This window comes from Salvelinus fontinalis, chromosome 9, assembly GCF_029448725.1.
Source record: "Salvelinus fontinalis isolate EN_2023a chromosome 9, ASM2944872v1, whole genome shotgun sequence".
Taxonomy (NCBI): Eukaryota; Metazoa; Chordata; class Actinopteri; order Salmoniformes; family Salmonidae; genus Salvelinus; species Salvelinus fontinalis.
This window is the reverse complement of record NC_074673.1, coordinates 30,765,512-30,837,600: the sequence shown is the minus strand read 5'-3', so window position 1 is coordinate 30,837,600 and position 72,089 is coordinate 30,765,512. Positions and strand designations below refer to the sequence as shown.

At 42.9% G+C, this 72,089-nt stretch overlaps 2 protein-coding genes across 2 annotated transcripts in view; both read left to right on the top strand.

The window, feature by feature from the left end:
• Positions 1-16,428, top strand: part of LOC129862417 (voltage-dependent calcium channel subunit alpha-2/delta-1-like) — a 123,884-nt gene extending 107,456 nt beyond the window's left edge. The window contains exons 25-38 of the mRNA XM_055934078.1: positions 1-28; positions 2,611-2,673; positions 3,566-3,669; positions 4,391-4,477; positions 4,640-4,707; positions 4,814-4,852; positions 4,938-5,009; positions 6,396-6,548; positions 7,939-7,991; positions 8,079-8,134; positions 8,399-8,525; positions 10,631-10,743; positions 12,219-12,301; positions 14,278-16,428. The exon at positions 1-28 is cut by the window's left edge and continues 54 nt beyond it. Coding sequence (XP_055790053.1) covers positions 1-28; positions 2,611-2,673; positions 3,566-3,669; positions 4,391-4,477; positions 4,640-4,707; positions 4,814-4,852; positions 4,938-5,009; positions 6,396-6,548; positions 7,939-7,991; positions 8,079-8,134; positions 8,399-8,525; positions 10,631-10,743; positions 12,219-12,301; positions 14,278-14,388 — 1,157 coding nt within the window. The 3' untranslated portion in view covers positions 14,389-16,428. The remainder of the gene's footprint in view (positions 29-2,610; positions 2,674-3,565; positions 3,670-4,390; positions 4,478-4,639; positions 4,708-4,813; positions 4,853-4,937; positions 5,010-6,395; positions 6,549-7,938; positions 7,992-8,078; positions 8,135-8,398; positions 8,526-10,630; positions 10,744-12,218; positions 12,302-14,277) is intronic.
• A 19,873-nt stretch (positions 16,429-36,301) lies between these two features.
• LOC129862413 (hepatocyte growth factor-like) lies at positions 36,302-66,002 on the top strand. Its single transcript, XM_055934070.1, has 18 exons — positions 36,302-36,590; positions 37,789-37,945; positions 41,544-41,656; positions 42,114-42,228; positions 47,510-47,652; positions 48,944-49,064; positions 51,521-51,639; positions 52,645-52,810; positions 53,276-53,409; positions 54,302-54,389; positions 60,340-60,476; positions 60,574-60,606; positions 60,713-60,818; positions 61,026-61,100; positions 61,200-61,349; positions 61,451-61,557; positions 61,680-61,822; positions 61,943-66,002. Exons 1-18 carry the CDS (start codon positions 36,542-36,544, stop codon positions 62,120-62,122), a joined length of 2,136 nt encoding a protein of 711 aa, XP_055790045.1. The 5' UTR covers positions 36,302-36,541; the 3' UTR covers positions 62,123-66,002.
• Positions 66,003-72,089: the final 6,087 nt, after the last annotated feature.

The window sequence follows — 72,089 nt, the reverse complement described above, 5'->3', positions numbered from 1 at the left end:
TGGTCAAACTGTGGAAGGAGCAGACATTGTGAGTGCCACACACACACACACACACACACACACACACACACACACACACACACACACACACACACACACACACACACACACACACACACACACACACACACACACACACACACACACACTCTCACACACACACACACACACACACACACACACACACACACACACACACACACACACACACACTGACCGCCATCAGGGCATCATCTACATGTACACATTGAGTCAGTTACATGAGTCATATAGACAGTCAGTCTACTCCCCATCTTGTTGATGTCTTATTGGAGAAACACCAGGCAGCTAGTACTGCTATATGCTAATGTCTTGGTCTGTTGCTATGAGAGTGCTATGTCTGTGTTTTACCAGTAAAATATGATCAAAGAAAGACACAGGACCAGCAATGCCAAGACATGGTGTGTTCTGAAGACACCACAGTAATTACCTCAACATGCATTCATCACGCCATACACACACATGCTTACATAAACAGGAACAATTTACTGAACAAAGAACTCAAAGAATTAGGACATAGAGAGAAGTGACTCTCAGGGTTTAGAACAATTCGTTTTCAAATGTTCTGGACACAGTGATGTGTAGTTCTCTTTGTACGCCTCTCCAAGACACACACTGTTCAGACGGACTAGTGATTTCTCCTGGGAGAGCTAGATGGGCTTCAAAGATAGTGGAATATTTAGCTCATGCCTCTCTGATTAGTCTAGATGGTCCCTGAGCCTCTGTTAAAGATGTGGTAAATGGAGCGATGCTTCCATTGACCAGATTGGCACACATTCAACAAATCTGATTTTAACAGTGGATTTCCGTCATATCCGTCATAATTTACAGTATGTATTGTAACAAACCCACAATGTGGTTACTTAAGTGTTATTTGGATATTTGGCTGTTTTCGCTGCATAACATTTAGAAGTTGTCCCTTTTCAGGTTTAGAAAAAGTGACTGCTAAATGCTAACTCCCGTTAGTATAGCTAGCATACAGAAATCAATGGTGGTAGTCAGTCAATTATAACTGTAATGCAATTGATTGGTTCAGATGACATGAACGTGTTGAGGTTGGCATCCATACAATTTTACCTCAATATAGTGTGAAATACACATACAGTGCATTTGGAAAGTATTCAGACTCCTTCCCTTTTTCCACATTTTATTATGTTACAGCCTTATTCTAAAATTGATTAAATATGCAGTGTTTTTCCTCATCAATCTACACACAATACCCCATAATGACAAAGAAAAAACAGATTTTTCAAAAAAATATCTAATTTATGGAAAGTATAAAAACTGAATTATCACATTTACAAAAGTATTCAGACCATTTACTCAGTACTTTGTTGAAGCACCTTTGGCAGTGATTACAGCCTCGAGTCTTCTTGGATATGATGTTGCAAGCTTGGCACACCGGTATTTGGGGAGTTTCTCCCATTCTTCTCTACAGATCCTCACAAGCTCTGTCAGGTTGGGTGGGGAGTGTCGCTGCAAAGCTATTTTCAGGTCTCTCCAGAGATGTTCGATTGGGTTCAAGTACGGGCTCTGGCTGGGCTACTCAACGACATTCAGAGACTTGTCCCGAAGCCACTCCTGCATTGTCTTGGCTGTGGGCTTAGGGTCATTGTCCTGTTGGAAGGTGAACCTTCGCCCCAGTCTGAGGTCCTGAGTACTTTGGAGCAGGTTTTCATCAAGGATCTCTCTGTACTTTGCTCCATTCTCCCATCTCCACAGAGTAACTCTGGAGCTCGGTCAGAGTGACCACCATGTCCTTGTTCACTTCCCAGACCAAAGCCCTTCTCCCCCGATTGCTCAGTTTGGCCAGGCGGCCAGCTCTATGAAGAGTCTTGGTGGTTCCAAACTTCTTCCATTTCAGAATGATGGAGGCCACTGTGTTCTTGGGAACCTTCAATGCTGTAGACATGTTTTGGTACCCTTCCCCAGATCTGTGCCCCGACACAATCCTGTCTCGGAGCTCTACGGACAATTCCTTCGACCTCATGGCTTGGTTTTTGCTCTGACATGCACTGTCAACTGTAGAACCTTATATAGACAGGTGTGTGCCTTTCCAAATCATGTCCAATCAATTGAATTTAACACATATGGACTCCAATCAAGTTGTAGAAACATCTCAAGGATGATCAATGGAAGCAGGATGCACCTAAGCTCAATTTCGAGTCTCATAGCAAAGGGTCTAAATACTTATTTAAATGTTATATTTCCTTTTTGTTTTTAATAGATTTGCAAACATTTTCTAAAAACCTGTTTTCACTTTGTCATTATGGGGTATTGTGTGTAGATTGATGAGGGAAAAAATGTATGCAATCCATTTTAGAATAAGGCTGTAACGTAACAAAAAAAAAGTGCAGGGGTCTGAATACTTTTCGAATGCACTATATTAACAATAGCCTAAATGTAGGCTAATTTTGCTAGGGGGCAATGAGGAGATTCGGGGCCTTTCCCCCACTGCCATTTCACCCACGAGTTTCCATGGCAATTCCATTGTTTTGGTCGAGTTCGATTTACCTCTTTACCTCATCAATTGAACTGTGATTGATACCTGTGTGTTCTTTCTGTTCCCAGGGGTGGGATTCTGGCCAGGTTTGTAGCCACTGATGGAGGGATCACCAGAGTCTATCCCAGGAGGTATGCTCAGATTTCTCCTTCTGAGTTAGTTAGAATAGCTCGATCCCAAACTGTAGGTGCTGTGGCCAACTCCTATTGTAAGAAGCCATGACAAAGGATTAATACAGGTAGGAGTTGGCTAATGCACAAAGCTATTTTAAAGTGTATAATGGTTTGGCTTGGATATGATACTGTTTTACTTCCCTACCTGCTCTGCTGGATCATTTCACATTTCATGTAGAGTTGGTTTTCCCAAATCGCCCATTAGCCCAGCCCAGAACATAGTTCACATACACTGGTGACGTGCTCAGTACAGATGGACTCTTTCTATTCCTCTCTCTCTCTTTCTGTCTCTCTTTCTGTCTCTCTCTCTCTGTCTCTCTCTGTCTCTCTGTCTCTCTCATTGTCTCTCTCTTTGTCTCTCTCTCTCTCTCTCTTTCTGTCTTTGTCTCTCTTTGTCTCTCTCTTTGTCTCTGTCTCTCTTTCTGTCTGTCTCTCTCAGTCTCTGTCTCTGTCTCTCTCTCTCTTTCTTTGTCTCTTCTCTCTGTCTGAAGATCTTTATCATTCGAGTGTATATCATCTGGCTGTCAGATGGTCTTGTTGATTGTTAGAGTACAGCAGTTTGTACAAGGTTTGTAGCTATAATTTTAGGTTTTCTTCAGCATCTTTCTGTGATATTTTTATTTTTTATTTAGTATTGCATGTGAAGAAAATGTGTAAAAATACGTTCATAAAAAACATACATATGTTTTCTTTATCTCTGGGCCAATTCCATGTCATTTTTCCAGTGTGTTGGGTGTGACTGTTATTTTGATCAAAGTGTAGCCTTGTATTTGAGTAAAATCTTTTAGACATCTGTGTCTTAAAAATGTGCGTACATGTATGCGTGAGCATGTGTTCGTGTGTGTTTCAGTGCTGGAGAGGAGTGGACAGAGAATGCTGAGACCTATGACTCAAGTTTCTACAAGAGGACTCTGGATAACAACATCTATATATTCACCGCTCCATACTTCAACAGTGGGTTAACACACACACACACACACACACACACACACACACACACACACACACACACACACACACACACACACACACACACACAGGGACCCAACGGTGTCTTCTCCTCAATGTGGTCTGTCAGCAAACCTCTCTCTGGGGACAAACGGCTTTCTCTACTAGCTGAGATCTGAGATGAGAGGCCCTCTAGTCCCCCCTCTCTCTGCTTCCTCTCATCTGTCTATCCATCCCCCTCTTCTATCTGTCCCCCTCTTCTCTCCATCCCCCTCTTCTATCCCTCCCCTTTCTCTCCACTCTCTTCCCTCTCTCCACTCTCTCCTCCTCTCTCCACTCTCTCCTCCTTTCTCCACTCACAATTTTTCATGTACTTCTTTCTTTAGCTCTCTCTGTCTGCTACTTTTGACTCCACCTCTATGTATGTCCATGTAGTATTACAGTACTCTATAGACCAGATCTCTGAGTTAAAGAATCCTTGTCTCCCCTCAGTATAAGATTCCGTTTTTCACTTATACTATACTGCAGTATGTACTCATACTGCCAAGCCACACATCATTTATGACCATTTATCTAGTTACATCAGACCAAACAAACAAAGATTATATTCATCAAACATGATTCTTACCAAGCCTCACACAATTACTGTCAATGTCAAACAAGTGTCACTGTATGTGAATGTGTTGACACTCTTTTCTCTGCTCTCCCTCCTCTCTCTCTGCTGCAGAGAGCAGGGAATCAGGCTACGAGTCAGGTATTCTGGTGAGCAAGGCTGTAGACCTCAACATAGATGGAGTCAACCTCAAACCAGCTGGTGAGTGGACAATACTGTCCCCATCCCCTTAGCCGGGTGCTTAGTTGTTGCAGTGGGTACTTCTGAAGTAAAACTGACAGCTTGGAGAATGAGATGAACCATCCATAGATCATTCTCTAAAGGGCTATTCAATAAAAAAGTGTTTCTGAATATGTCTTGTAGTGGTGGGGGTGAAACTGAACGTCTCTGCCTGGATGAGCAACTTCATGAACGCCACCATCAAAGTCAACGTAAGAGAAACACTTTTCCCCATAGTTAAGAAACTATCACTTATATTGTGTTTGCTCAACAAGTTACCCTTCATACATGATGGTGTGTGTTCTGATGTGTTTGCAGTGCAAGGATGAAATCTGTGGCTGTCTGAAGAATGATAAGGTACTATGGCCTATCTTACTTGTGAAAAATATTTTGAAATGTTGATAATGTTCTTTACTGACTCATGTTCTCTCTCTCTCTGCAGCACGTTGACTGTGTCATCCTGGATGATGGCGGCTTCCTGCTGATGTCCAATCAGGATGAGTATATCACTCAGGTGAGTCTCCATCAACCAAGCAGCTTGTTCTGTCAGAGACATGTATGTTTGCTCTACCAGAGCAGGGTCAACATTCTGTCTGGCTATAGGACGGTTTCCCAGACCTAGATTAAGCCTTGTCCTGGACAAGAAACATGTTCAATGGAGAGGATTAGCTTTAATCTGTCTCCAGGAAACTGGCCCTTATGGAATCTGTTGAACTGATCTGGATGTGCTTTTAGCCAACCCCTCTGACAATCATGATAAGATACGATTTTCTTGTATTGTCCTCTGCTTCTCTAACACTCATTAATACCGAATGCCATATCATATTTGGCATGACAACAAACAGGTATCTAAAGCACAGATCTGAAAGAAAATGGCTCTATGGCATCTACAGTATCCTGAAGTTAGTAGAACATAAATCCAATGTCTTAAAGCCAAGACACTCCTGTTGGAATGAGTACTAAAAGGTTTTCATTGGTTTGGCTGGCCACCAGATCTCTTCTCCTGCTCCTCTCTCCATCCCTGCTTCATCTGACCTGGATGACTCCAATCCATCACTCACTCACATAGGTCATATGACATGATTATGACATGATTATGACATGGGTATGGCATCGTTCTGAGCCCATTGTGTCCCGTTAGAGTGTGTTTAAAAGCTCCTGTAGTACAGAAGTCTGCTTCTCCAGCAGAGTAATGGGTTAGTCTCTGGAACAGTATCAGAGAGAGAGAGAGAGAAAGGGAGAGGTTCCCACTCTGTTATGCTAACCCCTATTAAAGAGAGAGTTCACCCCTGTATCAAAGTTGGACAGATGTTTTCATACATTTCATGTGGTCTAAAGTCATGCTGAATCTGCTTTGTATATCCTACTATACTCCTTAGGAGAATCCTGCAGGCTTCAATCCAAGTGAATGGCATGTTTTGGCTCTACTGAGTTAAATTGGATTCGGTAGTTCAAACCTCCCCATTCATTTTGGATCAAGGCTTTCTAATGCATAGAGCAGGCATCCATTTTGGATCAAGGCTTTCTAATGCATAGAGCAGGCATCCATTTTGGATCAGGGCTTTCTGATGCATAGAGCAGGCATCCGTTTTGTATCAAGGCTTTCTAATGCATAGAGCAGGCATCCATTTTGGATCAAGGCTTTCTAATGCATAGAGCAGGCATCCATTTTGGATCAAGGCTTTCTAATGCATAGAGCAGGCATCCATTTTGGATCAAGGCTTTCTAATGCATAGAGCAGGCATCCATTTTGGATCAGGCTTTCTAATGCATAGAGCAGGCATCCATTTTGCGTCTTGAGTACAACTTTGTCCTCTGTGTGTATAGATAGGTCAGTTCTTTATGAATAAATGTGTAGGTGTGGTAGTTGAACACAGCTCTCTCTGTTCCCTGTATACAGATTGGTCAGTTCTTTGGGGAGGTAGACCCAGTCGTGATGATCAGTCTGGTCAACACGTCTCTGTACTCCTTCAACAAGACTTACGACTACCAGTCAGTCTGTGATCCTGAGAGAGACAGCAAGGCTGCTGCAGGGCCACGATCTGTCTATGTGGTGAGACACACACACACACACACAGCACACACACATGCATAAATGCATTATCTTGCTTTGGTTACCTCTTCTGTTACATACAGTGCATTCAGAAAGTATTCAGACCCCTTCACTTACGCTACAGTCTTATTCAACAATGGATTAAATCGTTTTTTCCCCTCATCAATCTACACACAATACCCCATCATGACAAAGCAAAAACAGGTATTAAGAAAATGTTTGCAAATCTATAAAAAAGGGAAATTAACATTTACATAAATATTCAGACCCTTTACTCAGTACTTTGTTGAAGCACCTTTGGCAGCGAGTACAGCCTTGAGTCTTCTTGGGTATGACGCTATAAGCTTGGCACACCAGTATTTGGGGAGTTTCTCCCATTCTTCTCTGCAGATCCTTTCAAGCTCTGTCAGGTTGGATGGGGAGTGTCGCTGCATAGCTATTTTAAGGTCTCTCCAGAGATGTTTGATGGGGTTCAAGTCCGGGCTCTGGCTGGGCCACTCAAGGACATTCAGAGACTTGTCCCGAAGCCACTCCTGCGTTTTCTTGGCTGTGTGCTTAGGGTCATTGTCCTGTTGGAAAGTGAACCTTCGTCTGAGGTCCTGGAGCACTCTGGAGCAGGTTTTCATCAAGGATCTCTCTGTACTTTGCTCCATTCTCCCATCTCCACAGAGGAACTCTGGAGCTCTGTCAGAGTGACCAACATGTTCTTGGTCACTTCCCTGACCAAGGCCCTTCTCCCCCGATTGCTCAGTTGAGCTGGGCGGCCAGCTCTATGAAGAGTATTGGTGGTTCCAAACATCTTCCATTTCAGAATGATGGAGGCCACTGTGTTCTTGGGAACCTTCAATGCTGTAGACATGTTTTGGTACCCTTCCCCAGATCTGTGCCTCGACACCATCCTGTCACGGAGCTCTACGGACAATTTCTTCGACCTTATGGCTTGGTTTTTGCTCTGACATGCACTGTCAACTGTGGGACCTTATATAGACAGGTGTGTGCCTTTCCAAATCATGTCCAATCATTTGAATTTACCACAGGTGGACTCCAATCAAGTTGTAGAAACATCTCAAGGATGATCAATGGAAACAGGATGCACCTGAGCTCAATTTCGTGTCTCATAGCAATGGGTCTGAATACTTATGTAAATAAGGTATTTCTGTTTCTTATTTGTAAAACCTAAAAAACAGTTTTTGCTTTGTCATTATGGGGTATTGTGTGCAGATTGATGGGGGAAAAAATATTTAATCAATTTTAGGAAAAGGCTGTAACGTAACACACTGTGGAAAAAGTGAAGGGGTCTGAATACTTTCTGAATGCACTGTATATGCATATATTTTGTCCTTATGTTGTGAATTGTGCACTCAGTGCTGCTCTCCTCTCCACTCTCCAGCCCACTATAGCAGACATGCTGAGTATAGGTTGGTGGGCCTCCACTGCTGCCTGGTGAGTAAATGGGCTGGTTACTGTAACTACTGTTTAGATATGGTCTGCTGTTTAGACTAACAGTAATGTGTTTGTTTGTCTCTCTAGGTCGATAATACAGCAGCTCTTCTATGGTCTCATATTCCCCAGCTTCCTAGAGGCAGGTGAGTGTTAGGGTACAGTATATTGGATGTAATTATGTGATTATAGAACAGTCAATTTATAAAGGTACAATATGTTTGTTGTCGCTAAAATGGGCTGTTAATATAGTGTAAATATCCTTGGGCTTTGGAGTAGTTATGTGGAAGAGTTGTAAGCACAGACCTGTTTTGTTTGCTTGTTTGTTGATTTGTGTTTTTGGTTGCGTATGGTGACAGTAGTGGATTATCTCTCTCTCTATCTCTTTCTCTGTATCTCTCTCTCTCTAGCGGACTCAGATGATGACATGTCAGCTAACATGTTTAAGGAGAGTTGTATCACAGAGCAGACTCAGTACTTCTTCGACAACGAAGAGAGATCCTACTCGGGAGTCCTTGACTGTGGAAACTGCTCCAGGTGTGTGTGTGTGTGTGTGTGTGTGTGTGTGTGTGTGTGTGTGTGTGTGTGTGTGTGTGTGTGTGTGTGTGTGTGTGTGTGTGTGTGTGTGTGTGTGTGTGTGTGTGTGTGTGTGTGTGTGTGTGACATATAAGGGAGATTCTCCTTCCTGGATAATTGTAGATCCAGAATGGGGTCAGTTTCCTGCCTTCCTCTGTGTTTTCTAGCTCTGTCCAGGCAGCTGCTGTTGGCTGGGCTCTGATCAGACACATTACATTGATCTGTCAGAAGCTGGACGCAGGGGGAAACAATGTTTGCTGAGAGCCCTCTCCCAACCTTTTCCCCTGTTTTTGTGCTGCAACTCACATGTGGTGTGAGGGCTGAATGTGGTAGAACTGCAGTGGGTATATGAGCCCCATGCGACTGACGTTTTTCTCCTCAATATTAATGACTAAAGACATGTAAACTTTAACGAGCGCCATAAAGAAAGAGCCATTCCACAGACGAGAGGACGCAGTTGCTCCACTGCCCTGTAGTATGTGTGTGATTTATTAATTGCTGTTTGTTCATCTGAACCACATATACACCACATGACCAAAGTATGTAGACACCTGCTCATCAAACATCTCATTCCAAAATCATAGGCATTATTATGGAGTTGGTCCCCCCTTTGCTGCTATAACCGCCTCCACTCTTCTGGGAAGGCTTTCCACTAGATGCTGGAACATTGTTGCGTGGACTTGCTTCCATTCAGCCACAAGAGCATTAGTGAGGTTGGGCACTTATGTTGGAGCGATTAGTCCTAGCTCGCAGTCGGCTTTCCAATTCATATATGTAGGCCAGTAAAGTTCTTCCACACCGATCTCTACAAACCATTTCTCTATGGACCTCGCTTTGTGCACGGGGGCATTGTCATGCTGAAACAGGAAAGGGCCTTCCCCAAACTGTTGCCACAAAGGGGCTTTGTGCAGGTCCGCAACCCACCTTGGGTCGCGACCCATACTTTAAGAAAGGCTGGCCTAGAATCTCAGTGTATGCTGTAGCATAAAGATTTCCCTTCACTGAGACTAAGGGGCCTATCCCGAACCATGAAAAACAGACCCAGACCATTATTCCTTAGGCAGGTAGCGTTCTCCTGCAACCGCCAACCCCAGATTTGTCCATCGGACTGCCAGATGGTGAAAAGGGATTCATCACTCCAGAGAACGCTTTTCCACTTTTCCAGTCCAATGGCGGTGATCTTGACACAACTCCAGCCGACGCTTGGCATTGCGCATGGTGATCTTAGGCTTGTGTGTGCCTGCTCGGCCATGGAAACCCATTTCATGAAGCTCCTGACGAACAGTTATTGTGCTGACGTTGCTTCCAGAGGCAGTTTGGAACTCTGTAGTGAGTGTTGCATCCAAAGACATCCTATGGCGGTGCCACGTTAAAAGTCACTGAGCTCTTCAGTAAGGCCATTCTACTGCCAATGTTTGTCTATGGAGATTGCATGGCTATGTGCTCAATTTTATACACCTGTCAGCAACGGGTGTGGCTGAAATAGCCACATCCACTCATTTGATGGGGTGTCCACATACTTTTGTATATATAGTGCATATCACCACGGTAGCCCATATGTGTGATGTCGCAGGAGGCGGAAGGAACGAGCAGCGTTTATGATTTACTATTATCTGAGGCAGATAAAGAGCATGTTGTGTGTATTCTTTGTTAGTCTGTTGCTAGTGTTTCCATTTGTTTTGGGGTTGAAATCTAGTGGAGCCTCTTCCTTCTGTCTTGGAATAATGGTGAATTCCATTGAAAGAATAAAATAACATTCCAATGGAAGGGAAGTGTTTTCTCTCCTCTCTCCCCTCCCTCACCTCTCATCTCCTCTCTTCCTCTCCTCTCTCCCCTCCCTCACCTCTCATCTCCTCTCCTCCTCTCCTCTCCTCTCCCCCTCTCTCACCTCTCCTCTCACCCTTTCACAATGTATAATGCTAAGTAGCTTACTGTGTGTGTGTGTGTGTGTGTGTGTGTGTGTGTGTGTGTGTGTGTGTGTGTGTGTGTGTGTGTGTGTGTGTGTGTGTGTGTGTGTGTGTGTGTGTGTGTGTGTGTGTGTGTGTGTGTGTGTGTGTGTGTTTCAGGATGTATCGAGCTGAGAAGCTGCCCCACACTAACCTGGTGTTTCTGATCACTGATGCGAAGGCCACCTGTCTGTCTTGTGACCCCAGACCACTAAGACAAGCTGAGCAACCCTGTATCCTTTGACACATACACACATACACACACACACACATACAAACCTCTACATTAGACAAACGGTAACAGAAGTTCAGCAGCACTGTATCTATCTACATGTTGCTACAATTATCAACATAATACCAAGCCTGTTTATTGAAACCACATGGCTGTAGATAAGAAGTACCCTCACATATAACTACATCATCCATCAGCAGGACACATGGTAGTACAGTTGTATTAATTTAGTTAGTATTACTGCTGGAGTGAAAAACTCTAGTCATGTTTAGGCAAGTCTAAATTCATATGGAGCTGTGTATCTGAATGGAACATCTGGAGCCCACGTTGGGATCACTTTGAATCACTGTGTGTGTGTGAGTGTGTGTGTATACGAGACATATGTGTCTGGGGATTTCGCTTCCTGCTGGTGTAACAGTAAAAGTGTCATCATCAGAGTTCAGAGAGGGGTCAAACCAGAGGCCTGTAGTTTATTACAACTCAATATGCTGATAATGAGGACTAAAGACACACACACACTCACACATACAGCGAGATAAGCTATAAAATGTACACACTCCCTGTATTGCACACTATTTATGAGCAAGAGAGTCTGTCCAATCACAGTGTCATGTTCAATCATGATGAATGGAGTTGTTAAAGTGTAATACTCTGCCACAGGCAGGGTGATATGTCTGAGTTTGTAAGGGAGAGTGTTAAAGGGTAATACTCTGCCACAGGCAGGGTGATATGTCTGAGTTTGTAAGGGAGAGTGTTAAAGGGTAATACTCTGCCACAGGCAGGGTGATATGTCTGAGTTTGTAAGGGAGAGTGTTAAAGGGTAATACTCTGCCACAGGCAGGGTGATATGTCTGAGTTTGTAAGGGAGAGTGTTAAAGTGTAATACTCTGCCACAGGCAGGGTGATATGTCTGAGTTTGTAAGGGAGAGTGTTAAAGGGTAATACTCTGCCACAGGCAGGGTGATATGTCTGAGTTTGTAAGGGAGAGTGTTAAAGTGTAATACTCTGCCACAGGCAGGGTGATATGTCTGAGTTTTTAGGTGAGAGTGTTAATGTGTAATACTCTGCCACAGGCAGGGTGATATGTCTGAGTTTGTAAGGGAGAGTGTTAAAGTGTAATACTCTGCCACAGGCAGGGTGATATGTCTGAGTTTGTAAGGGAGAGTGTTAAAGGGTAATACTCTGCCACAGGCAGGGTGATATGTCTGAGTTTGTAAGGGAGAGTGTTAAAGGGTAATACTCTGCCACAGGCAGGGTGATATGTCTGAGTTTGTAAGGGAGAGTGTTAAAGGGTAATACTCTGCCACAGGCAGGGTGATATGTCTGAGTTTGTAAGGGAGAGTGTTAAAGGTGTGAGATGTTAGAGATCTACAGTATGTTTGACCAAGTAGTGTCAGTATTTAAGATCAGAGTGGGAGTATTGTACTAATAGGAGGTGTGAGTGTGTTAGTATTTCCTTAGTGTGTGTGTGTGCAGCCCAGGGTCCAGACCCCTGTGAGCTGGCTCAGAACCCCAGATACAGGAAAGGACCTGACGTGTGTTTCGACAACAACATAGACGTAAGTTCTCTTTCTCTATCTCTTGGTTTGAATGTTCTTCATTGCCTGATTGCATGAATGTGTTTATCTGGTTTACATTTTGCTCTCAGGGATCTTTTTTGTTCCATCAAATGAACTGGTTGCTTGCATGACAGGTCTTCTCATGTTCATTCTCTCATCTTTCTGACATATTTCATTAAGTTATATCATCCTGCATTATTCCACTCTTTATACTGACTTTCGTTAACTGGCACTACAGTAACTGTCATTTAGTGTTTTTGCATGAAATCTTCATTCTCATCTTTTACATTTTTTCTTTCTCCTTGTCTCTTTTTCTATTTCCAATTTCCATCCTGCATTTTGCATCTCCATTGGCTCTTGTTTGAAATGGTAGGACGAGCCCCTGTGTCCAATCAGCGGTGTCTCTGGTCTGAGTTCCGCCCCCCTCCTCCTGTTGCTGCAGGTGTTGATGCTGGGTCCAGGGTCAGTGTCCTTCAATACAAACTGAACTGAGACATGTCACTCCACCACTGTTGATAGTCAGGCCTTACACACATCAACTATTAACTGACCTGAAACCTTCCAATAATCAGACCTTACACATAGCCACTACTAGCTATGTGGTATCAATTACTACGTGGCTTCTAATACGTCCATCAAATGCATAAACACACTTGGATAATCCCAGAGCAAAAGAAAGGCATCTACCACTTGATCATGTAATTCTACACCAGGTGAAGTCATTTTGTCATGTTGATGTGGATGGAATGTGATTGATCGTGAGAAGGCTGTTACTATGAATGTGACATCATCTCCTACTCTGAAAAATATTGACATCACTCATGTAAATATTTAACATACCCCACAGTATTTCCCTTGCCTATTCTGACACACAGTCTTCGTACTGCCCATAATAGACCTGTCACACACACACACAGGCCGGTAGCGATGTTTAGGCTGGCCTGAGAATGGAGGGTACAGGTATTATACAGTGGATGTAGATCCTCTTTGGAGAGTGAATGTAGAACAAAGCCCTCCTCCCCAGCTGAACGATGGATGTTCCTCTGCAGTCTATATTCCCTCTAGAGTAAACTGAGGAAGCAACAGATGGGTTTCCTACCTTTGACGATGTGCTGTACTGTACGACACAAACACACAAACATACACACACACCAAGGCCAAGAGCATGCACAGATATTTACTTTACTCTACTGACTTTATTGTTGCAGTGTCATGTACATGTTTAAAGTGGCGTTTAAGTAACAAAATAAATTGACAATCAACTTTCATAACAGTTGCATACCAATAAAAAGGTCTATAGGAACAGTAGCCCAAGCTATTTAGGAGGGATATCACACCTGGCACAAATGATTGTCTAGTTGTGTTCTTCCTGCTGAGGGGTGCCCTATACCGGCGCACAGAGGGGACTAGTTCAAAGTCAGGGTACATGGGGTGACTTGGGTCTAAAATGATTTTGTGAGCCTTGCGCAGGACCCTGACCTTAAAGATCTCATCCAGGCCTGTCTGTTTATGAGGTCTATGCACATATTTGTGGTCTTATTGGCATTGAGGACCAAGTGTGATTTGTCACAGCACTCTACAAAGTAATTTAGGACCGGGCCATGGTGTTCCTCGTCATCATGCAACAGGCTGATCAAGGCAGTGTCATCAGCGAACTTAACGAGGTGTCTGTCAGGATGGGAACTAGTACAACTATTAGTGTACAAGATGTACAGGAGTGGGGACAAAACACATCCCTGAGGAGAGCCAGTGTTGGTGGTGCGTATGTACGATCACGTGGGGACATATGTTTGACAGATATCCTGAACACTGGCATCAAACAGGAGGAGGACACACACACACACAGGCATTTCAATAATGTTGCACTCTCCTGAACGCAGCCTTGTAATATGTGTTTAATCTGTTATTTGCCACATAATCTGGTTTGAATTATCTCATTAGCTGCCTGTCTGATTAACGTTTGTTGTGTCCAACAGGAGGATGATTCTGACTGTGGGGGCGGGACCTCTCTAAGCCCCACCCTCTGGCCCATGTTGGGGCTCCAACTACTGCTGCTGTGGCTCCTCACTGGCTTCCGACATTCATGACCCCTACACACACACACAAATACACACACACACACACTCACACACTCACATCTCACTTAGACAGTGTTTTACATTGGACTGTTTTCTGACGCTCCATCCTCTGAACGTAATCACTGATGTGTTAACTCACTGCCAGTATGGAAGAGGAGTCACTCTCCTGTTCTCTAATCGTTCTCCAATGCCAAAGGGTGCTCTCTCTCATCGCTCACTTCTCTTCTCCACCATGTTTCAATTGCCTGAGATATTCTATTCTATTCTATGGTGCAACAGTAAGAGCTAACCAAACCCTTTAATTCTGTAGTATCTATGTATTGGTTTGAGTCTGAGGGAGGTTGAGTGGCTGTCCTTTCATGCCAACATATTATTTTTCACTGACAGCAAATGATTTGTGTATGCCTAGTTGTTTGTATTATTGTTGCTTATGATATTTATTATATGTAGAAAAAGATCATTATGAAGACAACGAACGCTGTAACTGAAATGGACAGCAAAGTTCTCAATAATCCAACTGTTCCAGGTCAACCAGCAGTGAGTAAATAGACTAGAGTAGGGTTCACTCAACAGAGAGCTGAAGAACACTAACTATGACACCAAATAAAGCTCCTTAGAGTAACGGGGATAGTTGGCCCATGAAAGAGACTCTGATAACATGTAGGGTCAAATCATACTTTAATATCGTTATGGCCATGGTACCAATCTATGACCTGAGCCAAATACTTTCTAAATACTTTTGGTGTGCTTCATTTAGCTTCACTTGCTGAGTGAGCATGGTTGTACTTTTGGGGCTATTCCATTGGTTCCATTGCACCGGGAAAGCGAAATCTAGTGCAAATCAAGTGATACATTATCTATTTGACCCAGGACTTTATAGATACATATACAGTATAGCTTCATTTGATGCATCAGATTCCTAGTGCCTATGTAGCGTCAACATCCCATTCATATATCCAGAGTTAATCTTTGATGGGGAGTCATTGGAATGATGTCCCAATGTGTCCCAGTTGCACGCCGTACAGTATGCTATGTGTAGTAGTAGAGCAGGAGCAGTAGCTCAGAGGTATGTTTCTTATGTTCCATAACTAGCTGGTATCTACCTAGCCTGGGGGTCAGTCTCATTCACCTTCAGACTGCCAGACACACTTGAACCCACCTCTGTAGAACAATGTGCTCCTGAAGTTAGTTTACTCTGGATCCCCAGACTCAGGATTTCAGCAAAGTGAAAGACAGAAAAGCTTTCCAAGAGACTACAGGAGTTTGTATCACATGCCCTGGTGAGCAGACAACTGGAGAATGATATCAGCATATACAGTATAAAGACTGTTTCTTTTCCGTCTTCTTCTACTGCTTGTTTCTTCTTCGTGTTGCTCTCTAAGTGCTGTCAACGAAACGCTGAAAGCTCGGTGTCAGAATGCTGCAATGTGACGGAATGAGTCTGTTCGATGTTGGACGCTCCTCAAACCATGGATTAGTCACTGTTTGGCCATGATGGAGAGGACCAAGGTACAGGCACTGTTACCACAGACCTGAACCACAGACAGTTTCATGTCTTACCCCACTCTTATCCCAACCTTACCAATAGTTAAGTTCACTGTAAACTACACATTACAAAAAAGCAGCACTGTAACCCTACCCCAAAATGAAGAACTAACAGCTCATGTTATGTCGTTTTTACATCAGGGCCTATCGCTGCCAGTGTTGTCCTTTCTGCCATGGCCATCGTGTGACTAACTGGTTTGGCGTTCAGGATCATGCCTGTTTATCGGAGTCGCGTGTTGACGTGTGTACAACACCAAGGACATTATGTAGCCCTGGTACAGGCATGTCCCTGGGGTAATCCTTGATTGTGCTTTAATACATGACTTACTCTTTTGTGGAACTTGACTAGCCTGATTAAATTTTGTATACATTTGTACAATAATGATATTTACTGTAAAAAAAAAAAAGAAACTGAAAAAAGGAGATATAATGTTTATATAACATGGTGGTGATTCTTGTGCAAATATGATGTATTCACAATAAACGTATAGTATTGTTATGGTCTATTGATTAGCTGTTCGTTCAACAGGAGAGTATTTTATGGACATGCAACTTAGCACAGCAGATGGACATAAAAGAACCGCTTACTGTTTGAGGTCCCCTGTTCCCACAAGTAATACTTCAATAATGATTTAATAATAGTTCATGCTGGAGAGATCAAACAGCGGGTCACAGATCAGGACAAACATGGTATTATCTTTCAGCTGTGCAGAGCAAGGTCAGGATACTGCTAAAGGTGAGGGGAGAGGATAACGCTTCCTATCTCTGCGAGAACAACAGAGAGTAGCTCACAGCCATTCCACTGTGTTAGGAGCCTTGATACAGAGTCAACTGTACTGTCGCTGACAGGTTAGTAAATAACTCATGCAGTTACACGGATGTACTGTACAGCACTGGTTTGTAATGTGCTTAATGATGAATGTCCCTGTATGCAATTCTAATCACTTATCTCTGCCACCTATCAGTGTTTGGTTTAATATCATAATGTACTGAAAGACATGCAATGGCCATGGCTGTCTAATAGACATACAACAACAAAACTATGATAAGATGTTCTTATGCTCTCTAGCACACTGATAACAATAGGTTTTTCAAAATGCAATAATGCTCCTTGGATTCGCGGATAGACTAATCGGGTATTATGCAACTATGACAAACCATTAGTTACAGTGAGTCTGTGGCAGAGATTTTCACTGTTATTCTTCAAGGCTTGGGATTCATTATGCCAACTTTCATTTCTATTTGTTTTCTCATAATGATAATGTGACTGTAACACTACTGGACTCCCTAACTGATGATACATCATGGTAAAGTCATAGTACAGGGGTTCTCACTGTTCTCAATGTACCATGGGACATTCTTCAACCACACGCTCTAAAGGCCTGCAAACTGTGATAACACCCTTTACATAATGGGATATTTGTGGATGCAAATGTTGTATCTAAGATGCTTTTGGAGAAATATAGTGCATATGCCTTCTTTCTTTAATCAGAATGATTGTTCTAATACCTCAGTGTAATGTGATGGCAGTGCTACTTTCTTTGCCCCACGAACACACACATACCCACACAGCATTATCGTGTACAGGTGTCCATGCAGATGAAAGACAGAGAGATGTGTACTGACATATAATGTCCCCTGTACCAGACTGTATCCCTGGATGGACCCACAAGTCCCCTCTCTCTGTGATGTCTTGACAGGGGGAGAAACCGACTTGCCCTATTTTTTGCTCTGGTCAAGCATCACGGCTCTGACAGGTCAGAGTGACTTTAGGTTTATGTTGTTGTTTATCCAAAGTTATATTTGGATAAATTCAACTACTGTTCATGTGTTGAGCGTTGTGTTTGTTATACTGGGAAAGGAAAGCTCAAAAGGATCACTTTGGGCTGTACTGGCAGGTCTTGGTGTGTGTGTGAAGGGATGGTTAGCCTGGGGGGTCTGTGTGTAATGTGACTCCTTGTCTGTAGTGATGGGGCTCATAGCCTTTACCATGGCTGCTGTCTTCTTACATGCCAGTGCTCAGAGTTAACAGAGACTGAGGAAGAGAGAGTGAGCGATGGAGGGGGGGGGGGGGGGTGATGAAGGTATAACCTCAACTTCAGAAATGGTCACAGGAAAAAAGCCTCTTTTTTTGACTGAAATAACATCACCTTACACATAAAGACTGAAATAACATTACCTTACACATAAAGACTGAAATAACATTACCTTACACATAAAGACTGAAATAACATTACCTTACACATAAAGACTGAAATAACATTACCTTACACATAAAGACTGAAATAACATTACCTTACACATAAAGACTGAAATAACATTACCTTACACATAAAGACTGAAATAACATTACCTTACACATAAAGACTGAAATAACATTACCTTACACATAAAGACTGAAATAACATTACCTTACACATAAAGAGTCAGCACACTGCTATGTGTTTCTGAGTTGTGCTATATTGAAGGTGGGAACTATGATGTTCAGCTGAGAGACAGACAAGCACTGTCTCTGATCAGAGCACTGTGCGTTGATATAGACATTTGATCCTCATTAGTAAACTGGCCACAACCACCCTGAGGCCATAAGAAATACCAGGAACCTAACCTTAACCATACGGCCATTAGACCTAGCCTGAATAAACATCTCTAATCAAGTGGCCCTAATTTAGTTGACCTCTGACCTTTATTTTAATTGGTTGTAGATTAGTTGCTCCAGTCAGAGCAGAGGGGAGGGTTTGTTCCCATAAGCTGGGTCATCATTTTTCAAAAGCTATTTTCTTGTTGTCTGTTTGTTTTAGTAAATTACAAATCTACATTTAAGTAAAACATGTCTAAATATGACTTTTCAGAATTGCCTGCTCATGAGCGTTCTCACTTACTGAGAAAACGTAATATTATAGTGCTTCCCTCATGCCCCTTTTCATGACAACACTAGCAGCCACGTAAGTGAAAGCTAGCTAACTACCATCCAGAACATTAAGCTAGCCAAGACCAACAACACAAACAACCTGACTATACAGCCACGTGTAGTGAGTGGAGTAAAAAACTGACTATACAGCCACGTGTAGTGAGTGGAGTAACAACCTGACTATACAGCCACGTGTAGTGAGTGGAGTAACAAACTGACTATACAGCCACGTGTAGTGAGTGGAGTAACAACCTGACTATACAGCCACGTGTAGTGAGTGGAGTAACAAACTGACTATACAGCCACGTGTAGTGAGTGGAGTAACAAACTGACTATACAGCCACGTGTAGTGAGTGGAGTAACAAACTGACTATACAGCCACGTGTAGTGAGTGGAGTAACACACTGACTATACAGCCACGTGTAGTGAGTGGAGTAACAAACTGACTATACAGCCACGTGTAGTGAGTGGATTAACAAACTGACTATACAGCAACGTGAGTGAGTGGAGTAACACACTGACTATACAGCCACGTGTAGTGAGTGGAGTAACAAACTGACTATACAGCCACGTGTAGTGAGTGGAGTAACAACCTGACTATACAGCCACGTGTAGTGAGTGGAGTAACAAACTGACTATACAGCCACGTGTAGTGAGTGGAGTAACAAACTGACTATACAGCCACGTGTAGTGAGTGGAGTAACAACCTGACTATACAGCCACGTGTAGTGAGTGGAGTAACAAACTGACTATACAGCCACGTGTAGTGAGTGGAGTAACAAACTGACTATACAGCCACGTGTAGTGAGTGGAGTAACAAACTGACTATACAGCCACGTGTAGTGAGTGGAGTAACACACTGACTATACAGCCACGTGTAGTGAGTGGAGTAACAAACTGACTATACAGCCACGTGTAGTGAGTGGATTAACAAACTGACTATACAGCAACGTGAGTGAGTGGAGTAACACACTGACTATACAGCCACGTGTAGTGAGTGGAGTAACAAACTGACTATACAGCCACGTGTAGTGAGTGGAGTAACAACCTGACTATACAGCCACGTGTAGTGAGTGGAGTAACAAACTGACTATACAGCCACGTGTAGTGAGTGGAGTAACAAACTGACTATACAGCCACGTGTAGTGAGTGGAGTAACAACCTGACTATACAGCCACGTGTAGTGAGTGGAGTAACAAACTGACTATACAGCCACGTGTAGTGAGTGGAGTAACAAACTGACTATACAGCCACGTGTAGTGAGTGGAGTAACAAACTGACTATACAGCCACGTGTAGTGAGTGGAGTAACAAACTGACTATACAGCCACGTGTAGTGAGTGGATTAACAAACTGACTATACAGCAACGTGAGTGAGTGGAGTAACACACTGACTATACAGCCACGTGTAGTGAGTGGAGTAACAACCTGACTATACAGCCACGTGTAGTGAGTGGAGTAACAAACTGACTATACAGCCACGTGTAGTGAGTGGAGTAACAAACTGACTATACAGCCACGTGTAGTGAGTGGAGTAACAACCTGACTATACAGCCACGTGTAGTGAGTGGAGTAACAAACTGACTATACAGCCACGTGTAGTGAGTGGAGTAACAAACTGACTATACAGCCACGTGTAGTGAGTGGAGTAACAACCTGACTATACAGCCACGTGTAGTGAGTGGAGTAACAACCTGACTATACAGCCACGTGTAGTGAGTGGAGTAACAAACATACTACACTAAACGAGTTGAATATCTTACCTGTGATGAAATGTTTCCACACACAGAGCTACATGTATCCTACGTGGACACCGGGTCCCCCAAACTTGGAACCAAAAAGGGTTCTCCTATGGAGACAGCTGAAGAACCCTTTTAGGTTCTAGATAGTATAACCCAGCATTTTGGAAGTCAATTTGGAATCAGTCAACAATAAATCCTAACATTCCCCAGTATTCCTTTGATTCTCCTGTGGGTGCTGGAATTAAAGTCAACATTCCCAACTTGACCTACAAGACCAGCGGGATGAAGAGTCCCCAGGTGTGTGTTTGTGTTTGGTTTTACTATCCTTGTGGGGACCAGAAGTCCTCACAAGGATAGTAAAACAAGGAAAATTCAGACAAGTGGGGACATTTCACAGGTCCCCACAAGGAAAAATTATATTTTAAACATACAGTAAGGGTTAGGTTTACAATTACGGTTAGAGTTAGAAGTAGGGTTAGCTGTTAGTGTTAGGGGTAAGGGAAAATAGGATTTTGAATAGGAATCAATTGCTTGGTCCCCACAAGGATAGTAAAACAAATGTGTGTGCGTGCACGTGTGTGTGTTGGATTCAAAGAAGTATTTCAAATGCTTGTGTTTCTGTTGTCTGTGGAAAAACAGGGAAATCTCTCCAGGTGAATATTGTCAGCGGAACATGTTCCATTTAGACACTGTAATGAGTAATCTTTTGGTGGTTTAAGGTACATGGCAGCCATCAGAGTTTAGCACTCTGCCTCTGGCTACCGCCCTGTAAAGTCCCCTTAGACACCCCCCTCCCACCAAACACACACACACACACAGGATACTGAACAGAGATTCATTTTGTAGAGGGGGGTGCCAGCATGTGTAGTAGATCATTCCCAGCTGCTGGGTCCCCGCTTCTTCAGAGGGTAATCAATCTCATACGGACACACACACACAGGGGCATTGCAGAGGGTTGCACTGCCAAAAGCAGGTGTGTGTGCATGACCCCACCTGAACCCTGTTTGGCATAGCGTGCGTCATGTTAACCATCAACATGCTAATTACAAATATCAGTTCTGACACAAATACACACGAACGTGGTAAAATAACAGCTTGCCCAGAAAAAGTTCTCTCCACCCTATCCACAGGGTGAATTAACAATGTTCACCAGACAACAGAAGTTGGTTGTCCCAGATGTATGGATGGTGACGGTACATACTCATTACAACAGGCCATGGTGAAATGAACATGAGGCAGTGTTATAGTGATAACAGTCATCCCAGTCATTAGTCACCAAAGTCCCATTTTGAGGAAACTGCAGGTATAACACCTTTATCAGCTGGCACAACAATAGTGAAACAACTCTATTTCTTTCCTCTTAACGTGAAATGGTCTTGTGTCTTGTATGTAGAACGTGGTCTATTCTCTCTGTGTGTGACATATGTATAGAATGGTAAAGGATGTGTGAGTTAAACCGTTATGGTTAGTGGGATATACAAAAGGACAAGGTATTCTACTCGGGGATTGTTTCACATCAACACCCATAAACACTGGCGACAAAGGACAAACACTGAATAACTGATAAGGTTTGTCTTTGGGTGTGTGTGTCTCTGTGCAGATGCGTCATGCCCATAGGAGGCACAAGGGTACATGCCCACTCAGATTTGTCCTGTATTTAAATTTTTCAGATATTCAATGAATTATTTAACTTCTTTTTAAGCCCACGTTTTATCATAATTATTTATGAAAGATCTGTCAGCGTTATTTTGCAGAAGTGACACACTGACTGGATCAGGCACACAGTACCTCTCCCTATTCTCCCTAGTAAGTGGTTCCTTCCAAGGTGCACCACGAGATATGCTAGTCAGGATGCTAGACACTCTTGTGCATGCAGACAGTATTGTCAGTGGAGGAGGAGCGTGAGTGTAGAGTGACACACAGTGTTGACTTGATTTTAGCTGCCGATGAAGGGAATAAATACCACAAAAAAGTTTTGTTTCTCTGCAATACTAGCGACCTAACAATTGTATTAAGTTGGCTATAGCTTGCCAGCTGGAAAGGTTCCCGTTCTTCCGACCTCATAACTAGCTACCAAGCTATTTCAGCCATTCAGTCAAGTTAGAGTAGCTTGTCTAACTACCTTAGCTGGCATGCATACTTTAGAAAAGCAAAGGGTTTCTGAACACAACACCAAATATATTCCCTAGTTAACTCTGTGTGTTCGTATTCTCTCAGTTTTAGGTCTCGCAGGCTTGTCCAACACATACTAATGACACAGAAATGAATTATAATACTGTAAAAGGCCCTTAGTTGAAACTAAAAGGTTGTATTCTATACCCATTTGAGAGAAACACGTTTTTACTTTGTTTGATAAGATTATAGTTTTTCTCAGGGGACCCCATTTCAATTCCGAGTTTGGGAACCACTGACATTTGCAGAAAAATATATTTTAGACAGAATTTGTCATAATGATAAAACTGTTCCATCCTCAAGTACATCATGCCCCCTCTAAAATAATGGGTTCATGACGCCCCTGTCTGCGTGTGTGTCTGTGCATGCACATGTGCATGCGTGCATGTGTGTGTGTGTGTATCTGGTGGATTGAAAAGGAGCTGCTGTATATCATTAGGGAGTGTGTGTGTGTCTGGCAACAGTTAAAAGTCTAAGGGCCTTGGTTCACAGACTGGAAGGAGGTTTGACAATGTATATAATGTAGTAGTTTAATTTATAGTTAGCTACATAACAACACAACATGTTTATGTAGCAAAAGAATGCGTGTGTGTGTGTGTGTGTGTGTGTGTGTGTGTGTGTGTGTGTGTGTGTGTGTGTGTGTGTGTGTGTGTGTGTGTGTGTGTGTGTGTGTGTGTGTGTGTGTGTGGACTGTGCCTGTCAGCACGTTTTAATTAGCAGTGGTGGTCTGACAGGATGTGTGTGTGTTTGTTTACAACAGGATCGTGTGACACTGTGTCTGTGTTTACAGCCTCTAAACAAACACACACACACACACACACACAGCAGGACACAGGAATATGTTTGTAAAAGGATGTTTTTATTTCCTTTAACCCCAATTAGAGGCACATATGTGAGATCCACTCCCCAAACCCCTCTTCCTTCAGAATCACCCAGTCTAGGCTAGTGGCAAGGCTTCCACATTTTTTAAATGTGTTTTCTTCACATCTCTAATGCCTCCTTTTTATGACATATTTTGCTGCAAAATTGGTTACATTTATAGATATTGTGACGCACCCAAAACCAGCAGTTGGGGTTGGCTGATATGAAAATGGGGTCACAGGAGAATTTCCAAAACCCGGAAGAAAAATAATATATACAAATGCAGAAATATTATAATGTTGTCTTTGTATCTCAAAATCATTGTAATGTGCTTAACCTTAAAAATATAAATTAAAATGATTAAAATCTCAGGGATAAAATTCAACCAGAGAGCGCCCTTAGATCATGGGAAAAGGCTGCACTTGACCTTTGCACTTGAATCATTCCCACTGTGAATGGCTAGGCCCGCTACGCTATGAAACCATACACTATTGCAGAGACGCTGATACTACCTTCCGCAATTGATATGGTGAAAACAATGTGTGGGGAGGCAGAGGCACAGAAACTTACAACAATACCTTTGTCAGATAACACTGTTAAACGCCAAAAACACTGACTCAAATTCCACAGCTTATGCTCTCCAAATGGACGTTAGCTGTGAAGGCCGACATGCCCATGCATTGACTTATGTTCGCTATACATGTCAGAGGATGCTATTCACGAGGACATATCGTTCTGGCTTCCTGAGCATAAAACGGCATATGGGATGTTCAGTGTGCTGCCTGGCTAAAGTGACGAAAAACAGATTCCACATGGGATCGAATGGTGGGCTTTTGCACCGATGGGGCTCCATCTATCACGGGACGGCGGGCAGGCCAAAGGGACTCAAAGGGAATACCCTTCCGTCTCCCTCTGAGCATTAATGCTGCGTTCAAAACAACTGGGAACTTGGAACTGGGAACTCGGGAACCTCTGACTTTAGATTTCAGTGCGTTCAAGACAACTGGGAACTTGGAACTGGGAACTCGGGAACCTCTGACTTTAGATTTCAGTGCGTTCAAGATAACTGGGAACTTGGAACTGGGAACTCATAAAGAAACGACCTCCTACTGGGATGTTGTTTTTTGAACAGTCATCCGACTCGGAATTACAGCTCGGAACTTGGGCCTCTTTCTAGAGCTCTGACTTTCCGACCTGAAGTTCACAGACGTCATGATTTGACCTCGTATTTTTACGAGTTCCCAGTTGTCTTGAAATCACCATAAAATTCATGGTAGGCTACCCTTCACCAGCTCATATCTGGTGAAGGGTAGCCCAGATATGAGCTTGGCCAAAAAGTTTGGTAACCCCTGCCCGACACTCAAACAGTGCAGAATAATTGCAGGCTGGAGGGGGATGGGCCACTTAAACTAATGTAATCCTATATCGCAAGCTCTAATAGACAACTTCCAAGTCAAATGTGCTCTCATTCAGTGCTGTATGGTCCCGCCTGAAAAAAAATACATAAAGTTACACATGTATTTTAATGTTGTGGTTATTGTAATCGGCTCTAAGGAAAACAAGTGGGCTCAGACATCGAAATTACATTTTTGGGGTCCAAGACTCCTTGAAGGATTTTGTATCTTCACCCCTTACTCTTGCAATTTAGTCAGCGGGTCTACCACAGATTATCTTTGGAGCCAGCCTGGATTTGGCCTCAAATCCAATATGACATCAAAAATCCAATATGGCTGCCATAATACCATTTGTGGAGCTTAAATCACGTGTAAATATACATTTTGTAAATGAGGCATATTTTTTTTTTTAATTGTATACAACACTCATGCCCATAAAGACTGTTGTGGTGTAATTTTTGGGGGGATTCTGCTTCAAATATGGCCAACTGAATTTACACGTTCGCCTACAAATAAACTGCCCTGGTTTCATTTGTGTTTCATTGAATTATTCTGTCTTTAAAAGGGTTTCATAAGGCTCTTGTTATAACTAGAACTATGAGTGTGTTTGAATAGCTGAAGCCAACTAGCTTTTCAATGTGTGTTCAGGTTTTTCACGACACAAGCACATAGCCACTGGGTACAGACGTCAGTTCAACATCTAGTTTTGATTTACATTTGGTTGATTGTGCTTTGTTTTCTTTATTATTTTGGTTAGGTCAGGGTGTGACAAGGGTGGTATATGTATTTTTGTCTATTCTAGGGTTTTTTGTATTTCTATGGGGTTTTGGTATTGTCTAGGTAATATAGGTCTATGGTGGCCTAAATTGGTTCCCAATCAGAGACAGCTGTTTATCGTTGTCTCTGATTGGGGATCCTATTTAGGTTGCCATTTCCATTTTGGTTTTGTGGGTTATTGTCTATGAGATGTTGCATGTCTGCACTTGTTTCTTATAGTGTTCACGTTCGTTTTTGTTATTTTGTATAGTTTGTTCAGTATTCATCTTTATTAAAGGAAGATGTATTATAATCACGCTGCGCCTTGGTCTCCTCACTATGACGTTCGTGACAGAATAACCCACCATAAAAGGACCAAGCAGCGTGATAAAGAGGAGCGGACATCATGGACCCGGGAGAAAAATGAGTGCAGGACACCCTGGACCTGGGAGGAGGTAATGGCAGGGGACAAAACCTTGCCATGGAAGCAGGTGGAAACAGCGAAGGAGGAACGGCGATACTACGAGAAAAAATACCCGAGAATAGAGGAACGGCAACGATATGTAGGTACACGGCTAGCACGGAAGCCCGAGAGGCAGCCCCAAGATCTTGGGGGGGGGGGGCGCACGAGGAGTTTGGCTGAGTCAGGTAGGAGATCTGAGCCAACTCATCGTGCTTACTGTGGGGAGCGTGTAACTGGTCAGGCACCGTGTTATGCAGAGATGCGCACGGTGTCTCCAGTTCGCATTCTTCTCCCGGTGCGCTCTATTCCAGCTCCTTGTGTTTGCCGGGCTAGAATGGGCATCCAGCCAGGACATATTGAGCCAGCTCTATGTTCTTGATCTCCAATGCGTCTCCACGGTCCAGTACACCCTGTTCCTCCTCCCCGCACTCGCTCTGAGTTGCGTGTCCCCGGCCCGGTACCACCAGTTCCGGCACCATGCACCAGGCCTCCAGTGCGCCTCCAGGGTCCAGTATGCCCTGTTCCTGCTCTTCGCACTCGCCATGAGGTGCGTGTCCCCAGCCTGGGACCTCCAGTGATGATCCATGGCAAGAAGCCTCCAGTGATGATCCATGGCACGAAGCCTCCAGTGATGATCCATGGCACGAAGCCTCCAGTGATGATCCATGGCACGAAGCCTCCAGTGATGATCCATGGCAAGAAGCCTCCAGTGATGATCCATGGCACGAAGCCTCCAGTGATGATCCATGGCACGAAGCCTCCAGTGATGATCCATGGCACGAAGCCTCCAGTGATGATCCATGGCACGAAGCCTCCAGTGATGATCCATGGCAAGAAGCCTCCAGTGATGATCCATGGCAAGAAGCCTCCAGTGATGATCCATGGCACGAAGCCTCCAGTGAGGAGTCATGGCACGAAGCCTCTAACAAAGCCTGCCAGTACGGAGCCTCCAGAGACGTTCTCCAGTCCGGAGCCTCCAACGACGTTCTCCAGTCCGGAGCCTCCAACGATGCCCTCCAGTCCGGAGCCTCCAGCGACGCCCTGCAGTCCGGAGCCTCCAGCGACGCCCTGCAGTCCGGAGCCTCCAGCGATGCCCTCCAGAACGGAGCCTCCAGCGACGCCCTCCAGTACGGAGCCTCCAGCGACGACCGTCAGTTTGGTTTTGTGGGTTATTGTCTATGTGATGTTGCATGTCTGCACTCGTTTCTTATAGTGGTCACGTTCGTTTTTGTTATTTTGTATAGTTTGTTCAGTATTCATCTTTTATTAAAGGAAGATGTATTATAATCACGCTGCGACTTGGTCTCCTCACCTTCGAAGTTCGTGACAGTTTCTTTGCCACATTTTGTGCAGTTTTACTTTATTTTCTTATTCAAAACAGGATGCATGTTTTATAATATTTTTTATTCTGTACAGGCTTCCTTTTCACTCGGTCATTTGGGATAGTATTTTGGAGTAACTACAATGTTGTTGATCTATCCTCCTTTTCTCCTATCACATCCATTAAACTCTGTAACTGTTTTAAAGACACCATCGGCCTCATGGTTAAATCCCTGAGCAGTTTTCTACCTCTCCGGCTACGGAGTTAGGCAGAATACCTGTATCTTTGTAGTGACTGGGTGTATTGATACACCATCCAAAGTGTAATTACTAACTTAACCATGCTCAAAGAGATATTAAATGTCTGCTTTATTTAAATTGTTTTCCATCTACCAATAGGTTCTCTTCTTTGCAAGCCATTGGAAAATCTCCTTAGTCTTCCTGGTTGAATCGATGTTTGAAATTCCTTGCTTGACTGAGGGACCTTACAGATAATTTTATGTGTGGGGGTACAGAGACAAGGTAGTCATAAAAAAATCACATTTAACACTTATTGAACACAAAGGGAGTTCATGCAACTTATGTGACTTGCTAAGCACTTTTTATGATCCTGAACTGAATACTTATTGAATCAAGACATTTCAGCTATTCATTTTTTATTAATTTGCAAACATTTCTAAAAACATAATTCCACTTTGACATTATGGGGTATTGTGTGTAGGCCAGTGACAACAAAATATAAATATAACCAGTTTTATATTCAGGCTGTAACACAACAAAATGTGGAAAAAGTCAAGTGGTGTGAATACTTTCTGAAGGCACTGTAAAGGAATGTGTAGGACTGCATGACTTTTTGCCACATTCAATATAAAAAAACACTTAAGTCAATTAGGTGTTGAAAATATCTAAGGGCAGATCTGTTTGTGACAGTCCTTTCACGGACTCTCCTTCACTACCAGACAACCAATCATTCTACCACTGGATTATCCCTTAACATTCCAGTTAGTCAATGAGTCTCGAGTGCCTGAAATGGAATCTGTCCTTGCCGCTGCAAAAGTCATCAACGCAAGTATTTTTTTCCCTTCTCCCCAATTGGTAGTTACAGTCTTGTCCCATCGCTGCAACTTTCGTACGGACACGGGAGAGTCAAAGGTCAAGAGCCTTGCTCCCCCGAAACATGGCCCTGCCACACCGCATTGCTCACTTAACTCAGGAGCCAGCCGCACCAATGTGTCAGAGGAAACACTGTACAACTGGCGACCGAAGTAGGCATGCATGACCACGGACTGCCACAGTAGTAGTTAGAGCGGAAATCTCGGCCGGTCAAACCCTCCCCTAAACCAGATGACGCTGGGACAATTGTGCACCGCCTCATGGATCTCCTGGTCACAGCCGGCTGCGATACAGCCTGGGATCAATCCCGGGTCTGTCGTGACACCTCTAGCACATCAGCATTTCAAGGTCCTGGAGTGGCCTAGTCAGTCTCCAGATCTCAACCCCATAGAAAATCTTTGGAGGGAGTTGAAAGTCCGTGTTGCCCAGCAACAGCCCCAAAACATCACTGCTTTATTTATTTTATTTATTTTTATTTCACCTTTATTTAACCAGGTAGGCAAATTGAGAACACGTTCTCATTTACAATTGCGACCTGGCCAAGATAAAGCAAAGCAGTTCGACACATACAACAACACATAGTTACACATGGAGTAAAACAAACATACAGTCAATAATACAGTGAAAAATAAGTCTATATACAATATGAGCAAGTGAGGTGAGATAAGGGAGGTGAAAGCAAACAAAATATTTATATAAATAAATAAAAATATAAAAAGGCCATGGTGGCGAAGTAAATACAATATAGCAAGTAAAAAAAAAACACTGGAATGGTTGGTTTGCAGTGGAAGAAGGTGCAAAGTAGAGATAGAAATAATGGGGTGCAAAGGAGCAAAATAAATAAATACAGTAGGTAAAGAGGTAGTTGTTTGGGCTAAATTATAGATGGGCTATGTACAGGTGCAGTAATCTATGAGCTGCTCTGACAGCTGGTGCTTAAAGCTAGTGAGGGAGATAAGTGTTTCCAGTTTCAGAGATTTTTGTAGTTCGTTCCAGTCATTGGCAGCAGAGAACTGGAAGGAGAGGCGGCCAAAGGAAGAATTGGTTTTGGGGGTGACCAGAGAGATATACCTGCTGGAGCGCGTGCTACGGGTGGGCGTTGCTATGGTGACCAGCGAGCTGAGATAAGGGGGGACTTTACCTAGCAGGGTCTTGTAGATGACCTGGAGCCAGTGGGTTTGGCGACGAGTGTGAAGCGAGGGCCAGCCAACGAGAGCGTACAGGTCGCAGTGGTGGGTAGTATATGGGGCTTTGGTGACAAAACGGATGGCACTGTGATAGACTGCATCCAATTTATTGAGTAGGGTTTTGGAGGCTATTTTGTAAATGACATCACCGAAGTCGAGGATTGGTAGGATGATCAGTTTTACAAGGGTATGTTTGGCAGCATGAGTGAAGGATGCTTTGTTGCGGAATAGGAAGCCGATTCTAGATTTAACTTTGGATTGGAGATGCTTGATGTGAGTCTGGAAGGAGAGTTTACAGTCTAACCAGACACCTAGGTATTTGTAGTTGTCCACATATTCTAAGTCAGAGCCGTCCAGAGTAGTGATGTTGGACAGGCGGGCAGGTGCAGGCAGCGATCGGTTGAAGAGCATGCATTTAGTTTTACTTGTATTTAAGAGCAATTGGAGGCCACGGAAGGAGAGTTGTATGGCATTGAAGCTCGCCTGGAGGGTTGTTAACACAGTGTCAAAAGAAGGGACAGAAGTATACAGAATAGTGTCGTCTGCGTAGAGGTGGATCAGAGACTCACCAGCAGCAAGAGCGACATCATTGATGTATACAGAGAAGAGAGTCGGTCCAAGAATTGAACCCTGTGGCACCCCCATAGAGACTGCCAGAGGTCCGGACAACAGACCCTCCGATTTGACACACTGAACTCGATCAGAGAAGTAGTTTTAGAGGAGATCTGCATAGAGGAATGGGCCAAAATACCAGCAACAGTGTGTGAAAACCTTGTGAAGACTTACAGAAAATGTTTGACCTCTGTCATTGCCAACAAAGGGTATATAACAAAGTATTGAGATAAACTTTTGTTATTGACCAAATACTTATTTTCCACCATAATTTGCAAATAAATTACAATGTGATTTTCTGGATTTTATTTTCTCATTTTGTCTGTCATAGTTGAAGTGTACCTATGATGAAAATTACAGGCCTCTCTCATCTTTTTAAGTGGGAGAACTTGCACAATTGGTGGCTGACTAAATACTTTTTTGCAACACTGTATATGTTGAAGAGGGTGGGGGCTTAAGCTGGATCCCTGTCTCACCCCACGGCCCTGTGGGAAGAAATGTGTGTTTTTTGCATATTTTAACCGCATACTTGTTGTCTGTGTACATGCATTTTATAATGTGGTATGTTTTATCCCCAACACCACTTTCCATCAATTTGTATAGCAGACCTTCATGCCAAATTGAGTCAAAGGTATCTTTGAAATCAACAAAGCATGAGAAGACTTTGCCTTTGTTTTGGTTTGTTTGTTTGTCAATTAGGGTGTGCAGGGTGAATACATGGTCTGTTGTACGGTAATTTGGTAAAAAGACAATTTGACATTTGCTCAGTACATTGTTTTCACTGAGGAAATGTACGAGTCTGCTGTTAATGATAATGCAGAGGATTTTCCCAAGGTTGCTGTTGATGCATATCCCACGGTAGTTATTGGGGTCAAATTTGTCTCCACTTTTGTGGATTGGGGTGATCAGTCCTTGGTTCCAAATATTGGGGAAGATGCCAGAGCTAAGGATAATGTTAAAGAGTTTTAAAATAGCCAATTGGAATTTGTTGTCTGTATATTTGATCATTTCATTGAGAATACAATCAACACCACATGCCTTTTTGGGTTGGAGGGTATTTATTTTGTCCTGTAGCTCATTCAAGGTAATTGGAGAATCCAGTGGGTTCTGGTAGTCTTTAATAGTTGATTCTAAGATTTGTAAGACTTTCTCCCCTCTTCTCTTGCTCCCTCACTCCCTATCTCCCTCCTTCCTTTCCTCCCTCCACAGGCCTGTTGGGTCACTCTAGGTCTGATGGGAGAGAAGAGAAAAGATGAAGCGAGGAAGAGAGAAAGAGGGCTCAAGGAAGAGAGAGAGAGAGAGGGAGAGAGGGAGGAGAGAGGGAGAAGGCCTAAAGGTCAGCTTGAGGTATTCCCCGGGTCATTGCAGTAAATGAGAATGTGTTCCCAGTCAACTTACCTGGTAAAATAAAGATTAAATAAATAAATAAAAAGGTCTAGGAAATTTGTAGCAGATGAAACATGACCTCTACGTGCGCACACACCACGCAAACACACACACTACCCTGGTGCCTGGCAAATTTGGAGGAAATCAAATTACCCCATCTATCCTATTACCCCCTACCCCCTCTACACCAGTGATGCCCAGTTCCAAACCAACATTTTAAGAATGTGCCTGCACCCTTATTAACTTGCAAATGTGGTAGGTTGAACTGGATGCTTACAAAGTGCAGGTTGAGGAGCTGTTTTTTTTATATAGGCCTACTGCACAGTTGAAGTCAGAAGTTTACATACACTTAGATTGAAGTCATTAAAACTCGTTTTTCAACCACTCCACAAATGTCTTGTTAACAAACTATAGTTTTGGCAAGTCATTTAGGACATCTACTTTGTACATGACACAAGTAATTTTTCCAACAATTGTTTACAGACAGATTATTTCACTTATCACAATCAGAAGTTTAAATACACTAAGTTGACTGTGCCTTTAAACAGTTTGGAAAATTCCAGAAAATTATGTTATGGCTTTAGAAGCTTCTGGTAGGCTAATTGACATAATTTGAGTCAATTGGAGGTATACCTGTGGATGTATTTCAAGGCATACCTTCAAACTCAGTGCCTCTTTGCTTGACATCATGGGAAAATCAAAAGAAATCAGCCAAGACCTCAGTCTGCTTCATCCTTGCGAGCAATTTCCAAACTCCTGAAGGTACCACGTTCATCTGTACAAACAATAGTACGCAAGTATAAACACCGTGGGACCACGCAGCCGTCATACCGCTCAGGAAGGAGATGCGTTCTGTCTCCTAGAGATGAACATTGTTTGGTGCGAAAAGTGTAAATTAATCCCAGAGCAACCGCAAAGGACCTTGTGAAGATACTGGAGGAAACAGGTACAAAACTATCTATATCCACAGTAAAACGTGTCCTATATCGACATAACCTGAAAGGCCGCTCAGCAAGGAAGAAGCCACTGCTCCAAAACCGCCATAAAAAAACCAGACTACGGTTTGCAACTGCACATGGGGACAGAGATCGTACTTTTTGGAGAAATGTCCTCTGGTCTGATGAAACAAAAATAGAACTGTTTGGCCATAATGACCATCATTATGTTTGGAGGAAAAAGGGGGATGCTTGCAAGCCGAAGAACACCATCCCAACCGTGAAGCACGGGAGTGGCAGCATCAATTTGTGGAGGTGCTTTGCTGCAGGAGGGACTGGTGCACTTCACAAAATAGATGGAATCATGAGGAAAGTAAAGTATGTGGATATATTGAAGCAACCAGTCAGGAAGTTAAAGCTTGGTTGCAAATGGGTCTTCCAAATGGACATTGACCCCAAGCATACTTCCAAAGTTGTGGCAAAATGGCTTAAGGACAACAAAGTAAAGGTATTGGAGAGGCCATCACAAAGCCATGACCTCAATCCCATAGAAAATGTGTGGGCAGAACTGAAAACGCATGTGCGAGCAAGGAGGCCTACAAATCTGACTCAGTTACACCAGCTCTGTCAGGAGGAATGGGCCAAAATTCACCCAACTTATTGTGTGAAGCGTATGGAAGGCTACCCGACCCAAGTTAAACAATTTAAAGGCAATGCTACCAAATACTAATTGAGTGTATGTAAACTTCTGACCCATTGGGAATGTGATGAACAAAATAAAAGCTGATATAAATCATTTTCTCTACTATTATTCTGACATTTCACATTCTTAAAATAAAGTGGTGATCCTAACTGACCTAAGATAGGGGATTTTTACTTGGATTAAATGTCAGGAATTGTGAAAAACTGAGTTTAAATGTATTTGGCTAAGGTGTATCTAAACTTCTGACTTCAACTGTATATATTTATTACCTTTTTCACAGTTTTCATGATTTAAGGCAATGGCAAGTCAAAACCAAGGTCCAAACAACTCATGCCTCCATTCAGTCTTAAATGGTTCCAGTGGTATGTAACAGTGAGCTAGCTACTAAACTCAGCAAAAATAGAAACGTCCCATTTTCAAGACCCTGTCTTTCAAAGATAATTTGTAAAAATCCAAATAACGTCACAGATCTTCATTGTAAAGGGTTTAAACACTGTTTCCCATGCTTGTTCAAAGAACCATAAACAATTTATGAACATGCACCTGTGGAACGGTCGTTAAGACACTAACAGTTTACAGACGGCGGGCAATTAAGGTCACAGTTATGAAAACTTAGGACACTAAAGAGGCCTTTCTACTGACTCTGAAAAACACCAAAAGAAAGATGCCCAGGGTCCCTGCGTGAACATGCCATAGGCATGCTGCAAGGAGGCATGAGGACTGCAGATGTGGCCAGGGCAATAAATTGCAATGTCCGTACTGTGAGATGCCTAAGACAGTGCTACAGGGAGACAGGATGGACAGCTGATCGTCCTCGCAGTGGCAGACCACGTGTAACAACACCTGCACAGGATCGGTACATCAGAACGTCACACCTGCGGGACAGGAATAGGATGGCAACAACAACTGCCCGAGTTACACCAGGAACGCACAATCCCTCCATCAGTGCTCAGACTGTCCACAATAGGCTGAGAGAGGCTGGACTGAGGGCTTGTAGGCCTGTTGTAAGGCAGGTCCTCACCAGACATCACCGGCAACAACGTCGCCTATGGGCACAAACCCACCATTGCTGGACTAGACAGGACTGGCAAAAAGTGCTCTTCACTGACGAGCTGCGGTTTTGTCTCACCAGGGGTGATGGTCGTATTTACGTTTATCGTCGAAGGAATAAGCGTTACACCGAGGCCTGTACTCTGGAGCGGGGTTCGATTTGGAGGTGGAGGGTCCGTCATGGTCTGGGGCGGTGTGTCACAGCATCATCGGACTGAGCTTGTTGTCATTGCAGGCAATCTCAACGCTGTGCGTTACAGGGAAGACATCCTCCTCCCTCATGTGGTACCCTTCCTGCAGGCTCATCCTGACATGACCCTCCAGCATGACAATGCCACCAGCCATACTGCTCGTTCTGTGCGTGATTTCCTGCATGACAGGGATGTGACTGTTCTGACATTGCCAGCGAAGAGCCAGGATCTCAATCCCATTGTGTCCCTTTGTTCAGGGACACATTATTACATTTCTGTTAGTCACGTCTGTGGAACTTGTTCAGTTTATGTCTCAGTTGTTGAATCTTGTTATGTTCATACAAATATTTACACATGTTAAGTTTGCTGAAAATAAACGCAGTTGACAGTGAGAGGACGTTTCTTTTTTGCTGAGTTTAGAACTCTAATCTTAGTCTAATTTCAAAACACAAACATGTCTATATCAGATCGTTATAGAGGACTAATGGAGATTTTCGCAAACCATAACATCTGAATGATCCCAACACATCTGCTGCTACAGTAGTTACGTGTGTGTGTGTGTGGTTATGAGAGTTTAAGACCCTGATTCATTGGTATGGATGGTTTACTATCAAAGAGCATGACTGGTTTATAATAATAATACAAAACCTCATATTAGTCATCTGCAGAGAGAGAGAGAGAATAGAGAGAGAGAGAGACATGGAGATGCATAGAATGTGTGTGTGTGTATTTAGGGGCGCTGACATGATGAGGGGGTGATGACATGAGGAGATTCCCCATGTCCCAGGAGATATGGAAGAGAGGAGGTTTAGGATGCTGTGTGTCCTTCATGAAGACAGATTTGTTTGTAAAAGCTGAGATAAATCCTGACACTCCGGCTCATGGGTCTGATGCTGTCATCAGGGGAACTTTTCCACTAATTAATACCTAATGATTTTCGTCATAACTTTTTCACTGAGATATAAACTGAGTATACAAAACATTTGGAACACTTTTACCTAATATTGAGTTGCATCCCGTTTTGCCCCTTTAGAACAGCCTCAATTTGTCGGGGCATGAACTCTACAGGGACACTGGCCCATGTTGACTCCAATGCTTCCCACAGTTGTGTCGAGTTGGCTGGATGTCCTTGGGTGGAAGGACCATTCTTGATACACATGGGGAATTGTTGAGCGTGAAAAACCTAGCAGCATTGTATTTCTTGACATACTCAACTTCTACCATACCCCGTTCAAATGCACTTAAATATTTTGTCTTGCCAATTCACCTTCTGAATGGCACACATACATGATCCATCTCTCAAAGTAAAAAAACATATTCTTTAACCTGTGTCCTCCCCTTCATCTACACTGATTGAAGTGGATTTAACAGTTGACAATAATAGGGGTGCATAGCTTTCACCTGGATTTACATGGTCAGTCTATGTCATGGAAAGAGCAGGTGTTCCTAATGTTTTGTACACTCAGTGTACCTTCACTACTCAATGTGTTGTTAAACAGTGAGTGAGTGTAGTAGAGGAATAAAGTGGGAGGAGAACGCTGAGAGGGAGAGAGAGAGAGAGAAAGAGAGATCCATAGTGTGTTTCTACTAAGAGGCATCTGTGCTGTGGCTGAGTGAACAACCCCAGTACCTCCGTCCCGCTGTCTGGACCTTGTCAACGACGACAACCCCAGTACCTCCGTCCCGCTGTCTGGACCTCGTCAACGACGACAACCCCAGTACCTCCGTCCCGCTGTCTGGACCTTGTCAACGAACGACAACACCGTTATTATTATTGGGATATCAATAATCGTTTACATCGGGAACAGCCTTTGCAGCAACTATGTGGATTTACAACATTATTTTTCCTCTCTTAATCGTCCGTTTTTCAGGTACTTTTGGGAGACGATCGCAAGGGCATTTCAGACTTTATGGTTGTAGGCTAATTGAGATTCAGCAGTTTGTTGTTGACCTTTTATCCTCTCCCTCTCCTCACCTGGCACGTTGCAAAATCTTATTTTACGTAATGTCGAATGGTGGATGTGATTTTCTACAAAACAACACATCATAATAACTTGTTTAAATATGTTACCTTTCAAGTTAGCTTGGCAAGTTTAAACTGTAAAAAAATAAAATTCCGCACAGCTTTCTGTGAGGAATATAGAAACTTTAGAGCCCATCTGTAGACGTTCTGTGATGGTTCTACAGCAAACTTGCGTAACATCATTTTAAAAACCAATTAAGAGAAGAACCTGTGCGTTTTATGTAAAACTATGTGTATCTAGCTGAAGCGCGAAACGTAACTCTCTCCGCTCTCATGTCTCTATTCCGCTTGATGTGTTGGTGTAAATAGGCTAAATTCATACTCGTTTCACTCAGAGTAAACAGTCATTCTAAAGCTTCTAGACGAGTCTGACGTGAACTCACTGATCCCAACCAGCTTTCACTATTTAGAAAGAAAGTAATGTTTGCTATAGGCTATTGATACTAATTGTATAGGTATTCTTCCATATTGTGGCTCTTATTAGGCCAAACATGTATACACTTTTTTCTCCGTTACTTTTATTGAGGAGGAGAATACTGGAGTATTAAGACTAAACAGAGATATAGCCTGACTGTCTGCTACTGGGCTGTTTATGTGTGAGTCAACACTGCATTGTGTGTGTGTGTGTGTGTGGGGGGGGGGGGGGGGGTGTTAACCACAGCATTGAGTGGATGTGGAACAACATGAGCGTATCAGTCCCTGCTGGAGAGGAAGGGGTGGAAAGAAAATGTGTGCATGCATGTGTGAGAGAAAGAGAGAGAGAAAGCGTAAGGGTAGGGGATAGGTAAGTGTGTCCCAGCTGAAACGGAGGAGAGGAGTAGAAAGAGTTATCTGTCCGTCTGTGAGTATGTCAGTGAGGGGACAAGGAGTCATGAGTGTGCATCCCATTAAGACATGCATATTAATGAGGGTAAAACCATGCTAATTTAAACATCATGATGCTGCTGGGTTTGTCTCAGTCCTGATGGGAACATCAATACAGCCTCACTGGCCAGGGGCTGGACACTGCATTCAACACCTTCATTTCATACTGTGTGTGTGTTAAGAGTGCAGGAGGAATGCATTACAGGACTACCAGAGGAGTGATGGCGTGAGATTGGTCCAACTGCCTGACTCTGCCCTCCACACCAAAAGCAGGAAGTTGAGCATTGTGAAGTGTGCCCGTGATTGCAGCCGCAACAAGATACTGCTCTTCACTTGCAGGTAGGTGTGGTGCATCTGTGACCAATTCCTGGGTATAGCAACAATTTCTGCGCCTGCAGCTTCACATGCTGTGTGTCTATGACCATGTTTACATGCAAACCAATATCCCGGTATTATTTGGGATACTGAAGTATTCTGTTTTTGAGTTGATGCAAATAAACCTATCCCGTTTACAATAATCCAAAACAGTTTGTGATCCAAAACAGTTTGTGATAGGCTGATCTAAGATGGGATAGTGTGGGATGTAAACATCTTATCCTGTTTACTGTTGTTTTAGTTTAACATAACATGTGTGTTGTGTGATGATGTTTTATCTGATTGTCAAACCACTTCAAAAAGTATGCTACCCACACACTTTTATTCCCCATAGTAATTCCATAATAATTTAGCCTACTATAATTAATTTCCTATAATTTACTACTAGCAACTTTCAACTTTCAGCAAGTTTCTGCTTATAATTTACAACATTTGGTAGGCTATATTATAATTTCCGACATTTGGTAGGTAATTTGTTTGTCAAATATAGTTTGAAACATGGAACTTCTCTTCAGTCTTAACTTGTTGCCCCAGAAGACTAAATAAAGTAGTGCTCACCGGTAACAGTGGCGGTAGGTGCTGTTTAAGATGAGGGAGGACGATTATTTTTTAATGAGCATGGCCTTATTTCTATAACAGCATATTGGATGACTGTCATTCATATTCCATTCACCCAGTTCAATGTAACATCAATAGGTTCAGGCTACTGCACGGTACTAACATACTATACCCATCATGAGGTTGCTACAACCTAGCCTATGAATGAAAGTTTACAATGTAGGTGCACAGGTCAAGAGAAATTGAGTAATCAAGGTGACAGACATTGACACATTCAATACCGCATAGCACCATCTTGCCTGCATCTAGCTGATCTAGTGTGTAATCATTAGTCCAACAGTTGCAAACGAGAGTTTCTATTGGACAGATTCAGGTATGTTTATCCCTGTTTTGTTCAGTTTGCTTCCATTTAAGAAATGTTTTTCAACAGAATTTGCAATATGAATACACCCCTGATCACATGCAATCACAGTTCACTTTCATAGCAGACAGATCGTTTCATAAATCCTTCTCTCATCTACGCACTCTCCTCCTCTCACCTTTTCCCTTCGCTTGTGGACTCCAGTGCACAATACATTACCTTTCCAAGCCAAACCTTAATTTCATAACCGCTAACAACTACACACAGCCTACATCATTGTCACCATTTTAGCTAATGTCAAGGCAACAACATAGCTACTAGAACTAACACGTTAGTAAACCCGCTACAATCATGCAGTAGGAAAATTGCAATTGGCTCAGAATGGCAGCACGGCTGGCCCTTGGATGTACACAGAGAGCTAATATTAATAATTTGCATGTCAATCTTTCCTGGCTCAAAGTGGAGTAGAGATTGACTTAATCAATACTTCTATTTACAGTACCTTGCAAAAGTATTTGTGTTTTTCCTATTTTGTTGCATTACAACCTGTAATTTAACTGAATTTTTATTTGGATTTCATGTAATGGACATACACAAAATAGTCCAAATTTGTGAAGTGAAATAAAAAAAAATACTTGTTTAAAGAAATGTAGAAAAATTCTAAACGGAAAAGTGGTGCGTGCGTGTGTATTCACCCCCTTTGCTATGAAGCCCATAAATAAGATCTGGTGCAACCAATTACCTTCAGAAGTCACATAATAAGTTAAATAAAGTCCACTTGTGCAATCTAAGTGTCACATGATCTGTCACATGATCTCAGTATATATACACCTGTACTGAAAGGCCCCAGAGTCTGCAACACCACTAAGCAAGTGGCATCACCAAGCAAGCGGCACCATGAAGACCAATGAGCTCTCCAAACAGGTCAGGGACAAAGTTGTGGAGAAGTACAGATCAGGGTTGGGTTATAAAAAAATATCAGAAACTTTGAACATCCCACAGAGCACCATTAAATCCATTATTTAACAATTGAAAGAATATGGCACCACAACACACCTGCCAAGAGAGGGCTGCCCACCAAAACTCACGGACCAGGCAAGGAGGGCATTAATCAGAGAGGCAAAAAGAGACCAAAGATAACCCTGAAGGAGCTGCAAAGCTCCACAGCGGAGATTGGAGTATCTGTCCATAGGACCACTTTATGCCGTACACTCCACAGAGCTGGGCTTTATAGAAGAGTGGCCAGAAAAAAGCCATTGCTTAAAGTGTTCGGCAAAAGACATGTGGGAGACTCCCCAAACATATGGAAAAAGGTACTCTGGTCAGATGAGACTAGAATTGAGCTTTTTGGCCATCGAGGAAAACGCTATGTCTGGCGCAAACCCAAGACCTCTCATACCCAAGAACACCATCCCCACAGTGAAGCATGGTGGTGGCAGCATCATGCTGTGGGGTAAGATAAGACTTCAGTTAGTCTTGGATGCATATTTTATGTGGTTGAAATACTGTTTGCTTGCAAAACAGTTTCAAAGATAACACATTACATGCGGATTCACAATTTCTCTATAGAGATGCTGAAAAAAAAATTATTTCTCCACTCCTGTTCCTGAGACAAAATTAACATATGTTGTATAATTTCAGTTAATATTATATTAGGCTACATGTGAGAGGTTATAGGCCTACGGTCAGTGTCAAGATTTCAGTTACTATTCCAATTTACCCATATGAACTGAGGAATATTCTGTTTATTCATGGACAGGAATATTCATGAGTGGGATATCAAAGGTGCAAATGGCTTATCCAAAATAAGACCTTAAGTGGGATATGAGCTACTATCCGGAAACACTGTCCGTATGTAAATATGGTCTATGACAACTGTCAAGAGTTGTTTTCCACCTGTAATTAGATATTGTTGCTGTCAAGTTTTTCATTAATTAAATGCAGTAACTCCCTTCATTTCATGACTCTAGAACCAAGAAAATGTATTCAAAATAGCTGCTGAATTTTCATAATTGTATTTTCAATAATGGGAAAACATGGTACTTTTTTAAATATCCTGAAAAGTTTATGTTTTGGAGAAAATATGTTTTCATCAGACAGCGACAATATACTGTATTTGTTGTCCAAGCCAGTATGACACAATCCCCTGGCCTTCTTTGGCAGCAGCCCAAACTCCAAATAGTAAACATGTGAGGGTTGGAGCCAATTCCATTTCAATTCCAGTCAATTCAGGAAGTACACTGACATTAAAATGATCTTCAATGCTTTTCAATGAGGAACATTTGGAATTAGAATTTGGTTTTCTTTTGATTGCCTTCTAAATGGAATTGTTCCCAACCCTGCTTACTGTATTACCCTACCACTCTGAAATGAGAAGTTTGGTTTCCCTTAGTGTCTTTCAGCAGCAAAATGAGTCTGGTATGCATGTCTAGGTTTCCCCTGACAGACTCAGTCTCCTTTCAGCAGTAGCAGGCTTGGGGTCAATCCTATTTCAATTCAGGACACATACTGTATTATCTGCATGTTAATAATAAGTCGCTTTAGATAAACATGCCTGCTAAATGATTATATTACATAAATCAATCAATATTTCCCTCCATCCCTTCCTTCTCTCTCTCTCTCTCTTTCTCTCTATCTATCTAGAGCGTTCTTGTATGATCAGAAAAACAGGAAATGCCAGTGGCTGTCGTTTGACAGGAACTCACCAGGAGTCCAAAGCCAACACGACTTCAACTACCAACTCTACCAGAAGAAAGGTATTGTACACTATCTCCCTGTCTCTCTCTCTCTTTCTGTTCTCCAGCCCTCTCCCCCTTTCTCTCTCTCCGGCAGTAGAAAGGCACTGCTTACAAGTGTCTAAAGTGTCTCTTTCTCCTTGTTCTCATCAGAGTTTGGTACCTGGGTAAGTAATGTTATGTATGTGTAGAGTAAAATGGAACAGTATGGGGGGTGTGAGACCCGTCCTAACATGCTCTGTCAGATGCTCTATGCTATGTCAGATGCTCTATGCTATGTCAGATGCTCTATGCTATGTCAGATGCTCTATGCTATGTCAGATACTCTATGCTATGTCAGATGCTCTATGCTATGTCAGATGAGAAAAACAGAAATGTTTTTACAAACACAGTCCTTTTTTTGTTGGCTGTCCTCTCTCTCTCCCTCTCTGTCCCTCTCTCTCTGTCTCTCTCTCTCTTGTTCTCTATCTCTTTCTAGCCTATGTGCAGGAGTGCATAGTGGGGACAGGAGTGAACTACAGAGGGAGAAGGTCTGTAACGGCCAGTGGAATCAGGTGCCAAGCCTGGGCCTCTCCTTTCCCTCATGAACACAAGTAAGCTAGAACCTGTGATTGTGCATGTGGTGTGTGTGTGCGCCTGTGTGCATGTGTGTAGAGTGATACATTGGCTGGTGATTAGTCTTAAGGGGCCAGTCATTCATCAGTACTAGTCCTCTCTGACCTCACTCTAACACTTTACACAGTCTGGGATCATTTCCTGTTTTAGTCTCACTGTTTATGTAGGGTGTGTGTGTGTGTTCAAGAGAGTTTATACTGTAGTAAAACCTGTTAATTAAGTGATAAAAACCTGAGAGAGAGAGAGAGAGATAGAGAGAGAGAGGACACAGGGAGAGAGAGAGAGAGAGAGAGAGAGAGAGGGGAGAGAGAGAGAGAGAGAGAGAGAGAGAGAGAGAGGACACAGGGAGAGAGGGAGAGAGAACACAGGGACACAGTGAGAGAGAGGACACAGGGAGAGAGAGGACACAGGGACACAGGGAGAGAGAGGACAAAGGGACACAGGGAGAGAGTGGACACAGGGACACAGGGAGAGAGAGGACACAGGGACACAGGGAGAGAGGACACAGGGAGAGAGGGGACACAGGGACACAGGGAGAGAGAGGACACAGGGACACAGGGAGAGAGTGGACACAGGGACACAGGGAGAGAGAGAACACAGGGACACAGGGAGAGAGAGGACCCAGGGAGAGAGGGGACACAGGGACACAGGGAGAGAGAGGACACAGGGACACAGGGAGAGAGTGGACACAGGGAGAGAGGGGACACAGGGACACAGGGAGAGAGAGGACACAGGGACACAGGGAGAGAGTGGACACAGGGACACAGGGAGAGAGAGGACACAGGGACACAGGGAGAGAGAGGACACAGGGACACAGGGAGAGAGAGGACACATGGAGAGAGACAGCTCGTGACAGAAGTTCATTAGAGTAGCACAACCATCCACTCCCTCCTCGTTCTTCCTCTCGTTCTCCTCTTACCTCGCGCTTCTCTTTTCTCCTGCCTTTCTTCCCTGTGTAATCAAATAAAATGTTATTTGTCACATGCGCCAAATACAACCTTACAGTGAAATGCGTACTTACAAGCCCTTAACAAACAATGCAGTTTTAAGGGGAAAAAAAATGTTAAGAAAGCATTTACTAAATAAACTGAAGTAAACAATAAATCAATAAAAGTGAAAAAAATAAGAAAGTACAAAAATAACAAATATTTCAAATGAACTTCTAATGAACTTACTTATGAATGGCACCAGACGGGATGACTGACGTTTTACGGGCTCCTAACCAGCTGTGCTTTTTTGTTTGCTTTTTCACGTTGTCTGTAACGTATTATGTACATAAGAGACGGTAGCAGCAACTTTATGAGAGAAAAGAGCTTCTGGACATCAGAACAGCGATTACTCACCTCCAACTGGACAAAGCTCTCCCTCGCCCTCCATTTGGCAAATCTGACCATAACTCCATCCTCCTGATTCCTACTTACAGGCAAAAATAGATATATATATTTATTAAAAAAGGTATTTGTCACATATTTGTCACAACAGGTGTAGACCTTAGTGAAATGCTTACTTACAAGCCCTTAACCAATAATGCAGTTTTAATAAAATACCTAAAAAAAAGTAAGAGATAAGAATAACAAATGATTAAAGAGCAGCAGTAAATAACAATAGTGGGGCTATATACAGGGGGTACCGGTACAGAGTCCATGTGCGAGGGCACCGGTGTCGAGGTAATTGAGGTAATATGTACATGTATGTAGAGTTATTAAAGTGACTATGCATAGATAGTAACAGAGGGTAGCAGCAGCGTTCCAGCTATGACTAGGGTGACTGGAATCTTTGACAATTTTTATGGCCTTCCTCTGACACCATATGGTATAGAGGTCCTGGATGGCAGGAAGCTTGGCCCCGGTGATGTACTGGGCCTTACGCACTACCCTCTGTAGTGCCTTGCGCCCTTGAGGCCGAGCAGTTGCCATACCAGGCAGTGATGCAACCAGTCAGGATGCTCTCAATGGTGCAGCTGTAAAACCTTTTGAGGATCTGAGGACCCATGCCAAATCTTTTCAGTCTCCTGAGGGGGAATAGGTTTTGTCGTGCCCTCTTCACGACTGTCTTGGTGTGCTTGGACCATGTTAGTTTGTTGGTGATGTGGACACCAAGAAACTTGAAGCTCTCAACCTGCTCCACTACAGCCCCGTCGATGAGAATGGGGGCATGCTCGGTCCTCCTTTTCCTGTAGTCCACAATCTTCTCCTTTGTCTTGATCACGTTGAGGGAGAGGTTGTTGTCCTGGCACCACACGACCAGGTCTCTGACCTCTTCCCTATTGGCTGTCTCATCGTTCTCAGTGATCAGGCCTACCACTGTTGTGTCATCAGCAAACTTAATGATGGTGTTGGAGTTGTGCCTGGCCATGTAGTTATGAGTGAACAGGGAGTACAGGAGGGGGCTGAGCACACACCCCAGATGGGCCCCCGTGTTGAGGATCAGCGTGGCGGATGTGTTGTCACCCACCTTTACCACCTGGGGGCAGCCCGTCAGGATCCAGTTGCAGAGGGAGGTGTTTAGTCCCAGGGTACTTCGCTTAGTGATGAGCTTTGAGGGCACTATGGTGTTGAACGCTGAGCTGTAGTCAATGAATAGAAATCTCACAAAGGTGTTCCTTTTGTCCAGGTGTGAAAGGGCAGTGTGCAGTGCAATAGAGATTGTATCATCTGTGGATCTCTTAGGGCAGTATGCAAATTGGAGTGGGTCTAGGGTTTCTGGGATAATGGTGTGGATGTGAGCCATGACCAGCCTTTCAAAGTATTTCATAGCTACAGATGTGAGTGCTACGGGTCGGTAGTCATTTAGACAGGTTACCTTAGTGTTCTTGGGCACAGGACTATGGTGGTCTGCTTGAAACATGTAGGTATTACAGACAGGGAGAGGTTGAAAATGTCAGTGAAGACACTTTCCAGTTGGTCAGCGTATGCTCTGAGTACACGTCCTGGTAATCCGTCTGGCCCAGCGGACTTGTGAATGTTGACCTGTTTAAAGGTCTTACTCACATCAGCCGCGGAGAGCGTGATCACACAGTCGTCCAGAACAGCTGATGCTTTCATGCATGTTTCAGTGTTAATTGTCTCGAAACGAGCATAGAAGTTATTTAGCTCGTCTGTTAGGCTAGTGTCACTGGGCAGCTCTCGGCTGTACTTCCCTTTGTAGTTTGTAATACTTTACAGGCCCTGCCACATCCGTCGAGCGTCGGAGCCAGTGTAGTACGATTCAATCTTAGTCCTGTATTGATGCTTTGCCTGTTTCATTGTTTATCGGACGACATAGCGGGATTTCTTATAAGTTTCCGGGTTAGAGTCCTGCTCCTTGAAAGCAGCAGCTCTAGCCTTTAGCTGGGTGGGGATGTTGCTTGGAATCCATGGCTTCTGGTTGGGATATGCCAGTGACTGATGTGGTGTACTCCTTAATGCCATCGGAAGAGTCCCGGAACATATTCCATACTGTGCTAGCAAAACAGTCCTGTAGTTTAGCATCTGCTTCATCTGATCACTTTTTTATAGACTGATTCACTGGTACCTCCTGCTTACATTTTTGCTTGTTAGCTGGAATCAGGAGGTTAGAACTATGGTCATATTTGCCAAATGGAGGGTACGGGAGAGCTTCGTATGCGTCTCTGTGTGTGGAGTAAAGGTGGTCTAGAATTGTTTTCCTTCTGGTTGTTAATTTAACATGCTGATAGAAATTAGGTAAAACTGATTTAAGTTTCCCTGCATTAAAGTCCCCGGCCACAAGGAGCGCCACCTCTGGATGAGCGTTTTCCTGTTTGCTTATGGCGGTATTCAGCTCATTGAGTGTGGTTTTAGTGGCAGCATCAGCCTGTGTTGGTATGTAGACAGCTTTCTTGGTAGATAGTGTTGTTTACAGCTTATCATGAGATACTCTACCTCAGGCAAGGAAAACCTCGAGACTTCCGTAGATATCGTGCACCAGCTGTTGTTTACATAAATGCATAGGACCCACCCTATGTCTTACCAGAGGCTGCTGTTTTGTCCTGTCGATAGTGTATAACCTGCCAGCTGTATGTTCTTAATGTCGTCGTTCAACCACGACTCGGTGAAGCATAAGATATTACAGTTTTTAATGTCCCGTTGGTAGGATAAACGTACTTTGAGTGTGTCCCATTTATTTTCCAGCGATTGAACGTTAGCTAGCAGGATGGAAGGCATGGGTACATTAGCCACTCGTTGCCTGATCCTCACAAGGCACCCTGATTTCCTTCTCCAACGAATAACAGGGATCTGGGCCTGGTCGTGTGTCTGTATTATATCCCTCCCGTCCGACTCATTGAAGAAGAACTCTTTGTCCAGTTTGTGGTGAGCAATCGCAGTTCTGATGTCTAGAAGCTCTTTTCGGTAATTAGAGACGGTAGCAGCAACATTATGTACACAACAAGTTACGAACAACGTGAAAAAACAAACAAAATAGCTTGGTTGGTTAAGAGCCGATAAGACGGCAACCTTCCCGTCCGGCACCATCACAAGGAAGTACCAATGACTCGCTCAATATGGAAGTGGCCCGATGACGAGGGTGCTATGCTACAGAACTGTTTTGCTAGCACAGACTGGAATATGTTCCGTGATTCATCCGATGACATTGAGGAGTATACCACCACAGTCACCGGCTTCATCAATTAATGTATTGAGGACTTTGTCCCCAAAGTGACCGTACTTACATATTCCAACCAGAAGCCATGGATTACTGGCAACATCCGCACCTAGCTAAAGGCTAGAGCTGCCGCTTTCAAGGAGTGGGACACTAATCCGGATGCTTATAAGAAATCCCTCTAAGCCCTCAGATGAACCATCAAACAGGAAAAGCGTCAATACAGGACTAAGATTAAATCTTACTACACCGGCTCTGACGCTCATCGGATGTGTCAGAGTTCTGTTAAGGCTTGGTATGTCAAGCAATTACAGCTAAATTGTGTGCATGTGTGCTTTATCAGTGAGTTTACACTGGGGCACCCACACATTACCATATGTTGCATTATGTTGCCTAGCTCTGTGCCTTCCAAATTGTTTCAGCTGTGACCCATTTAAATCCTTCCAATTGATCATGTGAGTCAGCAAACAAAACCACAATTGAATTGTTCCTCAGTCAATACGTAGATGTGTATGACTCAAGGTTATTTAGTAACACATGGCCTGTTCTACGCTCCACCTTGGAGATTTCCCTTCTGCCTTTCAACTCTGCACCAGAAGGAGAATATGTTTGTGATTGAGTGAGATATTGATGAACACTGAAGTTCTTCTCTCCCTCAAGTTTCCTACCGAGGAGGAACAGGAAGAAGGAGCTGACAAACAACTACTGTCGTAACCCTGACAACGCTATTTCAGGACCATGGTGCTTCACTACAGACCCCAACATCAGACACCAGGACTGTGGAGTACCTGAGTGCTTACAAGGTAGGACACACACACACACACATGCACACACATGCACACACACACACACACACACACACACACACACACACACACACACACACACACACACACACACACACACACACACACACACACACACACACACACACACACACACACACACACGACCACTGCCAACAACTAGTGGCTCTAACATGGTGGATTTTCTCCCTCAATGCCCCTCATTGGTCTCCACTTAACTGTGGCAAACTGCAACCAAGTGGAATATCAGGTGCGTTCTCAGTAATGTAGTAATTATCCAACTGTTTGTGATGGTATTGGCCTGAATTGCTGCATGCAGAAGTGTGATTCACTTTATGTTGTCGATTCTCATTTAATCTTTCCCTGGCTTTGTTAACTATTTCAACCCAAAGGGACTCCGTCTGCTTTTTTGCTTTTCAGTCTATACATAACCCATGTTCCTAGTGGGGATTCTTACTCTAGTAGGTCACTTAAATGGCTTTAACTTTAGGCATGGAGCAGTTTTCCCACCACAGCCCATGTCCTTTACAGTGCACCATTTAACTGTACTGTGATCCCTTCTCCCTGTGGCACTGGATCATGGCCTGTGGTATCTAGAACTGGATGACACAAACTGTCACAGGAGAAATCACTGTTTCTCAGATAGTGTCTAGAGGACAAATGTCCACCTGTGGATAATACAATGTATCTAGTTAATAAACAGCTGACAGTGATGTGATAAGATGTGTATGAAATACACAGGACTACCAGAGATGTGTGTGGGAGGGAGGAATCCACAAGGTTGTTATAAGAGTCTGAGGAAATGTAATGGGTCTGTGTTGTAATGGGAATGTGTGTTTTGGTCCAAAGAAAAATGACTGGAAAGGTTGATTTGAAAGAAAGTTTCCAGTAATGAGGAACATTGGGACATCACACACACACACACACACACACACACACACACACACACACACACACACACACACACACACACACACACACACACACACACACACACACACACACACACACACACACACACACACACACACACACACACACACACACACATATATAATGGGAATAGTAGACTCATAAACATCTGTTTCTAATCTGCTCTGCTGTTTACACTGCTCCACACACACACACACACATACACACTGAATGTTGACTCATTTGACTTAAGGGGAGACATTTTACATGAACTTTTAAAAAGATGGGACAATTATACAGAAATTATTTTGGTATTGCATGTAGTATTTATGTATTATCTGCATAAATAATGTCCATGGTGCGTGTGTGTGTCCAGTGGAGTGTTTGAGCTGTAATGGGGAAAGTTACAGAGGTCCCATGGATCACACCGAGACGGGACGGGAGTGTCAACGCTGGGACCTAGAGGAACCACACAAACACCTCTTCCACCCCAAGAGGTAACACACACACGCATGCATACACGCACACACACACATGCGTACACACTCAGTATGAGGTTGAATATTAATTACAGAAACACAAGGATGACTAAAGACGTGTTAACGAGTCTAACACTAATCCACACCACATGCTGCTGGAGCAGGACACACACACACACACACACCCTTCAACGCTGTGATGAAGAGGTTCTCAGTACCTCTGAGGCTCTGTTAGTATGCCTGGAGGAGGAATGAGATGCAAAACACCTGCAGTGGACCAGTGTACTCTGCCCATGGAGGCCCTATGGCCAACACACACATACTTATTGCCATGATCGTTATAAGGAGTGGACCAAGATGCAGCGTGGTATGGTTCCATCCTCTTTATTATGAAGTGAAACTCAAAGAAAACAATAAATGCACAAAACGAAACGTGAAGCTGCTATAGTGCTCACAAGCAACTATACAAAGTCAAGATCCCACAAAGCACAAAGGGGAAATGGCTGCCTAAATATGATCCCCAATCAGAGACAACGATAAACAGCTGCCTCTGATTGGGAACCATAACAGGCCAACATAGACATATAAACACCTAGATGACCCACCCTAGTCACACCCCGACCTAACCAACATAGAGAATAAAAAGCTCTCTATGGTCAGGACGTGACACTTATAGATACACACACACAAACGTATAAATGCACGCTTTCACTGATGGAGACGCACGCACGCACACACACACACACACCGGCATTCCCACTTTGCTCACTGCTCATACAGTTGAAGTCGGAAGTTTACATACACCTTAGCCAAATACATTTAAACTCAGTTTTTCACAATTCCTGACATTTAATCCTAGTAAAAATCCCCTGTCTTAGGTCAGTTAGGATCACCACTTTATTTTAAGAATATGAACTGTCAGAGTAATAGTAGAGAGAATGATTTATTTCAGCTTTTATTTCTTTCATCACATTCCAAGTGGGTCAGAAGTTTACATACACTCAATTAGTATTTGGTAGCATTGCCTTTAAATTGTTTAACTTGGGTCAAATGTTTCGGGTAGCCTTCCACAAGTTTCCCACAATAAGTTGGGTGAACTTCAGCCCATTCCTCCTGACAGAGCTGGTGTAACTAAGTCAGGTTTGTAGGCCTCCTTGCTCGCACACACGCTTTTTCAGTTCTGTCCACACATTTTCTATATGATTGAGGTCAGGGCTTTGTGATGGCCACTCCAATACCTTGACTTTGTTGTCCTTAAGCCATTTCGCCACAACTTTGGAAGAATGCTTTGGGTCATTGTCCATTTGGAAGACCCATTTGCGACCAAGCTTTAACTTCCTGACTGATGTCTTGAGATGTTGCTTCAATATATCCACATACTTTTCCACCCTCATGATGCCATCTATTTTGTGAAGTGCACCAGTCCCTCCTGCAGCAAAGCACCCCCACAACATGATGCTGCCACCCCGTGCTTCACGGTTGGGAGGGTGTTCTTCGGCTTGCAAGCATCCCCCTTTTTCCTCCAAACAGAACGATGGTCATTATGAACAAACAGTTCTATTTTTGTTTCATCAGACCAGAGGACATTTCTCCAAAAAGTACGATCTTTGTCCCATGTGCAGTTGCAAACCGTAGTCTTGCTTTTTTATGGCGGTTTTGGAGCAGTGGCTTCTTCCTTGCTGAGCGGCCTTTCAGGTTTTGTCGATAAAGGAATTGTTTTAATGTGGATATAGATACTTTTGTACCTGTTTCCTCTAGCACCTTCACAAGGTCCTTTGCTGTTGTTCTGGGATTGATTTGCACTTTTCGCACCAAAGTACGTTCATCTCTAGGAGACAGAACGCGTCTCCTTCCTGAGCGGTATGACGGCTGCGTGGTCCCATGGTGTATATACTTGTGTACTATTGGTTGTACAGATGAACGTGGTATCTTCAGGCATTTGGAAATTGCTCGCAAGGATGAACCAGACTTGTGGAGGTCTACAATTTTTTTCTGAGGTCTTGGCTGATTTCTTTTGATTTTCCCATGATGTCAAGCAAAGAGGCACTGAGTTTGAAGGTAGGCCTTGAAATACATTCACAGGTACACCTGCAATTGACTCAAATGATGTCAATTAGCCTATCAGAAGCTTCTAAAGCCATGACATCATTTTCTGGAATTTTCTAAGCTCTTTAAAGGCAGTCAACTTAGTGTATGTAAACTTCAGACCCACTGGAATTGTGATACATTGAATTATAAGTGAAGTAATCTGTCTGCAAACCATTGTTTGAAAAATTACTTGTGTCATGCACAAAGTAGATGTCCTAACTGACTTGCCAATACTATAGTTTGTTAACAAGAAATTTGTGGAGTGGTTGAAAAACAAGTTTTAATGACTCCAACCTAAGTGTATGTACATTTTCTGACTTCAACTGCATGTATCTACATCTGTCCCAATGACTTGTTGAAATCCTTCTCTTCTGTTTGGGTTGTAGGTATCCTGATAAAGGCCTAGATGACAACTATTGTAGGAACCCAGATGGACGTCAACGACCGTGGTGTTTCACCCTGGATGCACACACGTCCTGGGAGTACTGCAACATCACAGCCTGCCGTGAGTGTGTGTGAGTGTGTGTGCATGCGTATGTATGTGTGTGTGGTGTGACTAACTACTCCAAACGTACAGCTTCCTGTACCTGTCATTCCACCCCCTCCTCTCTCTCTGATTGGATAAGGCAGAGGAATGCGGTTTTGAGCAACACACGCACACACTCATTCCCAGTTATGTCATGGCTAATAGACTGTGTGTTTATTTTAGGCTGTATCACAACCGGCCGTTATTGAGTCCCATAGGGCGGCGCACAATTGGCCCAGCGTTGTCTGTGTTTTGCCTGTGTAGACTGTGATTGTAAATAAGAATTTGTTCTTATTTGACTTTCCTAGTTAAAAGGTTTTTAAAAAAGTGAGCCTATAGAAGGTTGATGGAGAACAACACTTTAAAGCTGTGTGAGTGTGTTTGTTGTTTTTTTGTTTGGCACTTCTCTGCTCTGTTAGTCATCAGCAGCACTGGAACTGGGACTTTACCAGATAGCATCTTACCGGTTGAACTCTCTCTCTCTTTGTCTCTGTGATACAGGCCTTGGAAGTCAACCCAGTCCAGTTTTATGGTCTAACCCTTAAACGTTGTGTTAATGAAACCAAGGCAGAAAGAAAGACAGAGAAACAAAGTGTTGTATTGCTTTGGCCTTTTCTATTCCCAGGTCCTGTCTTTATAATCCTCACCAGTAGCACTCTATTTTTAGACAGATCCACAAAATACTGTGTTTAGATTGTGGAGAGACAAAAGCTGACGCGTGTATTTGTGTACAAAATTAATCAGCGTTGTTTCCTTGTTATTTCAGTTTAATCAACTACATGACTGCAATATAATCTATAGAAAATAGAGGCATTTTTGTCCAAGTCAGTCTTGTTCTTGCTACTGTGTCTGAGTGGCACAGTGGCCTCAAGGAGAAGCTGGTGTAGTTTAACAGATGGTACAGGTGATATGGCTATATTTAACCATTTCCCTCTCTCTCTCTCTATTTCTCCTTCACTGTCTCTTTCTCTTTGCCTCTCTCAGCCTCAGACAGTGTGGGAGAGGTAGATGTGACTACTAGGTGTTTCTGGGGTCGAGGTGAGGGCTACAGAGGGACAGTAGCAGAAACACCCAGTGGGGTGACCTGTCAACGCTGGGACTCACAGTACCCCCACAACCATACATACATACCCCAGGACTATCGCTGCAAGTGAGTGACCCACACTTGTACGGACACACATCGACAACCCTACACACACTATATTACATGTTGAAGGGCAACGTCACCACTTTTCAACCTCATATTCAAATATAACGTTAACAAGTTATTCCCAATGACATCATCATAAGTGAAAACATTTAAAACAGTGACTATCAAACACTATGAGATTCGTGGTGACGTGGGTAGACAGAAAAAAGACCTCTGGCTAGAAACTCACTGCAGGTTTTGGAAATCACCGTTTGTCTTACTTTTAATCCTACCCTTTGATATCACAGAGAAGAATTTTTAAACCTTTCTTCTCATCTTTTTAACCACAGATCGTAGAAACATGCTGTTTTCACATATGTAGACACTGGCTTGGTGCTGGAGATAATGAATAGGAGGTTGAAAAAGGGTGGAGTTGCACTTTAACTTGTTTAGAGAATATATCTTTATTGTGTGTGTGTGTTGCAGAGACCTGAGGGAGAACTACTGCAGGAACCCTGACGGCCTTGACCTCCCATGGTGCTTCACTTCAGACCCTGACGTTCGCAAGGCATTCTGCACCAACATCCCCCGCTGTGGCACACAGAATACTGAACCCCATGGTGAGAGCCTAGCATAACCACAGTAGTCCCCTGAGCTAAAGCCTATAGCTCCAGGAACTAATGCAAGTTTTCAGGTCTCAGACAATGGTAGTGCAATGGACATTTACTGCTTTTGGTTAAACTAACATGTGAAGGGGTGGTGGGTAGCTTAGCGGTTATAGCATTGGGCAAGTAATCAAAAGGTCACTGGTTCAAATCCTGAGCGACTACGTGAGAAAAATCTGCCGGTGTGCCCTTGAGCAAGGCACTTAACCATAATTGCACCTGTAAGTCGCTCTGGATGAGAGCGTCTGCTAAATGATGTAAATGTAATAGGTTTCTGGCTCCTAAACATTTTTATTTTGACCATGCAAAATAGATGGATTCCTGATGCAGATATATTTTCTCTGAATAATAATATACGTGGCATTAGTTCAGTGTTGTCCCTGAAGAATGATCTCCTGAGAAACTTATAAAGTATGTTTCTATAGAAGTATTACTGAAGGACTCTGGGATTCACAGGCCACTGCACATAAATAAACTAGCTCTGACAGGGTTACAACATCGCTCTGTCCCATTGGACAGTGCGGAGAAAAGGCTCTGTCCCATTCGATAGAGAGGACAAGGAAGCTGTGTCCCATTGGATCGTAAGTGGATCTGGAATACAGATTCTTTAGGGTTGTGTTTTTCTCACACTCAGATGAGAATCTCGGAGATGGGACAGTTTTGTGATTGGTGTTTTGTGGTCATGTTCTGGTATACCAGTCAGGACAGCAGAGATTGTATAGTTTTAATACCATATTTCCCTGGGGTTGGTGTGGTCTGTAGCATTCTGACTTGTTTTACAGTAACATAAATATGTTTTCATATTTTATTATGCTGGTATCATACTGTACGTGTGTGTGCGTTCCAGACTGCTACGAGGGCAATGGAGAGAGCTACAGAGGAGAGGTGTCAAGGACCAGGTCAGGTCTTCCCTGTTCCCTCTGGAGAGACCACAGGTAACAAAACCACATGCTACACATCTGCGAGTGTGTTGTGGGGGGGGGGGGCATAGATGGGAGTAGGGCTGTGGTGGTCATGACATTTTGTAAGCTGGTGATTGTCGAGGAAATAACTGCCGGTCTCACGGTAATTGACTGTAAATTAACATAAACACCGTTAGCATAACCTGGCTTCCACGCATTGCCTACAAGCCACTGATGCAGATCTTTGGAAAATCTATATTTTCAAAAGTCTAATAAATCCGTTTAATATAGCCTACACCATCACAATAAATCCATGATTTATTTGGGATTTATTGTGAAAAACGTGCAGACAAGATTTGTTTAGAATGCCGTGGCATTATTTTATAGTATGAAGAATACAATTGAACATGCTGTATGCTGTTCTGCCTGCGGCTATAGAACCCTGACCTGTTCACTGGACGTGCTGCCTTGAACTGCTGTTTTCGACTCTCTCTACCGCACCTGCTGTCTCTAACTCTAAATGATCGGCTATGAAAAACCAACTGACATTTACTCCTGAGGTGCTGACCTGTTGCACCCTCTACAACCACTGTGATTATTATTATTTCACCCTGCTGGTCATCTATGAACATTTGAACATCTTGGCCATGTTCTGTTCTAATCTCCACCCGGCACAGCCAGAAGAGGACTGGCCACCCCTAAGAGCCTGGTTCCTCTCTAGGTTTCTTCCTAGGTTCCAGCCTTTCTAGGGAGTTTTTCCTAGTCACCGTGCTTCTACATCTGCATTGCTTGCTGTTTGGGGTTTTAGGCTGGGTTTCTGTATAGCACTTTGTGACATCGGCTGATATTAAAAAGGGCTTTATAAATACATTTGATTCAATTTGATTGAATAAAATAGAAAGGATATTTTCTCCAAATGATTTCCAACGGAGTGCGCTCATGCAGCTATTCAAAAAAACAGGTCCTCCTGTATGCTTAATTTAGAGTTATTTATTCAACTTTAGTTGTGATACAAACGTTGGGCTATATGTTTTGATTTGTAGTACATGCGACTCTAATGATGAGTTGAAAAAAGTTGCATCAAAGGCATGAGCTCTTTGTTTCTTGTGCAGGCTGTGCACACTTTATCAGTCTCTCATTCACAATTTGTCAAGCACTTGATAATATTCTCACAAGGCCTCGAATTTCCCGACAGCATCCTACATGTGTGGTTGTAATGCCCCCTAAAAAATGCTATGCCTTTTGTGGCCGATGTGTCTATGAGGTAAATATAATCATTAGGATTCCCTTCTACCGGCTGCGTGCGCCGAAGCATCTCTCACATGGCTCTCTCAGATATCTCAATTCTTATTAGCCAATGCCCATCACCTGATCGGGTCCTTCTCACAGGCATCTGAGCTCCGAAGTAGGCTACAAGTGAAGACAGACACATCGGGCAACTGCCTTCTTATAGAATTCCGAGGCACATATTGAAGATGTTGGAAGAACTGTCCACATTTACTTTTTTATCAGCCAACAAGATGAGTAGGTCTAACAAACAGCAAAAGTTCTAGCTTATGTCAATCTACTATTCCCCATAGTACATAACTTGACCTATTCTATTGGTCAACTTGTCCTTCTGTGCGAGAAATAAATAAATCCCAAATTAATACAACCACTGCATCAAAAAAAAATGTAAAAGCAATGAGGCTGATGCAACAGATCAGAATGTTTAGCATAAAATATTAATAAACTATTAGACTATTTGTTCACATTATAAGCCAGCAGTGCTCCCACTGCTGTAGGCTATAAGTGCGAATGTTCCAAAATGCAATTAGCGGGAAAACACATTCTCAAAAGTGACCGCAAATGTAATTATGCATGTAATGCTTTATTATAAATGTCATTTTTTATGGTAAAATCATCTTCCCCAAACTTGAAACTCACACTTTAGGCTCTACACCGGTTATAAAGTGGATTAATGTGCCTAATTTTAAGTAGTTATTTGGGCACTTTAGTTGATACAAACCTTATCATAAAAAATATAGGCCAATGGGATAGGCTACATGAGGTGTGCGACTATACGTTGAAAAAGTCGCAAAAAAAAGATATGTGCTGTTTCTTGCCTAACTGCACATGCTGTGCATCATTCACAAGTGATAATATATCTTTCACAAGTGATAGGCTAATATTGTCACCCATCAGACTATTCTTCATTTAATCTTGTCTTTACATACAGTACCAGTCAAACGTTTGGACACACCTACTCATTCCAGGGTTCTTCTTTATTTTTACTGTTTTATACATTGTAGAATAGTGAAGACATCAACACTATGAAATAACACATATGGAATCATATAGTGACCAAAAAATAGTTAAACAAATTCTTCAAAGTAGCCACCCTTTGCCTTGATGACAGCTTCTCTTGGCATTCTCTCAACCAGCTGAGGTATGAGGTAGTCACCTGGAATGCATTTCAATTAACAGGTGTGCCTCATTAAAAGTTCATTTGTGGAATTTATTTCCATCTTATTGCATTTGATCCAATCAGGTGTGTTGTGACAAGAAAGGGGTGGTATACAGAAGATAGCCCTATTTGGTAAAAGACCAAGTTCATATTATGGCAGGAACAGCTCAAATAAGCACACAGAAACGACAGTCCATCATTATTTAAGACATGAATGTCAGTCAATCTGGAACATTTTAAAAATGTTGAAAGTTTCTTCAAGTGCAGTCACTAAAACCATCAAGCGCTATGATGAAACTGGCTCTCATGAGGACCGCCACAGGAAAGGAAGACACAGAGTTATTTAGAGTTACCAGCCTCAGAAATCAGCAATCAACTGCACCTCAGACTGCAGCCCAAATAAATGCTTCACAAAGTTCAAGTAACAGACACATCTCAACAGCAACTGTTCAGAGGAGAATGCGTGAATCAGGCCTTCATGGTCGAATTGCAGTAAAGAAACCACTACTAAAGGACACCAATAAGAAGAAGAGACTTGTTTGGGCCAAGAAACACGAGCAATGAACATTAGACCGGTGAAAATCTGTCCTTTGGTCTGATGACATACGGATGATCTCCGCATGTGTGGTTCCCACTGTGACGCATGGAGGAGGTGTGATGGTGTGGTGGTGCTTTGCTGGTGACAGTGTCTGTGATTTATTTAGAATTCAAGGCACACTTAACCAGCATGGCTACCACAGCATTCTGCAGCGATAGGCCATCCAATCTGGTTTCCGCTTCGTGGGACTATCATTTGTTTTTCAACAGGACAATGACCCAAAACACACCTCCAGGCTGTGTACAGGCTATTTGACTAAGAAGGAGCGGGATGGAGTGCTGCATCAGATGACCTGGGCTCCACAATCACCCGACCTTAACCCAATTGAGATAGTTTGGGATGAGTTGGACCGCAGTGAAGGAAAAGCAGCCAACAAGTGCTCAGCATACTACCGTTCAAAAGTTTGGGGTTTTACTACTTTTGCACACACTGTACATAGATTTTTCTATTGTGTTATTGACTGTACGTTTGCTTATCCCATGTGTGACTCTGTTGTTTTTGTCGCACTGCCTTGCTTTATCTTGGCCAGGTCGCAGTTGTAAATGAGAACTTGTTCTCAATTGGCCTACCTGGTTAAATAAAGATGAAATAAAAAATTATCATACATTTTCTTTTTTTAGAAGTGTCCTTGTTTTTGTTCGTTAAAATAACATCAAATTGATCAGAAATACAGTGTAGACATTGTTAATGTTGTAAATGACTATTGTAGCTGGAAACGGCAGATTTTTTTTATGGAATATCTACATAGGCGTACAGAGGCCCATTATCAGCAACCATCAATCCTGTGTTCCAATGGCACGTTGTGTTAACTAATCCAAGTTTATCATTTAAAAGGCTAATTGATCATTAGAAAACCATTTTGCAATTATGTTAGCACAGCTGAAAACTGTTGTTCTGATTAAAGACGCAATACATCTGTCCTTCTTTAGATTAGTTGAGTATCTGGAGCATCAGCATTTGTGGGTTCGATAACAGGCTCAAAATGTCCAGAAACAAATAACTTTCTTCTGAAACTCGTAAGTCTATTCTTGTTCTGAGAAATGAAGGCTATTCCATGCGAGAAACTGAATATCTCGTACAACGCTGTGTACTACTCCCTTCACAGAACAGCGCAAACTGTCTCTAACCAGAATAGAAAGAGGAGTGGGAGGCCCCGGTGCACAACTGAGCAAGAGGACAAGTACATTAGAGTGTCTAGTTTGAGAAACAGACGCCTCAACTGGCAGCTTCATTAAATAGTACCCGCAAAACACCAGTCTCAATGTCAACAGTGAAGAGGTGACTCCGGGATGCTGGCCTTCTAGGCAGAGTTCCTCTGTCCAGTGTCTGTGTTCTTTTGCCCATCTTAATCTTTTGTTTTTATTGGCCAGTCTGAGATATGTCTCTTTCTTTGCAACTCTGCCTAGAAGGCAAGCATCCCAGAACGTTGCCATAATTTTGAATGGTAGTGTTTGTGGGAACTCCTTCAAGACTTTTGGAAAAGCATTCCAGGTGAAGGTGGTTGAGAGGATGCCAAGGGTGTGCAAAGCTGTCATCAAGGCAAAGGGTGGCTACTTTGAAGAATCTCAAATGTAAAATATTTTTGGGTTACTACATGATTCCATATGTGTTATTTCATTGTTTTGATCGCTTCACTATTATTCTACATTGAAGAAAATAGTAAAAAAATAAAGAAAAACCCTTGAATGAGTTGGTGTGTCCCAACTTTTGACTGGTACTGTATACTAAATAATGTGTGAAATTAGTTTTGATTTAGAATGAACCATTATCATGCACCTGTCTCAGAACAGAGGCAGGGGAAAAAATACATGTAATCTATGCACTTAGTGAATGGAGGACGCTTTTCCCGTGGTTCATTTTCATGCCAGCCATGTAGGCTATACTCCTGTTTTAAAGTGAAGCAATGTGCTTAATATTAGGAAAGTTGAGAAATAAATATAGTAGCCCTAGCCTATAGAAAGCTGATGGGATCCTCCTCTTTTTAATAGAGGCCATCAATTGCATAGCCTATAGAAATGTTGCACAACATGAGCTAATGGGTTCTCATGAAGTGTTTGATTTGACTTTCGATCACATTTACATTGGTGTCAGAGTGATTAGAGGGACAATAGAGTGTGGAGTACCAGGCAGTTAGCAAGTTTGGAATTTGACTGCGGTCATGACTCATGACTGCCGGTGTGGTAATACGGCCACCATAACAGCCCTAAAATGGAGTGCCCTATTCAGAAACACATGGTTGAACCTAAGAGGTCATGGGGGAGTTAACCTGTAGCTGACATGTGGTCAAGTCATATTGGTCTAACAAAGAGTCAGAGCCTGGCTTTTCTCAAGGAGAGAAAAACTGGTCCATTACTCCACTCCACTGTAACGTATGGTTGAGTGGGTGTGTAATAAAGCATCTGGAGGACACGCTGCAGGCTTCCTCTGACCCTGAGCCTCTTCCCTTCTCGGAATACTTCAAAGCCAATCGGTTCCTCTGCTTGGCTCCCGCCCAGAGGTCAGAGGTCAGCAGTTATTGTTTATGTTAGAGAGACTCAGACGGATCACTCTCTCAGCACGCACGCACACGCACCTTGTGCGTTGGTGATTGGTCTTCCTCTGAATTCCCCTATTATCATCCTGGAATGTCTGGAAAGGAATTATGTTGGTGACGTTCCAAACATTACGATTATTGACCTGTGTCACTGTAGGTGTGTGTGTGTGTGTGTGTGTGTGTGTGTGTGTGTGTGTGTGTGTGTGTGTGTGTGTGTGTGTGTGTGTGTGTGTGTGTGTGTGTGTGTGTGTGTGTGTGTGTGAGAGAGAGAGAGAAAGAGATGGAGAGAAAAAGAGATGGGTAAAGAGAGAGAGGCCATACACAGCTGTGTCTCCTCTCATTATGATGGGCTGACAGTCTGTCTTTAACCGTCTCTAATGCTCTCCTTTGCTTTAATTGTGTGTAGTTGGGACAGAGATGCAGCGGTGCTGACTGTGGGACAGGAGGGGGGTTTCTGTAGGAACCCAGACAGAGACACACATGGCCCCTGGTGTTACACTAACAGCACTGCTATACCCTGGGACTACTGCAGTGTCAAACCATGTGAGTCATACACACACACACACACAACCCTGCTAGTGGCATTTTCACTGTGTTGTCACTGAGACATCTATCTTGTGTTTCATCCTCTGTCATACAGGTGAACCATCAGAGAACATCATTCCACAGAGAGGTCAGTCGCTCTACTCCGCCTCCTGGTTTTCATGTTTTCATCTTGTACTTCTCTCTGGGGATAAAATGGTTGTTTCAACATAGTTCCCTCTTTCTCAACTTGTCAGTGGAGGTGTCCAAGGTGTCATGTTTCATCCATAAGACGACCAGGATAGTAGGAGGAGCTCCAGTCGCCATCACAGACGGAAGTTGGATGGTCAGCATACAGAAACGGTACACACACACACACACACACACACACACACACACACACACACACACACACACACACACACACACACACACACACACCTGCCTGGCTTTGCTTCTCTATGTTATCTACTGTAGGTATAAACTCTGCTCTAGTGGCAGATGTATAGACCATTTGTCTAAGTGCCATTCCCAGTGTGTAATATCATGTGTGTTGTGTTCCCTCCCCAGGTCCAGTCACTGGTGTGGAGGTTCTCTCATACGAGAGGAGTGGGTCCTCACTGACAGACAATGCTTCTCCTCATGGTAACTGCACCTCTCTCTCTCTCTTCCTCTTTTGCTCTTTACCTTTCTTCCTCTGCCTCTTTCTCTTTACTATGCTTACATCCACCTGTCTCCACACAGTGTTCCAGACCTGAGTGAGTATCGTGTGTGGTTGGGTGTATCAGACCTTCGTGGCTTGGCTCCGAACAGCTCCTTCAGACAGGAAGTCTCCATCTCCCATGTGATCTGTGGTCCTGAGGGCTCCAACCTGGCCCTCATACGGCTGGCCCAGTGAGTGCCTGAAAAGAAATATACAAACTCTCCTGGTCGTATATCATACGTTTTCTAGTCTTGTATTCTTCAACAGCAACAAAAATATTTCTCTCACTCAGGCCTGCCCTCCCTGCAGACAGTGTCCACACCATTCAGCTGCCGGTGGCTGGGTGCTCCATTGCTGATGGCTCGATGTGTAGCATGCATGGATGGGGCGAGACCAAAGGTACACACACATACCATCACATCCATCAGGATTATGTAATCTAGGAAAGGGACTGGTTACTCATTAGCTGTAATGATGTCTTGTCATGACTATAATCTCCCCTCCTCTCACCTATCACTCAGGTACGGGTCATGAAGGTGTACTGAAGGTGGTCCATCTGCCCATGGTCAGTAATGAGAGGTGTAGTGAACAACACAGAGGGAACCTCCACATCACAGACACCAAGATTTGCGCTGGGGGGAGGAAGGACGAGGGGGTCTGTGAGGTAAGGAAGCTGGTGAACTGTGATTGAAATGTGCCTGAAACACTCCTGAACAGTTCTCTCTCATCAGGAGTTGACTGTATGTTTTTCCTAATGTATGCTTTATGTCTCTCCCCCTGTCAGAGGGACTATGGCGGCCCCTTGGTGTGCCAGGAAGGAGAGAGCAGGGTCATAGTGGGGGTCAGTGTCCATGGCAGAGGCTGTGCCCGTGCCAATCGGCCTGGCATCTTCATCAACGTCCCCTTCTACACCCAGTGGATCCACAAGGTGTTCCGACACTACCCCGAACCTCAGATCAACTAGGCACTACCCTCAGATCAACTAGGCACGACCCTCAGATCAACTAGGCACGACCCTCAGATCAACTTGGCACTACCCTCAGATCAACTTGGCACCACCCTCAGATCATCTAAATATCAAATAGAGATAAACCTTTATCCCATCATCAATTAGAGACTCAGTCGACCCCCCTTGATATAGATACACATTGTTGTCACTACTCTTACCTGTGGCTCAGTCATGTAAGGATCAACTGAGTCCCTGTGCATTTGAAAGGGCCATCCAGCCATACAGAAAAATATCAAACGCTACTCAAAACGTGATTCTGGAGTTCAGACTCATGGGCTTCTATATGTCTTTGGAGTGGACCTGTGAAGTGGAATGTAATTGTGTTGATCAGACTGCTGGATCGATCCTTTAGATCATGTAAATATGTAGTGTTACAAACATGCTACTAAGGACAACGGAGGTGTGGATATGTGGTTGGCCAACCACCATGTCCTGAAGCTGGTAAGGTTTGGATGTTCAGGACTCGTATTGTACACAATCAGTAAGAATCTGTAGACAATGTGGTAATAGGGGAGAGTGGGGTAAATTGAGACACCCCTTGTTTCTAGGAAACCATATACAAAATTAATAATGTGACCACATTTTTAGGAAGAGGTCATCATTTCATGGAGTCAGAAGGAAGAAACCACCACCACAAAGTAAATTGAATGTATTGTGTTACAGGTTTCATGATGCTTGTATCTAAACCAAAGTAGATGTACATCAGTTGGGGTCTTTATAAGCTACAATATGAGGTCCTAAACCTAGCATGAAAGTGCATCCTTGTAGCTGTGTGGACTAATATAATCAAAATGTTTGCCTTGGGGTAAGTTGAGCCAATGGCCACCATACCCCATACAAATGATGATTACATTTGGTCAGTTTTATGCATAATATGCATAGTATTTTTGCAATGTGTCATACATATAAACTCATGATAGTGCATTTGTATTATTACAGAGCAGACATCTTGTATACAAACGTAAAACAAGCAGGGGTCTACCCGCCTTGAGTTTCTTCAGAGAGCAGCCAAGGAAGTGAGAAAAGGGAAGGAGTCAATTTGAGCAGCAGAAAAGGATGGAAAAAATTGTCCTTATGACACTGAAGAGGTACATTGACTTTCAGCAAGGCTATGACAGAGTAGCAGAGGCACACAAGGTCTCATCTGATGACATGGAGTCTCAGCCTGCTGATCATATCAAGAATCTGGCCTTAAATGCAGAGAACTGGCACAACTGGCACATACGAATTGGCACATTGAAGTAACATCTCTATCCCAGGCAACTGGTCAAGAAATGGAAGGGTCAGTGATATTGAACAGAGAGATCTATATCTGAATGTAGGCATACATTTAAGATACGCACTATACCACACCCCCATTCCATGAATTAAACTTTGACCTACCAGCACCATCACCCACTATCACAGGTCACCATCACCCACCTACCTCAAGGCGGCTCAACTGACCTTGTTCCTATGCTCAACTTACCACATACCCGGGGTAAGATGTGCCAAAATACCACCTTTTTTGGACAAGCTATGTTTTCAAAACTGTTATGTTTCCATGAATTCTGATTATTTCCAGGGATACACAACATCCTGAAATACACTACAAAAGTGTGCTCATCAAACATCTCATTCGAAAATCATGGGCATTAATATGGAGTTGTTCCCCCCTTTGCTGCTATAAAAGCCTACACTCTTCTGCGAAGGCCTCCCACTAGATGTTGGAACGTTGCTGCTGGGACCTGCTTTCATTCAGCCAATAGAGCATTAGTGAGGTCGGGTAGTGATGTTGGGCGATTAGGCCTGGCTCGCAGTCGGCTTTCCAATTCATCCCGAAGGTGTTCGATGGGGTTGAGGTCAGGGGACTGTGCAGGCGAGTCAAGTTCTTCCATACCGATCTCGTCAAACCATTTCTGTATGGACCTCACTTTGTGCATGGGGGCACTGTCATGCTAAAACAGGAAAGGGCCTTCCCCAAACTGTTGCCACAAGTTTGGAGGCACAGAACCTGTAGCGTTAATATTTCCCTTTACTGTAACCAAGGGGCCTAGCGCTAATCATAAAAAACAGCCTAAGACCTTTATTTCTTCTCCACCAATCTTTACAGTTGGCACTATGGATTCAAGCTGGTATTGTTCTTCTGGCATCTGCCAAACACAGATTTGTCCATCGGACTGCCAGATGGTGAAGCGTGATTCATCACTGCAGAGGACACATTTCCACTGCTCCAGAGTCCATTGGCGGCGAGTTTTACACCACTCCAGCTGGTGCTTGGCATTGCGCATGGTGATCTTAGGCTTGTGTGTGCCTGCTCGGCCATGGAAACCCATTTCATGAAGCTCCTGACGAACAGTTATTGTGCTGACGTTGCTTCCAGAGGCAGTTTGGAACTCTGTAGTGAGTGTTGCAACCAAGGACAGATGATTTTTAAGTGTTATGCGCTTCATCACTCGGCGGTCCCGTTCTTTGAGCTTGTGTGGCTTACCACTCTGCGGCTGAGCTATTATTGCTCCTAGAATTTTTTACTTCACAATAACAGCACATACAGTTGACCAGGGCAGCTCTAGCAGAGCAGAAATTGGATGAACTGACTTGTTGGAAAGGTGGCATCCTACTGTATGACGGTGCCACATTGAAAGTTACTGAGCTCTTCAGTAAGGCCATTCTACTGCCAATGTTTGTTTATGGAGATTGCATGGTTATGTGATTGATTTTATACACCTGTCAGCATTTGAAGGGGTGTCCACATACTTTTGTGTATAAATAGTGTATATGGTAGAAACAATACTATTTTTCCCTTGACATAGTGATGCTGAATGTAAACGTTTTTGGCTCAACCTACCCCAATCTCCCCTACACTTGATTCCTGAAGTTACTTGAATGTACTGAAAATCAAAAGGCAGTAGCTCTCCACTTCTGTAGTGTTCTTCTGTAGGGCACTGTCAAGGTCACTAAAGCACAGCTCTGTACTTCTTATGGCCTTATGAGGGCATTATATACTGTACTATGCCAATAAGTGTCACAGTGTAAATAGTTTGCTGAGTGTGACTCTAACACTCGGAATGTGATATTGGTCTTATAGACCTGTGAGAGGATGGTGAAGTTGGCCTTTTAGGAATATGGAAAGATCAATATGAAGCCATTGAATGTAAATATGTTTTATTTCTGTATATGTACAGTATTTTAAAGGTAAAAGGGAATGGATTGCAACTCCAAGCCTTGCCAGTATCCTCTTACCCTCTCCCCTCCTTTCTTTCTATTTCCACTTCTCTCTTCATCTCTCCTCCCCGCCTCTCTTACTGCAGTAATGTATTCTGTTTGATAAACACACATAACTCAATACCACAGGCCAGTATGACTGATTCCGTGTGTGTGTGTGTGTGTGTGTGTGTGTGTGTGTGTGTGTGTGTGTGTGTGTGTGTGTGTGAATTGTATTGGAGTGAGTTATATTCCCTCCCCTCCCACAGCCTCTGGCAGACATCCAGTAACTCTCTACTCTGGAAATTAACTTTCACAGAATCTGTTACTGCAAACTGTTACCGAAATGGAGGTGTACTGTATTTTTTTTGTTATCATTGTGGAAGTATTAGCCTCTATATCTATCACACGTTGGTCTGACTATTTCACCTGGGAATGTAAGGAGTCAAACAAGTAGGCCCACTTTATAGCTTTTCTTATATTTCATGCATTTGTATTTGAACATTTAGTGAAGTTGTATTCTGTGTGTGTGTGTGTGTGATGCTGCTATACAATGTTACATTATCTGTACCTGTATACTCTAGGCTACTGTACATGTATTGTTTTTAATTTGAATACTCAATTTCAATACAGTACTATCACATACATGTAATAGCCTACACCGTGTTCATTTCTCAGTGTAAGTTAATCATTGAATACTATGTATTAGTGTTACAGTATATTACGGCATGGCACAATGGCCACATACAAGGAGTTTGTCTATTTAATAAGCATTAGGTGGTTGGGAGTGTAATCATTAGACCTAATTTCCATTTCAACCTTTCGGGGAGAAATTGTTGCATTCACAACAAGGTTTTATAACAGTAGGGCCTAGGCTTCTACAGTTGTCATGTATTACATTTGCTTCAGAAAGCGTCCATAAAATGAACAGAAGGAAATTGTCTTTGACACGTGGCTCACATATCAAGCTCATTAAAAGCACCAATGCTAACATACATAGGACAAGACAATTAAAAAGGTAGGCACTAAGTGCAGCATTAGCATTTGTGTATAAATGTACTGTTTAAAATTGTTATTGCAGAGCGAGGATTTGTTGTGGATATTCACTTTGACTTTATACTGTACAAGCGGCCTGGCAGAAGCAATTTGTTTGCTGAGTAGGCAAGTTTATAGTTGGTTATGAAGCTGCTCTGAAGTGTATCTCATCAATAGACTACTTCCAGTCTGGAATTTACATCTTTCATGTTTTACCTCCATGGCGGACGAGCTGCAGTCGCTGGTCAAAGCCTCAGTTGAATCCTAAATTATCGTATTTTTTCCAAGCTAGTTAGACTGAAGCGCTGTGAGATGTATCACCTGTCTAGCTTATTCCAAGACCAGCAATTATCTGTGGAATCATGTTTTATGTTTTGTGTGGACCCCAGGAAGAATAGCTGCTGCTTTCGCATCAGCTAATGGAGATCCTAATAAAATGCCATTATGGAACTCGGCTGTAGTGTCCACTAGGTGGTGATAGCGTACAGGCAATATGTGGAGGAAGAATAAGATTTGAACCATAAGAGTCTAAGCCCTTGCTAAATTGGACGAGGGGGATCATTTTGCTATTTGATTTAGAATTTTAAGACCCCTTGAAGTATAAAATAAATGACATTTTTATTTGGCCCTACTGCTATTAGTCCATACAAACACATTGAATACATGTTCACTACATGGAGCAACAGATAGTCCCCCCAAAAAGGAAGTTTGTCATATAGTGTCTGTCCTATATCTGAGATATGTAACCCCTTATTTTTGGAACTAAACAGTCTCCATATATACTTCCATTCATTTTTTCACCTGATCACGGGGGACCTTCATACGAGTGTTGTGAAGCATGTGGGTGTCCTAGAGCAAAACAACTGACATGTACACTACCGGTCAAACATTTTAGAACACCTACTCATTCAAGAATTTTTCTTCATTGTTACTATTTTCTACATTGTAGAATAATAGTGAAGACATCAAAACTATGAAGTAACACATATGGAATCATGTAGCAACCAAAACATTTTATATTTGAGATTCTTCAAAAAGCCACCCTTTGCCTTGATGACAGCTTTGCACACTCTTGGCACTCTCTCAACCAGCTTCATGAGGTAGTCACCTAGATTGCATTTCAATTAACAGATGTGCCTTCTTAAAAGTTAATTTGTGGAATTTCTGTCCTCAATGTGTTTGAGCCAATCAGTTGTGTTGTGACAAGGTAGGGGGTATACAGAAGGTAGCCCTATTTGGTAAAACACCAAGTCCATATTATGGCAAGAAAAGCTCATATAAGCAAAGTGAAACGACAGTCTATCATCACTTTAAGACATGAAGGTCAGTCAATATGGAAAAGTGCAGTCGCAAAAACCATCAAGCGCTATGATGAAAGTGGCTCTCATGAGGACATTCACAGGAATAGAAGTCCAGAAATTGCAGCCCAAGTAAATGCTTCACAGAGTTCAAGTAACAGACACATCTCAACATCAACTGTTCAGAGGAAACTGTGTGAATCATGGTTGAATAGCAGCAAAGAAACCACTAGTAAAGGACACCAATAATAAGAAGAGACTTGCTTGAGCCAAGAACCAAAAGCAATGGACATTAGACCGGTGGAAATCTGTCCTTTGGTCTGGAGTCCAAATTGGAGAATTTTGGTTTGAACCACCTTGTCTTGTGAGACGCGGTGAGGGTGAACGGATGATCTCCGCATGTGTATTTCCCACCTTAAAGTATGGAGGAGGAGGTGTTATGGTGTGGGGGTGTTTTGCTGGTGACACTGTGATTTATTTAGAATTCAAGTCACACTTAACCAGCATGGCTACCACAGCATTCTGCAGCGATATGCCTTCCCATCTAGTTTGCGCTTAGCGCTTAATTTGTTTTTCAACAGAACAATGACCCAACACACCTCCAGACTGTGTAAGGGCTATTTGACCAAGAAGGAGAGTGATGGAGTGCTGCATCAGATGACCTGGCCTCCACAAATCAAATGTTATTGGTCACTTACACGTGTTTAGCAGAGGTTATTGCAGGTGTAGCGAAATGTTCCGACAGTGCAGCAATATTTAACAAGTAATGCCTAACAATGTCACAACTACCTAATACACACAAATCTAAGTAAAGGAATGGAATTAAGAATATATAAATATATGGATGAGCAATGTCAGAGGGTCATAGACTAAGATACAGTAGATAGTATAGAATACAGTACAGTATATACATACCGCATGAAATGAGTATTGCAAGATATGTAAACATTATAAAGTGACATTATTAAAGTGACTGGTGTTCCATTTATTAAAGTGGCCAATGATTTAAAGTCTGTGTATGTAAGCAGCAGCCTCTCTGTGCCAGTGATGGCTATTTAACAGTCTAATGGCCTTGAGATAGAAGCTGTTTTTCAGTCTCTTGGTCCCACAATCCCCCCGACCTCAACCAAATTGAGATGGTTTGGGATGAGTCAGACCGCAGGGTGAAGCAAAAGCAGCCAACAAGTGCTCAGCATGTGGGAACTCCTTTAAACAGTTGGAAAAGCATTCCAGGTGAAGCTGGTTGAGAGAATGCCAAGAGTGTGCAAAGCTGTCATTAAGGCAAAGGGTGGCTACTTGAATAATCTCAAATAAAAAAGATTTTGATTTGTTGAAAACTTTTTTGGTTACTACATGATTCCATATGTGTTATTTCATAGTTTTGATGTCTGCACTACTATTCTACAATGTAGAAAATAGTAAAAATAAAGATAAACCCTTGAATGAGTAGGTGTTCTAAAACTTTTGACCGGTAGTGTACGTTCATGAGAGTCCACAGAGGAGTCATTAGTGTGTATCCTAAACTGTTCAGATGCTACAGACAGAAGCTGGCAGTTTGGCTGTACCGACTTCTGTCGAGTCCCAAGAATGTAGGGGACTGTAGAGCAAAACGGAGAACACCAACGTGTTCGTGAGAGTCTTATCTTCCCTTAGAATCTCTTATTTCCATATTGTGTAGTCTAAACCGTTCGGACGCTACAGACAATTTTGTGAGAAGAGGTCACATGGTCTAACAAACACCGCTCTAGCTGTCACCTTTCACCGCAGATGCAGGGCTGTGTGTATTTCACAGCAGTGATGCTGTGCTAGAGAAGGGTTCTCCCTGACTGACGGTGTCTTTAATGTTGGCTGCTCTTATAGCCCTGCACCCACATCATTCCCCACATAAGCCATTATGCATCCAAACACACTTAAACAGGGGCATGCCTGAGAGACACTGAAACGCAAGGGATGGAGCTGGAAGGGAGAGAGAGAGAGAGGGAGAGGGGATTAAATTCTGAATCCATTGATGTAGCATTAAAGAAGTTACAGCCAGCAGAAAATACACAGAATAGACTTTTTCTGTTGTGTGAGTTCTGCATGCTACTGCTGACATGCACAACACACACACCCACGGCCACCAGTGTCCCAGCAGACGTGTGGGGACCATACTCGCAAACTTTTGCTTAGACCTGAGGTTTATACTTGTGGTTTAAAATAGCTAGCTGCTATCGTTTCTCACAGGCCAACCTGGCACAATAAGTAACCCGGCACTATGCTGAGGCCAACCAGCTGAGCACATGGTTATATCCGGTAACAGAATAACGACTCAACCTATCAGATACCTTACACGATAGAGCCATCATCCAATTGCATTTGTTAGACAGGTCAACTTGGCCACCAGAGGGAGATTCTAAAACCTCCAACTTCACTGTTTATTTTTTTTACCCATGTCTCAGTCATAGGTGCGGTGTGTAAATATACAATACATGACGCTTCCTTGACTAGGCTACTGATGTTACACAAAATTCTAAAGGCACGTTTTTGCATATATGAGAAAATTCAAACTTTTTGCTTACTGTTTCACACACATCGATTTGCTTTTAGCGATAAAACAAGTAAGAGGATTATACTTTTATATTTGTAGCTACAATGTAAAAAATTGTAAAAGAAGATGGTGGTCTTGTCAAATAGCTGTATTTCCCTACTACTATTCTAAATTGGTGTTGCAGTATGCTAAGACAGTTCGCCCAAAGTTTGAGAGATACCACAGCAGTAAGTTCAAACCCCACTTGGGGTCATTTGTGTTGTTTAAAGGAAAATTACACTCCACTGCTGGTCTTCAAGTCAAATAACGCATATGTGACAAAGTACATAATTATACCAATGCATAGAAAACAATTTAGGCCTATATGTAAAATGTAATATAATTATTATGTGACAAAGTACATAATTATACCAATGCATAGAAAACAATTTAGGCCTATATGTAAAATGTAATATAATTATTAGGCCCTATCATATCAGTGTGTTTCTCTACAAGGCTGAAAAGTTTACATACACTTAGGTTGGAGTCATTAAAAGTATTTTTACAACCACTCCACAAATCTCTTGTTAACAAACTATAGTTTTGGCAAGTCGATTAGGACATCTACTTCGTGCATGACACAAGTCATTTTCCAACAATTGTTTACAGACACATTATTTCACTGTATCACAATTCCAGTGGGTCAGAAGTTTACATATACTAATTTGACTGTGCCTTTAAACAACTTGGAAAATTCCAGAAAATGCTGTCATGGCTTCAGAATCTTCTGATAGGCTAATTGACATCATTCGAGTCAATAAGAGGTGTACCTGTGGATGTATTTCAAGGCATACCTTCAAACTCAGTGCCTCTTTGCTTGACATGATGGGAAAATCCAAAAAATTCAGCCAAGACCTCAGAATTCTTTTGTATACCTCCACAAGTCTGGTTCATCCTTGGGAAACAAAAATAGAACTTTTGGCCATAATGACCATTGTTATGTTTGGAGGAAAAAGGGGGAAGCTTGCAAGCCAAAGAACACCATCCCAACTGTGAAGCACGGGGGTGGCAGCATCATGTTGTGGGGGTGCTTTGCTGCAGGAAGGACTGGCGCACTTCACAAATGATATGGCATCATGAGTTTGGAAAATTATGTGGATATATTGAAGCAACATCTCAAGACATCAGTCAGGAAGTTAAAGCTACATACTTCCAAAGTTGTGGCAAAATGGCTTAAGGACAACAAAGTCAAGGCATTGGAGTGGCCATAACAAAGCCCTAACCTCAATCCTATAGAAATTTTGTGGGCAGAACTGAAAAAGCGTGCACAAGCAAGGAGGCATACAAACCTGACTCAGTTACACCAGCTCTGTCAGGTGGATGGGCATATCAAGAAGCTGATTAAACAGCATGATCAGTAAACAGGTGCACCATGTGCTGGGGACAATAAAATGCCACTCTAAAATGTGCAGTTTTACAACACAACACAATGCCACAGATGTCTCAAGTTTTGAGGGAGCCTGCAATTGGCATGCTGACTGCAGGAATGTCCACCAGAACAGTTGCCAGATAATTTAATCTTAATTTCTCTGCCATAAACTACCTCCAATGTCATTTTAGAGAATTTGGCAGAACGTCCAACCGGCTTCACATCCGCAGACCACGTATAAACACGCCAGCCCAGGACCTCCACATCCAGCTTTTTCACCTGCAGGTTGGTCTGAGACGTGCCACCCGGACAGCTGATGAAACTGTGGATTTTAACAACTGAAGAATTTCTGAACAAACTATCCAGAATTCATCTAAGCGAATCTCATCTGAGTGCTCATTGTCCTCACCAGGGTCTTGACCTGACTGCAGTTTGGCGTCATAACCGACTTCAGTGTGCGAATGCTCACCT

Bases quoted from the DNA above. Each gene is read 5' to 3' on its own strand.
- LOC129862413 (XM_055934070.1), top strand. From the start codon at position 36,542: ATGTGGATTTACAACATTATTTTTCCTCTCTTAATCGTCCGTTTTTCA. The intron at 37,946-41,543 runs GTAGGTGTGGTG...CTATCTATCTAG, and splicing joins ATACTGCTCTTCACTTGCAG to AGCGTTCTTGTATGATCAGA. The intron at 52,811-53,275 runs GTGAGTGACCCA...TGTGTGTTGCAG, and splicing joins CCCCAGGACTATCGCTGCAA to AGACCTGAGGGAGAACTACT.